Source organism: Piliocolobus tephrosceles, chromosome 1 (assembly GCF_002776525.5).
Source record: "Piliocolobus tephrosceles isolate RC106 chromosome 1, ASM277652v3, whole genome shotgun sequence".
In the NCBI taxonomy this organism is placed as follows: domain Eukaryota; kingdom Metazoa; phylum Chordata; class Mammalia; order Primates; family Cercopithecidae; genus Piliocolobus; species Piliocolobus tephrosceles.
The window spans coordinates 62,342,659-62,396,410 of NC_045434.1; the positions used below are offsets into that span (position 1 = coordinate 62,342,659).

General features: G+C 52.2%; 1 protein-coding gene across 1 annotated transcript; it reads left to right on the forward strand.

Annotated features, from left to right (window-relative positions):
- Window positions 1–437: 437 nt before the first annotated feature.
- On the forward strand, window positions 438–28,687 carry CDK18 (cyclin dependent kinase 18). The gene is made up of 16 exons (XM_023186994.1): window positions 438–741; window positions 19,139–19,289; window positions 19,480–19,622; window positions 20,210–20,335; window positions 21,116–21,172; window positions 22,013–22,127; window positions 22,315–22,409; window positions 22,713–22,775; window positions 23,734–23,857; window positions 23,988–24,108; window positions 24,925–25,022; window positions 25,251–25,356; window positions 25,450–25,492; window positions 26,195–26,285; window positions 26,562–26,639; window positions 27,274–28,687. The coding sequence occupies exons 2-16, from the start codon at window positions 19,160–19,162 to the stop codon at window positions 27,306–27,308; spliced, it is 1,425 nt and encodes a 474-aa protein (XP_023042762.1). The 5' UTR covers window positions 438–741; window positions 19,139–19,159; the 3' UTR covers window positions 27,309–28,687.
- The last annotated feature ends 25,065 nt before the right edge of the window (window positions 28,688–53,752 follow it).

The window sequence follows — 53,752 nt, forward strand, 5'->3', positions numbered from 1 at the left end:
GGATAGAGTAGAAGGGGAGCCCGAGGGCTACTATTGTCAAGAAAATGACCACCAAAATTTGTCCATGCACATTCGTTCCTAGGGCGCTAGGTACTGGGAGGTACCTAGAAGAGGTAGGAACACTGCTTTAGAGATAGGCAGGCACTCTCAGTGTACCCCTGGCGCCTTGGTGTCCTGGGGTGATCCACTCCAGAAAGCCTCATCCCCTAGCCAAGGCTCTCAGGGCCGGCTTTAGAAACGAAACAGGAAGAGGCACTTGGACCCTGGTTCCCAGAGTGGGAGAAAGGGGTGGGCACCCGGGCAGAGGGAGCCCTGGGGATTGGTAGCGGCTGTGGGCAGGGCGGGAGGGCCGGGGGCGGAGTCAACTTGTACATGTGAAAAACTCTGGCGGGGGCCGGGCATTTTCCTTCCTCCTCCTCCTCCTCCTCCCTCCTCTTCCCCACCTTCCTCCACTCCCTCCCTTCCCCTCCCCTTCTACCTCCTCCTCCGCCAGCTCAGGTTGCAGCTTCTCTGGGGAACTGCTCACCTTTCCGGAGCAGGGGAAGCTGCCCCGTGCCCGGGCGGGGACCCCAGCAGGGCGCAGGGCACGGCACCCAACCCGGCGGCACCCCTGCCGTCGCGGGAGGGAGCGGGCGCACCGCGGCCCCCAGGACACGCGCGGTGAGTCCCGCGGGCGGTGCGCCGGCGAGGAAGGGGAGGTCGGAGGAGGGGGCACCGCGGCGCCGGGTGTACGGAGCAAAGGTAAGCGGAACGGCTCTTAAAGGCGCAGTTTTGCTTTTGCCCTGGGGCGAGAGGTTGGAGGGAAATACTGGAGCGGGAGAGGAGAGCAGAGATCACGAGGTGTGATCTGTGTGATATTGTGTTGTGTGTTGAGGGGTGGGGGGCACCCTGGAAAGACCACTCCTAAGTTCCAGGTGCTGGAGAGGGAGGGCTATTTTGCAATCTAAGACCCTGCGCCCCCTCAGGGAGTCTCCATCTGGGATCACTTTGGCCCCTGGGCTCCCGTCAGAACCCTACAAAGCAAAGTTTTCCACCCAGTCCCGAACCAGGCGCTTTCTAAGCTCCCTTCATTCTGGGAAGGGCAAGGGTCAGGAGTCTCCAGAGACCAGAGGACCCGAGAGTGTGGGGCCACATCGCCGCCTGGAAGGGCTTCCTGGGCTCTGGTGAACTTTCCAGAGCGGCAGGCAGGGAGTGGGAGGCCGGAGCCCTGGGAAGAACGTGGAGGGACATGTGAAGCCCTGCAGGTCCCAGTTCTGGGGGAGGCAGGGGTCTGGGGAATGCTGCCTCTTCTCTCATTCCACCCCGGAAGACCAAAGGGGCAGTGCCCCCCTCCACCCCTCATCGGCAGGCGCCAGAGGGTTAATGCAGCAGTGGGAAAAGAGGCGGGGGCGGGGGGAGGGGGGACTAGTGGGCGGTGACCTGTTGGGCTAAGGAGATGTGCCTTGAGGATTCTGCTGTAGTTGGGGGAGACCATCAGGAATCTGAAATCCAAAATCAGGTCCGGACTGGAGGCCTCCGTTTTCGCCCTGTTGGGGGCGGGGATTCCCTGAAGGTGTCTGCAGACCTTGTGCTGGGTGGGAGTTGGGCTACGGAGACACTGAGGGGTTTTCTGTGCTGCAGGGTCAGCGCCCTCTTAGGCACCAGCGCCGCCTCTCTTCCTTCTCTCTGGGCACCTCCTGGCAGTCGGGGTGGGAGGATTGACACTGTGGGAGTGGGAGGCCCTGGAACCTCTTCTGCACTGTTTGCTACTGTCTCCCCTTCCTCCCCACCCCAGCCCAGCCCTCAGCAGTTACCCAACTGTGGCCTGGGCCCTGTGACTCACTAACACCACCGGCTTGCCCCTCCTGTGTCAGCACCCAGTGAGCTTTGGCATGTTCGCATGGCATTCCCCACCCGGGCATGGGCACGCGGCACATTCCTGGACACTGTCCTGAGAGGATGCCTGGAGCGCCTGGTAGACTGGCACGTCCTCAGAGATCCCCTGCCTTTAGCCTGGCCTTGGGAGGGGCCTGAGAAAATGGTGCTGAGGGTGCTGAGGGTCGGTGGAGTACAGGGCGACACTGGCTCCAGGTCTGAGTTTGCATCTTGAAGGTGTTCCAGAGAGAGGGTCACCTTGCCACAGCAAAGCTACTATCTCGGGTTACCCTGTCCCAGCCACCTCCTGTGCAGCTGAGGAGCCTGTGGGGCTGACCTGCCCCATCCTTAATCTGGGGTATACCTGACCATTCGGTTCCCGGGACTCTCCCCACTGGGTCTCCGGGACTCTCCCCATACCCTGCCAGGAGAATGGAAGAAGCTCTCCACGCGTGCCAGAAGAAGTTCTTCCCAAACTTATCGGGTGTGCCAGAGGCAGAGTAGACAAGCCTTAGTGGCCACCATTTGTTGAATATCTACTGTGTGCCAAGCAGTGTGTCACAACTTAATGAATTAGGTATTGTCATCATCCCCATTTTACAGGTGAAGAAACTGAGTCTCTGAGACCAGCTTTTCCAAGGTCACACAGAGGTGGGATCCAGCCCACTTCCTTCTGACCCCAAACCTCTGCTGTCAACCCCTGCCCCATTATGGGGAGGTTGCGGCCCACTCTGGAGTTCTCTGATCTGCATCAGTCCTCAGGAGAAGGAAGAATGGGGGTGGTGCTCCAAGTATTGAGGCTCCCATCTGTCTGTCCTGCACTAGGCAGAGCCAGCCTTCTTCATGGGGCACAGGAGAGAAGGCACTAGATCTGAGGAGCAAGTAGGTTCTTGTTCTGAGATCTCGTGGGATCAGGCTGCCAGCCCTGCAAACCCCCACTCGGGTCTAGAGGACATGGAGCTGCCTTTCAGGGTGCATTTGCTTCCTCTACAGACCCGCACTCTGTCCTCTGCCTACTTGGGCTGTCCTGCACTCAGGGGAATGCGTCCCACACTGTAGGGCAGAGCCCAGCTTGACTCTTCCCAGTTCCTACCCTAACCAAGCCTCTACTTTTTGGGATCACCCTATTGGGACTTTTGTCCAGCATCTCCATCTACTTGTCCTCTGATTCCTTCTGTGCTTCTCTAACTGAGCTGGAGACCTAAAGGGGAGGGCAAACCTCTGGCCTTGGTGGAATCCAGCTCCAGCATATAGTAGCTATGTGACCTTCCCTTCACTAGCACACTCATGAACTTCTCCCAGCATCTGTTCCCTCATCTGTAAAATGAGGATCATAACAGAGAGGGCTGTTATAAGATTTAAATGAAATAATGCACAGTGCCTGGTATGTAGCAGAGACTAAATAACCGGTAGCTATAGTGGTTGGTGGTGCTTGTTTGGAAAGGGAATTTCCTAGTGATTGTACCAGGGCTAGTCTAAAGACCAAGGTAGATTTTCCCAGCCCCATCAGGCCAAGCCCTTAGTTAGACAGAATCTTTACTGCTCTTCTAGGTTAGGGAGGAGGGCTCTGTGTAAGAATGGTGGTGGTGGTAGGGCGATGGGTTGGATGGAAATCTTCCAGGAGCGGCCAGGAATCTGTGCCGTGGGGGCCCTACCTTCTAGCAGGTATGAATGAGACAGGCACTGGGAGCTGGAGAGGCAGCAGCCTCCTGCTCTGAGGGGCCTCTGGCAGCGCCTTCTTCCCCTGAGGTAGGAGGACCCTCCTCTGGTACTTAATTAATTGCAGTCCCTGTTCTGCTCTGTTGTTCAAAGTGAGTGGCTAGCCTGGTTCCAGGCCCACCTGATTAGGCCACCTTTGGGAATAAGGCACATTTCTCTTCCTCAGCCCTGTGTCCCACCATAACCCCTTCCGTCCCCTTCCCTGGACTTTTCACCTTTGCCCTCCAGGCATTCCCTGCTGAGTGGGCACTTTCCCACATTCAAGGGGTGGGAGCAGACCAAGGTTAATCTTGTCCTGGCTCCCACAGCTGCTTATACACACACACGTGCATGCACATGCACACACAGGCTGGGCTCACAATAGCTCAGGCCGACGGTCTGGGACCCAGGAACACTACAGAGCTGGTAGCTGGGCCTGGCTGGAGCTGGCCAGAGGATCGGCAGCAAGTCCGGAAGAGGAAAAGCCGTGGGCGCATCTCCGCCAGACCTCCTGTCTGAAAGAGAGCCCATCTGCTCCTAGAATCTCCACAGCTACATCTGCAGAGGAGGAGGGGTAGTGAGGCAAGTGTGAGGTTTGGTTTTAAACTGAAAAGGGAGGTGGGTGGATTGCTCCAGCCCAAGAGTTCGAAACCAGACTGGGCAACATGGCAAAACCCCATCCCTACAGAAAAATACAAAAATTAGCCAGGTGTGGTGGCACATGCCTGTAGTCCCAGCTACTCGGGAGGCTGAGAGGAGAGAATCGCTTGAGCCTAGGAGATTGAGGCTGCAGTGATCCATGACTGCATCACTGCATTCCAGCCTGGGCAACAGAATGAGAACTTGTCACAAAAAAAAAATTTGAAAAGCGTCTTAGGCTGGGTGTGGTGGTTCACGCCTGTAATCCCAGGACTTTGGGAGGTCAAGGCAGGCAGATCACTTGAGGCCAGGAGTTCGAGACCAGCCTGGCCAACATGGTGAAACCCTGTTTCTCCTAAAAATACAACAATTAACTGGGCATGGTGACATGTGCCTGTAATCCCAGCTACTCGGGAGACTGAGGTAGGAGGATTGCTTGAACCCAGGAGGCGGAGGTTGCAGTGAGCCAAGATCGCACCACTGCACTCCAGCCTGGGCGAAAAAAAACAGAAAAAAAAAAACAAAAAAAAACAAAAAAACGGGTCTTGAAGCAAAGCTCCCTGACAGCATGAGTAACCCTGGAGAGACTGGACACCTTGCTCTGGGAGACATGGGCCAGAACTTTTGAAAGGACTATGATGAGATCCTCTTTCCTGAAACTCTTGATAATGATCCCAGCCTCTGAGCCTCCCTACCCCACCATTAAATAAAAGTCTTCCCTAGAAATGGTGGGGTCGGGGTAGACAAGATGACCCAATAATGGCTGGCCGATGCACTCATGATTATTTACATGTTGAGTGTATGTCTCCTGTCCACCATGGGTGGAGGCAGTTATGGACTTTGGGGTCAGTTCAAATTCTACCTCCTCCACTCAGTAACTGGTTGCCTTAGGTTAAGTAATTTGCTCATCCAGGGTTCAGTTTCCTCTTTTATAAAATGGGAGGATAATACTGTTATCTCATGTGCTTACGAGGACTCCAGTGAGATAATGTCCACCCAGTAGCTCTTTGCTTTACCTGATGTCATTATCGAGGGGTGGTGGCAGAGTTAGTGGGCTACATTTGGTAGTTCTCAGTGCCTTTGGCCCCACTTGATATTTTTTCTGAAGTCAGGGTCCCTGCAAACATCAGGACTCGGCCCCCAAAATGGGAAGAGAACTCTATTCTTAAAATGTTTCTGGCCAGGTATGGAGGCTCACACCTGTAATCCCAGAAATTTGGGAGGCTGAGGTGGGTGGATTATCTGAGGTCAGGAGTTCAAGACCAACCTGGCCCACATGGTGAAACCCCATCTCTACTAAAAATACAAAAATTAGCCAGGCGTGGTGGCAGGCGCCTGTAATCCCAGCTACTCCAGAGGCTGAGGCACGAGAATCGCTTGAACCAGGGGAGGCAGAGGTTGCAGTCAGCCAAGATGGCACCACTGCACTCCAGTCTGGGTGACAGAGTGAGACTGTCTCAAAAAAAAAAAAAAAAAGTCTACCCTCCCTCACTCTGAACACTGTTCCCCATCTTATCATTATTGAGGGAAATTCAGACAGAGCTCCGGAATGATCACTGCCCTCACAACTTGCTTCCTAAAGAAGCCTGCCCTTTTCTGCCTGGGGAGTCTTCTCAGGAACCAGACCTTCTTCTCTTCTCTGGCCCCAGCCATCCAGCACCCCAGGATGTGGGGTGACCAGCCCAGGAGGGGACAGGGCTGTCCATCCCACATCCTGGCAGGACCCCCTGCCTAGAAGCAGGTGGGCGGTAGGTGTTATGCTAGAGGGCATCACTCTTGACAGAAGCAGTGCTGGCTCCCAACTCTGCCCGCAGCATGGGATGAGCCCAGGAAAGGGGTCACAGAGCCCCTCCCTGATCTTGCCATGGAGCCCAGCTGGCAGCATCCCCTGCTGTGGCTGGCCTGGGCGCCGTGTTCTGTGTGGATGCCAAACCTGGCATGGCTCCTTCCCCAAGGAAGGTGGCCCTTGGGGAGGCTGTGACTTTCTTGACTGTGGTACCCAGTAAAGAGAGTGCCATCTCTACGCAGACCCATGCAGTCCCTTCCAACCCTGTACAAAGTCAGAAGCCCACAGTGTGGTCCCAGCTCTGCCCCATCACCCTCAGTGGCCTCCGGCAGATTGCTCACCTTTCTGAGTCTTGTCTTCTTTGCCTGAAGCAGGGCGCAGACCAGGGGATTTCCAAAGCCCCTTCCCAGGCTGCTGGTCTGAGTCTCCGACTTTTGCCAGTGCTGCTAACGAGGCGAGCTGTGTGCTGGGGCCCCAAGAGGGGCTCAGCCTCCTGTTCCTCCAAACTGTAGAGCCAGGGGCTTCCCCCAGCTGACATCTGGGTACCTGGTCCCTGCCGTGCTCAGATGGGCAAGGAAATCCTGGAATGCCTCAGCCCTGTCAACTAGGAGGAGAAGAAGTACCTTGCAAAGAAATGGATGCTGGATTCAAACACTACATAGGCACGGGATGCTCAAGGCCAGGGGTTGGCAAACCATAGCTCTTGGCCGAGTCCTGCCTGTTTTTGTATGGCCCATGAGCTAAGAATGATTTTTACATTTTTAAGTGGTCGACAAAAAGTCAAAAGAAGAAAATAAAGTTTTGTGACCCTTAAAAATTTTGTAAAATTCAAATGTTAGTGTTCATAGTAAAGTTTTACTGGTGCGAGGCCAAATTCATTCATTTACATCTTGCCCGTGGGTGCTTTTGTGCTACAAAGGCAGAGTTGCAGAGTTGCAACAGAGATGATGGCCCACAAAGCCTAAAATAGTGGCTGTCTGGCCTCTTCCAGAAACGGTTTGCTGACCCCTGCTCAAGATAATCATAGCTCTCTCCAGACTTTGCACTAAACTGCTCCAGGATCTCAATCTAAAAGTACTTCCTTTTCATTTAAAAATAAGTGTTGCTCTTTTCTTCCTGTGTAAGCAATAAATGTTCATTATGGAAATATTAGAAGATGCAGATAAGCAAAAAGAAGACATTAAAATCACCCATAATTCTACCACCCAGGAATAACTACTGCTGGTGTTTTGACTTACCGCCTTCTGGGTTATCAGTGTGCTGTGTTTATATGTGCATGCCTGTGACACATGTGTATATCCTGCATACGTACAGCTTTTACAAACTGTACACATCTGTCCTCTTCACTTTAAAAAACATCTCGGCCAGGTGTGGTGGCTCACATCTATAGTCCTAGCACTTTGGGATGCCAAGACGGGCAGATTACCTGAGCTTAGGAGTTCGAGACCAGCCTGGGTAATATGGTGAAACCCCGTCTCTACTGAAATACAAAAAATTAGCTGGGTGTGGTGTCATCCGCCTGTAGTCCCAGCTATTCGGGAAGCTGAGGCAGGAGAATTGCTTGAACCCAGAAGGCAGAAGTTGCAGTGAGCCAAGATCGCGCCACTGCACTCCAGCCTGGGTGATTCCGTCTCCAAAAGAAAACACATACACATACACACACACACACATACACATCTCAAACTGAACTCTTGGGGGACACCCAGGCAGGGTGCCCAGCAGGCAGCTGGACCCAAGCATCTGGAGCTGAGGGGCTTGGTGGGGCCACGGCTACAGATCTGGAGTCATCAGCACGCGGGTGGTGGTTTCCACTTCGGGAGGGGATGAGGTCACCCAGGAAGCATGCCCAGAGGGGAAGAGCAGAGGGCCAAAGAGGGAATTGTGGGAGTGTTGACATTCAACAGACAGGTAGAGGAAGTGAGTCCACCAGACCCAGGAGGAAGGAAGAAGCAGGAGGAGACCCAGGCTGCCAAGGGAGTGGAATCCGCGACCCAGGGCCCAGGACAGTGCCTGGTGCTGAGCAGGTGCTTGTGAAATGAGTGAGTGACTTTGAGGGGGCTGAACCCTGGTGAGTGAGTGACACTGATAAAGGACATTTAGAGAACAATTGAACAACTATGAGATGTTCAGAGGCCTGGGGGAGGCCATGCAGGCCAAGGAGGCCTCCTGGGCCCAGCCTGGTGGGAGGGAGACGCGGGGCAATCCAAGTGACCAGAAACTGGGAGCTGGTCAGAGGAGCCCAGTGGAGTTCTTGGCGGTGACATGAAGCTGTTTTTTAAAGCCAGTCTCTCAGATTGGAATGAGGAAGGTTGGAGATGACCAGCCAGGGGTTCCTGTCAGAATGTGGGCACTGGGTGGCGTGGGCCAGCCTGGTGGGGGTGGAGTATAAATAGGAATACGGTTTAGAGATGCTGGGAAATCCTCCCCATTCCCTCCCTCCTCATGAGACTGAGAGGTCCCCAGGGATGCCAGGCTCAAAGGCCCCTGCAGCTCTGTTGCCAAAGTTGGGCATGGAGAGAAACCCAGAGACAGGACTGAAGGTCCCAGGACAGGCCAGCAGGAGAGCTGGACACGGGATGTCTGGCTGAGAGAGGGCTATTGGGTGGGTGGATTTGACACTCTTCATTTCTTCTCCAGTTTATTGTATAAAAGATGGTAGGCGTCAGTTTCTGTGCCAGAGCAAGTGGAGAGGAAACAGAAGCTGTTTCCTCTGGGTTTTAAGGAAGACCTAAGGAAAGGTTCCAGACTTTGGGATCTCAGAAACACAAGACAGTGGGGGAAGGACCTTCCTCAAGGGTCTTTAAAGAGGGCTGCTAAAAGGAGCAGAGAGGGCTCCTCTGGCTGGGAGAGTAAGGCGGGCTTTCTCTGGAGGCAGGAGGATGTGGGAGATGGAGGCCAGGCCTATCCTGGCCCCTTGCCCCTTGCTCTAGTCTCTGATCTGGGATGTTCTGTACGCCCAGGACCAGAACTGACGGAAGGGCTCCTTGTCCCATCTTATCACTTGGACATCCTGAGCCTCCTCAGAGAGTGCAGACCAGCTTTAGCTGGGCCCCCAAAAAGGGTCAAAAGGAAAATACCAGAAGATGCAATATACCTCTATTCCTTGAGCCTCAGGAAGCCAGAGAGCAGCAGTGGAGCCACACAGAGGGGCTAGACGCGAGGTCGTGTGGGGTCAGGAAGGGTCATCTGTAGGAGTCAAGGCCAACATCTGAGCCTGAGTAGTGCACCTGCCCTGCAAGGCTCTGAGAATCTTCCCTGAGTGACAGAGCCAGGAAGAGGGCCACAGGCCCCTCCAAACCCCATCCCCACAGCTCTGGAGGCCCTAGCTCAATGCATGTTGCAGGAGGAACTTCTCATTCGGGTTTTTCTCATTCCAGTCCACTCCTCAATGTAGGATGGCGCCTCCAACCCCAAAACCTCCACAGACCTCACGGGGGGGAGTAATTGCTGGGCAGGACACTGCCCCCACTGCCCCAGCCCATCTCCCACTGCTGTCCGGCCACATGCTGGCTAGAGGAGGAGGGTCAGGTTTCAGCTGAGGCCTAGAGTCCAGCTTTCACATATCATTTGCTAGTCATTTGAGGGCTCACTCTGTCTTAGGCCTTGGGTCAGGCTCTGGGGGTGCAGTGACAAGTCACGCCATAGTGCTTGCCCTTAAAAAGCTCACAGGCAAACTAGGAAAATGACAAGTAAACAGTTACAGGACAGGGAGCCAAGTGCCCTGCCTTGGGACGTCAGAAAGCCGTGGGAGCACAGAATAAGGACCATCACCTGGCTGGGGACGGTGGAGTTTCAGGCTAGAGGAGATGCAGAGGTCCCCATGGCAGGATGAGTAGCACGTTGTTGGTCTCTCCCTAGTCCCCCCTCCATCTGCTTGGGTACCAATCCCTGTATTCCTGTTCCCTCTGAGACCCAAGAGAACTGAGGAGGAAGCATGTCCTGGGGAGTCTGGGGCTGGGTGATTAGACAGTCCAGGCTTGCTCTAGTGTGCCCAGAAAGAGGACAGGGCCAGGCCCTCCCCGTTCATGCTCAAGTCTCAACTAGGACAGGAGCTGGCCTGATGAGAAGATACATCTAGAAACAGGTCCCTGGCCTGCCTGAAAGGGGAAGGAAAGGCACCAACATTTATTGCACATGGCAGTGTGTCCTGGATCTTAAAGGTGGCTAAGATACGGTGTTTGTCCTTGAGGGATCTCATGTGTCTATATCTGTAGAGGAAAGAGACTTCAGCAAGTCGTCATGAAACAGTGGCTCGATGGCCTCATTCAGTCACTTGTTCATGCGTTCCACAAATGCTGAGTACCTGGTGGACTCCTTACTCTGTGTAAGGCACCAGGGAAGCAAAAATGTTAAGGCCCTGTTCTTGTCCTGAAGGATCTCACAGTGCAGTTATGAGTGTGTGCTGGCTGCTCTGGAAGGGACAAGGAGGAAGGATCTCACTCTACCTAGAGGAAGAAGGTGTGGTCATGCACAGCCTCCCAGGGGAAGTGACCCGTGAGTTGAGTTTGGGAGTGGTTTTACCAAGGGGAAAATTGAGGAAGGGCATCCCAGGCCAAATGATTGCAAAGCCGTGGGGTGTGAGTGGAGTTTGCTCTGGGAATGCCAGGTATATCTGATAAAACCAGACCCTTTGGGGAGGGGTGACAGCTGAGACTCAAGAAGACAGGGATCCAAATACAAAGGCCTGGTCTGCCAGCCTCTGGAGTTTGGGCTTTTTCCTGAAGGCAGTGTTAGCTTTGAAGGATTTTTTTTTTTTTTTTTTTGAGATGGAGTCTCGCTGCAACACCCAGGCTGGAGTGCAGTAGTGCCATCTCAGCTCACTGCAAACTCCGCCTCCTGGGTTCCAGCGATACTCCTGCTTCAGCCTCCCAAGTAGCTGGGATTACAGGCATGCAACTCCATGCCCAGCTGATTTTTGTATTTTTAGTAGAGACAGGGTTTCACCATATTGGCCAGGTTGGTCTTGAACTCCCTACCTCAGGTGATCTGCCCGCCTCGACCTCCCAAAGTGCTGGGGTTACAGGCGTGAGCCACCGCCCCAGCCACTTTGAAGGATTTTTTTTTCCTTTTTTTTTTGAGACGGAGTCTCACTCTGTCGCCCAGGCTGGAGTGCAGCGGTGCCATCTCAGCTCACTGCAAGCTCCGCCTCCCAGGTTCAAACAATTCTCCTGCCTCGGCCTCCCGAGTAGCTGGGACTACAGGTGCCCGCCACCTCACCCGGCTAGTTTTTTGTATTTTTTAGTAGAGACGAGGTTTCACCGTGTTAGCCAGGATGGTCTCGATCTCCTGACCTCGTGATCCGCCCGTCTCGGCCTCCCAAAGTGCTGGGATTACAGGCTTGAGCCACCGCGCCCGGCGAAGGATTTTAAATGGGCAAGCGACACCATCAGAAAGCAGTTGAAAAAGTTAAGTCTAGGACGCTTATGGTGGTTGGATTGGAGGCCAAGTATTATTCTCAGTTAGCAGCAAGGAAACTGAGGCATAGGGTGTCTTCTCAGGTCACAGCTACTAAGTGGTGTTTCTTCCATGACCCCAAACTGCAGAGAATTTTGGAGAGCAGGGCTAGACACCGTGTGTTCCTCACTGCAGGGCATTTCTGGTTGGAGTGAGACTCTAGGAGACAACAGTGCATTTGTCTGGAGCAGAGGTGACCCTGATCCCGACTTTGCCTCCTGAGCAGACATCCAACAGGTTTGCCCAAATTGCTCCCGGAAGGCCTTCCCTGCCTACTTCCTGCATTCCAAACAGACTGTGGGAATCCTCCTGGAGCTCCGGGACTGTCCAGAGCATCTGTTCATTGGCAGGGTGACTGCAGGCCTGGCTATGCTCATTTCTGACCACCCTGAAGATTTCAGGCCTGCAACCTCTCTTATCCAGGCTGGGGCAGGGCAAGGTTGTGAGGAGGCCCCAAGGCTTCTGCTGCTGATGCCGCCACAGCTCCAGGCGGTCACCTAAGCGGTGACTGGCTTCCCCTGAGGTTTGTCCCAGGCTCTTGGAAACTAAGGCCTCCAGCTGTGCAGAACAGGGTCAGCTGGAGGATGAAGGAAGAGATGGTATCTGCAGGCTCCCAGCAGGCACAGTTCTCCCTGGGAGGAGGCCTCCCTATGAGGTCTCTGAGGTCCTAGCTCATGACGACTGCAAACTTGGTCAGCCATGGCCTCTAGTTCTTTGAAATTCATCCAAGGCCCAAAGTGGCTGAGTGACCGAAGCAGGGGCAGGGACTGGGACACAGGGTGTCATAGGGATCCTGGCTGGTGGTCAGCCTTCGTGACTGAGGGGCAGACCCTCTGGGCTTCAGATAGTGGGCAGCCGCAAGTTACATCCCCCAACCCCTTCCCCTGGGCCCACAGAGACCAAGATTGAAAAGAAAAGCAAACAAAACAAAAAGAGGGACTTGGGGATGCATCTAACATGTGCCTGGAACACAGCAGATGCTCTATATGTGCCGGTAAAGCAGACACGTGCCTGCTGTATGCCAGCAGCACCAGGCATAGAGACCAATGTGCTCCAGGTGAGGGAGACAGGTAAAAAGTCATGCCCCACTGAAGGAGGGGCACCTGGTGGTCCTGGGGGTGTGGGGTGAGTTCCGGGAAGCTCCTGAAGGCCCCAGGGACTTGTACAGCATGCAGGGGGCAATGAGGAGGGGCAAAGCCAGAGAGGAAGGGGCCCCAGATCTCGAAGAGCCTTTAGGTGCAGGCTGGGGAATTGGGGCTTTGTTCAAGAGGAGGGCAAAGAGGCATCTTGAAGAGGTTTGCTGAGAGGAGACTCCAGTCCTGGCCCCAGGAGCTTAAGAAGTGAAGCTGGCTTTCCCACTCTCCAGTCTACAGCATCCCAGATTCCCAGGATGCTCCACCAACCTCCTTCTCCACCTCCATGGTCTCTGGGTCAAGGTCTCTCAGGGGTCCAGCCCCAGGGCAGGTGTTAGGTCTGGGGCCTGGGACAGGTTGTCCCAGCAGTCAGTGGGCTGGGAATCTGCCCTGTCTGGACACTGGGGCCCTGGAGCTGGCCGGGCCTGCTCTGTGGAGCTTTCTTTCCTCCTAAGATAGAAGATGGAGATTGTCTGCCAGGAGCCGGGGTTCCCTGCCTTGCACGGGCCCCACCCTGAGTGGCCCTGCAGTTGTCTAAGGAGGGGGGACCCTGCCTCCCTGGCCCTTCTCCCCCTCACATCTACCAAGAGATGATCCTGCTCCCTGTCTCCTGGCCCTCTTCTATCCTGGAATCCGAAAGCACTTTTCAGTAAGGAAGTCTGCATGGATGTTTGATGAAGTTTATATGAGGACTCTTTTTGTCTGGGCAGGAACTTGAGAGATGAGAGCCAAGCTTTGCTGGACATCTTCCCTGTGCCAGCGGTGTGTTGTGTTGGCTCACCCAGCATGTCCACCAAGATACCACTGGACATTGAAAATGTCACCTGCTCAACATCCAACTCCTGGTCTTCCCACTGAAACCACTACTCCCAGAATGCCTTGTCTCCTCCAGTGACTGTTCCATCCCTCCACTCCAGCTGCTTGGCCAAAACCCTGCAGAGTCATGCTTGACTCTTTTCTCACCCACAACATGCAATCCATCTGCAAAGCTCTTTGGCTCCACCTTCAAAATATAGCCTGAATCCAGCCACTTCTCACCACCTCCACTGCTCCACACTGGTCCCAGCCACTACCAAGCTCTCTCCCCTGGGCCTCAGCAGCAGCCTCCTGCCCAGGCTCCCTGCTCTCCCATTGCTCCCCTTGTCTGTTCTCAACACAGCAGCGTGTTAAAGCCTCAGTGAGATCATGTCAGTCATCTGATCAAACCCTCCTTACCCCTCAAGGCCCAATACAGCTGCTCCGCGCTCCCATCCAGCATCCTCTCCAGCTACATCATCATCCTGCAGTGAACCAGACTCACTTCTGCCTCAGGACCTTTGCCCCTGCTGTTCCCTTGCTGACCTGCTTCTCCCAGACCCTGCATGACTGACCCCCTCACCTTACACCTACTCTGGATTTCTCCTGAGATGTCACCTGCTTCTCGGAGAGGCCTTCCTGACCACCCTGCTTAAACTTGCAACTGCACTTCCCACACCTTCCCTCTTTCCTGCATGAACTCCCATCATTTCACTTGTCACCATCCATCATACTGTGTATTCGTTCTGTGTATTGTCTGCACCTCCCTGCCCCTGATGGAAGGTATTAGGAAAGGAATTAATATCTGTTTCATTCATCTGTGGATTCTCAGGGTCTGCAACAGTGCCTGGCATGCAGCAGGTGTTCAGTAATTGTTGAATGAATGATTGGAGCCAGGAGTGAGAGGGGTTTTATAATGTTACTGCGATTCCACAGCCTGCTAGTGGTAGCACCAGAGTTTAGGTTTGTTTGGCATGCAATTCAGAGTGGGAGAAAACAGTCAAGCCTAGGCCACAGGGAAGGGGCAAGGGCGGGGAGGGCTCCAGGCAGGAGAAGAAAGGAGCAATATGGTCACGTTTGTGCACTTCGCAACAACCAGGAAACTGCTGTGTGATCTCGAGCAAGTCATTTCCCCTCTTGGAGCCTCAGCATCTTCACTGGGCAAGGGATGGGGATGGAGGGTGTGTGAGCATCTTCCCCTGCTAACATTCTGGGAGGCCAGCCCTGCTCACTGGGTGCACAGTGGCCTCTGGCAAGTGCTGGCTTTCCTCCCAGCCTGGCTCCTCCTTCCTCCTTCTGTGCCACTCATGGCTCTGGCACCAGCAGGAAGTTCTGGGCCGGCTGCTGTGTCCCTGGAAGGAAGCAACTGGAGCGGGCTGAGAGCTTTATGACTTACCTGGGCAGGGAAGTGGGAGGGGAGGCTGGCTGGGGTCTGCCTGCGCACCCTGCAGCTCCTCAGTGGGACTCTGCTCCTTCTACTTCCCCCACCCCCACTGCCAGGCCAGCATCCCTGGATGCCCATTGCCCTCTTCCCCTGGCACCAGTTGCACGGGGACAGCCCCAGATGGCTCCTTGGCCTGGGGACAAAGGCTGTGCTGTGCCTGGCCCTGGGCTGGCCTCAGGCTGGTCATACTGAGTCCTTCTGTCCCCACTTGGGGGTGAGGGGCAGACAGCACTAAGGTGACAGGCCTTTTTCCTGTCTCCCTTCCCCCTCAACCCCCAAATCTGAGGAGCTGACTCTCCCTAGGGAAAAATGACAGAGGCATCTTGTGTCTTGACCTAGGGAACAACAGACTATTCACTGCCCAGTCTGCCCTGTCACACCCAAGACCCTGCTGGGTTCAATGCCCCGATTGTCCCCAGCAGAGAGAGACATCCACTCTGCTGTGGTCACCACCCCCACCGCCTGCTCCCCTGTCACCATCAGGGAGTCCATCCTTCATCTGACCTCCATCCCTCCATCAGGAGGTCCATCCTACATCTGACCTTCATCCCTCCATCAGGAAGTCCATCCTACATCTGACCTCCATCCCTCCTTCTACTGACAGGCACTTCCTCTCGGGCTCCTCTCCTGCGGGCGGAGAACAGCTGGTCTCCATCGCCTGCACTGCGTGGCCCCACATTCTTGCTCCAGTCAGCTGCCTCTGGCCTCACCCTCCCTCCGTCTCCCTGCCGTTCACCCCACCCCAGGCACAGGCTGGTGGCTCCCTGCTCCTCACTGAACCTTGGGGAGAGCAGGTGTGACTCAGGGCTGAATCTCCTTTGTCTTGCAGAAATGGGGGGCCTCCTTCCCGGAGGCTTTTAATGAGCTCCCTTCTCCTCAGCCTACAATCAAGAGCAAGGGTGTGAGATTTATGGCTGCTACTTGTAGATTCCTGAGCCGCAAATCCAACAGGCCATCCCATAAATCCCGGACTGCAGGACGGTTTTATGGGGAAGCCCTGTTTTTAGAAGGGGGTGTGGCTGGTCTCCCTCCTGGCAGAGCTCAGACCTCAGGGAGCCAAGTGGCCGCCTCTCCCCACCCCCAGAGAACAACCATGACAAAGCACGGGGACATCGGTTGGTGCCGTGCAGATGCGCCAGCTTCCAGGACAGAGAGACTTCCTCTCCTGTGGGGGGCCTCCTGCTTCCCTCCCCTGCTCTGAGGATCCCCTGCCTCAGCACAGGAGGGTAGTCTAGAAGCCTGGGCAGATAACTGTCTCTGACCTGGACCTTAGATGTTTCCTGGTCACAGCTCCAGGCGTACATCATTGGAGATGTCTTTTCAAATGCATTTTCCCAGACACCATTCTCAGAACCTCAGTTCCAGAATCTCAGGGTAAGACCTAGGAATCTGAATTTTTTTACAATGCTCCCTGGTGATTCTAATGCTCAGCTATCTTTGAAAATAGTTGGCTGAGTGCAGTGGCTCATGCCTGTAATCCTAGCACTTTGGGAGGCCGAGGCAGGCAGATCACTTGAGGTCAGGAGTTCAAGACCAGCCTGGCCAACATGGCGAAACCCTGTCTCTACTGAAAACACAAAAATTAGCTGGGCGTGGTGGTGCAGGCCTGTAATCCCAGCTACTTGGGAGGCTGAGGCACGAGAATTGCTTGAGCCTGGAAGGTTGCAGTGAGCCAAGATCATGCCACTGCACTCCAGCTTGGGTGACAGAGTGATACTCTGTCTCAAAAAAAAAAAGAAAAAGAAAATAATTGATCTGTACAGGGGGCCATCTCCACTCTCCTATCTTACTTGGAAATGGCAGTCACCAGGTAGGAGTGTCTGGGTCCCTCTTTTCACTAGGACCCATACCTCCTCCCACCATCACGAAGCCTCCAGTGGCCTGGATGCTATACACAAGTGTGAGGCTTGGTAGCTGCCCTCTGGAAGCTTCCTGTCTGCAAGAGTCCTGCAGACAGCAGACCTGAGACATTGCACAGAGCCATGGAGGAGCAGCTGAAGATGACTGACAGGAAGGAGTTTAGGGATGGGGAGACAGAAAAGTCCAAGGCTGGTGGGCTTTGCCAAGGAAGCCAAAGAGGAAGCGCTTTCAGCTACCTTCTCATCAAAGGAGGCATCACCAGCCCCTGAGTTCCTTGAGAATAGGGACCACCCTTTACTTGCCTCTGAAACCCTCATGCCTGGCACAATGCCGGTGCATATTAGGTGTTCAGTTTTTTTTTGTTTGTTTGTTTATTTTTTGAGACAGAGTCTTGCTCTGTCGTCCAGGCTGGAGTGCAATGGCGCAATCTCCACTCACTGCAACCTCCACCTCCAGAGTTTAAGCGATTCTCCTACCTCAGCCTCTCAAGTAACTGGGATCACAGGCACATGCCACCACGCCCCACTAATTTTTTTGGGTTTTTTTTTTTTGTATTTTTTTTTTGTAATTTTTTTTGTATTTTTAGTAGAGACAGAGTTTCGCCATGTTGGCCAGGCTGGTCTCAAACTCCTGACCTCAAGTGGTCCACCTGCCTCAGCCTCCCAAAGTGCTGGGATTATAGGCATGAGCCACCATGCCTGGCCAGTTCGTTTGTTGAGTGGAACTGAGTGAGACTTCAGGGCCCACTGACAGAGATGGACCTTCCTAGCACTGCAGACCCAAAGCCTCCACTCTGAGAGATGCCAGCCCGCTGAAGAAATGGAGAGCCTGTTCATACCCAGCCGTGAATCTCGGCTGGGATCAGGGCGACTGGAGGGCCACCACTGAGCTGTGTTTAGGGGCAGCCAGGAGCATGCGCTGCCAGACAGAGGACCCTTTCCAGGCTGGCTGAGGACAGAAGGATGTGATCATTAAGCAAAGCCAACATGTTACTGACCCATAATCCCTTAAACCAGGAGGATTCGGGAAAGGCCTGGTTGCCTTGGCAACCAGGTGCTGGCCAGTGGCAGGGCTGAGCATCCTCCAGGAGTGGGCTGTGCCTGGTGCATGGGTAACAGCTGGGAGCAGGTGCAGTGCGGCCCATCACAGGGCTCACCCCGTGGTGCCTTCTTGCTGGCATGGGCAGAAGCCCTTGTGAGGCCTCAAGGGCAGTGTGTGCAGAGCAGGATGACGGGGGGCTGCACTGAGCGTGTAGGAAACCATGAAGGGAAGTGGAGGGGAGGTGGGACAGTGCTGCTCTGGGTTTTCAGGGCAGGAGGGAGAAAGGAGGGTCTGCAGGAAGAAGCAGTTGCATAGGTCTCATTGGGTAGCCAGCAGGGCGTCCTCTATGGGGGTGTCTCTGCCAAGAGGACCGAGCTGCAAGTCTAAGAAGGACAGACATCAGCTCCCCTCCCTGCCTCTCTGCCCTGAGGGAAAGGAGGGTAGCCCCCTCCCCCAGCCCTGTGCTCCTCCCCTAAGGCCAGAGGGCACGAGGAGCTGGAGAGCCTGAAGAAGAAAGCTTTCATGGTTGGGGACAGGGCCGTAGGGGTGGGCAGAAAGCTCACACTGCTCGTCCGTGGCGTTCTCGGTAGGGGATACCCTGCCTGCTTGGAGGGCTCTGGCATGGGAAGAGGCCAGCAGAGATCAGGCCTCATCTTCCCTAGGGCTCGACTTGTATTTCTGGCAAGCTTCTGTGTTTGCCCTGAGACCTTCCACTGCTCTTGACCTCCCATATTTCAGCTGGAGAGGAGATGCAGCTGGCCAGCTCTGATGCACTCTTCCGTTCCCTCCTCCTTTTCCCCTCTTGCCTCCTGGGGTGTGCCAGAGCAGGGACCTTCATGTGTCAGTATCAGAGGTGAAATGAGGTTTGAACCTAATCATGTCCCAAGGGTGTTGGCCAAGCTGACATTCAGTTTATGGGCCTTGGTCAGTAAGATTTACTGGCTGTTGACACATTCAAGCCCTTGGACACAAGTTGGTAAAGTTCTCCTGGCCCAACGACTGCCCGGTTCTGGCACCCTGCCTGCCACCCCAACCCTTCCCCCAGAACTCTCTAGACCTCTAGCAGCTAAAAGGCTCAGGTCTGGGGGACCTTCAGGATCCTCTTTGCATATCATGCCTGCTATTATGACCAGTACTTTGCTGGACTAAGTGGTCCATAGAGAACTGCACGGGGTGTGGCCGGGTGGGTTGTTGGTGGGAGATGGGGGCAGTGCTGAGAGTTGCTGGGAGGAAGAGGGTAACTGGGAAGAAGAGGGTGAACACCCACCCTCAGGGGGGTCAAACTTTGGAGAAGACACAACCCTGGCTCCCAGTGATGGCGGCATACAGGTCGACAGAACTTGATGGAAAGAGAGAGCTGAATTCCCAGTGGGTGGAGACCCAGACTGGTTGCCTTGTTCATTTCACCTGCTCTTCTCACACCTCCCATCTCAGGACCTGGCTGCCCGGTCCCTCATGATCATGAACAAGATGAAGAACTTTAAGCGCCGTTTCTCCCTGTCAGTGCCCCGCACTGAGACCATCGAAGAGTCCTTGGCTGAATTCACAGAGCAATTCAACCAGCTCCACAACCGGCGGAACGAGGGTGAGAGGTCTGGGTCCACCCAGCACCTCTCCCACCTACCAGACACTCCCCAGGCACCTCCTTTCCCTCCCTGCCCACCCCTTCCCCACTGGCCTTAGGAGAGGAGCACAGGGCTGGGGGAGGGGGGAGCTACCCTCCTCTCCCTCAGGGCAGAGAGGCAGGGAGGGGAGCTGATGCCTGTCCCTCTTAGACTTGCAGCTCGGTCCTCTTGGCAGAGACCCCCCGCAGGAGTGCAGTACCTTCTCCCCAACGGACAGCGGGGAGGAGCCGGGGCAGTTGTCCCCTGGCATGCAGTTCCAGCGGCGGCGGAACCAACGCCGCTTCTCCATGGAGGTGAGGGCCTCTGGAGCTCTGCCCCGGAAGGTGGCAGGATGCATGCACAGGGGTGTGCACAGGAGGGCAGCTGCCTTACAGCCAGACTTTGTGAGTTCAAATTCCAGCTCTGCCATTCATTAGCTCTGTGACTTTGAGCAAGTTACTCAACCTCTGTGCACCATGGTCTCTTTGTCTTTAAAATGGTCATCATGGATTAAATGGGTTAATCTATGCCAAGTACTTAGAACATTCCTGAATTTGACTATTTGATCCACACACATAGGCCCAAATATACGAAAAAATATACTTACAGAATCGGTGCCTGTAAGGGCATGAGATTCATGTTGCACAGATGGTGATACTGTGGCCCAGAGAGGCCGAGAGTGACCTGGTTGTGCTAAGGTCACACAGCAGCCCCGGGTGTTCATGTGTATGCCTTGAGCACACACTGGGAGCAGCTGTGAGCTTGGGGTCACAGCCTGTGATTGGGCTCTGAATGGTTGTTCTGCAGGGAACGCTAGGTCCAGAGTGAGAGTCTGGGGCCCCACAGCCCTAGCTACCCTGAAGCCAACAGTGGTGTCCCCATCTCATCCCTGTCACCACAGGACGTCAGCAAGAGGCTCTCTCTGCCCATGGATATCCGCCTGCCCCAGGAATTCCTACAGAAGCTACAGATGGAGAGCCCAGATCTGCCCAAGCCGCCCAGCCGCATGTCCCGCCGGGCCTCCCTGGTGAGTCCCAAGAGGGTCAGAGGACACCAGGCAGGGTAATATGCCCTCCCCAGCACAGGCGTATCAGTCTCAGCTGAGGCCTATATGGTGTTTCCAGGAAGATTCCTGGGCCTCTGGCGCCACCTGCTGGCTTGAGTGCATTCAACTAGATCGTCCTACATCATCCATTTCCTAGATGAGTCCCACTTGGGCTAGAATGGGACTCTAAGCCTACACCAGGTCCCACGATCTCCACATGGTTAAGATCAATAGGCCAGTTGGCATGTGCCTTCCAGTCCTAGCTGCCTATCAGAGCTGTTTGGGACATCTTACAAAACACAGACTCTAGGACCCCTCCAGACACCTATAGAATCAGCCTCTCCGGCTAGGGGGTCCGGGAATCCGTCTTGTTAAGGGTTGGATACACCTGAGCTAGAAGTGTGCTGATGAGACACACCATCAGGTAGGTGGGTTCTGAACTGGACACTCAAGGTAAAATGGGGGAAAAGGCAGCATTCGCTCTGGAGGAGCTTGTGGTCTCAGTCGGAGACACAGGTAGCCAAGATGTGCAACAATCCCAGGTGCCACAGCCCTGGGCTCCACACTCTTGGCGGTCCTGGGAGGAAGAAACTCACACTTCCATGAGCTCTGTCCTTTATCACAGGGATAAAGGGAAAATGAGCCCCTTCCACCATGGGGTCTCATCCCTTCCCTCCCAGAGGCTGGATTTGGGGGAGGTGTCATGTCTCTGGAGCTGCTAAGGGCTTCAAGCTCATGGCATTCTGTGTCTCTCCCTCTCAGTCAGACATTGGCTTTGGGAAACTGGAAACATACGTGAAACTGGACAAACTGGGAGAGGTAAGTCGCTGGCTTTGGTCTTCTCCAAATAGCCAGGCAGGGTGGCTTGGAGGAGGGGCAGACCTCCCTGGTCGGCCCTCTCTGGTTGGCCCTCTCATGGACCCTGCCCCATAGACGTGCACAGTCTTGGCTGTGCACTCTGGCCTAGCCTTTGGCAGGGGTTGAAGTGGGCTCAGATCCTGAAGGAGGGCGTGAGGATAGAGTAGCCATGGCCCTGGGCAGAATCCAGTCTTTTTTTTTTTTCTTCAAGTCCTTCTTGCCTGGGTTCAAAACCTACCTCCACCATTTACTAGCTCTGTGACCTTTGGTGAGTTACATGACCTCTCTGTGTGCCTCAGTTTCTTCCTCTGTCCAATGAGATAGTAACTGTCCTATCACATAGGGTTATTGCGAGGATTGGACAGGTTATGTACAGCACGCGGACGATGCCTGGCACACAGGAAGTGCTATATCACTTAAGTATTTCTGTCGTCACTGTGCAGAGGCCTGGGGTGGGTGAAGGTTTATAGAGAGGGGAACACACAGCCCTTTCCCTCCAGGAGCCCAAGAGGTGACCTCTGTGTAAACATCAGCATCATATAAGGAAGAAAAAACCTGGTGTTATCATAGAGGGGCACACGGCGTGCTGGGGCTTAGAGGAAGGACAGATTCACTCCAGCTGGGGGTCATTAGGGATGCTTCCTGGAGGAAGTAGGCTTTGGAGGAAACAGCATGTCAGTGAAGGGAGGAAGGGCACTCAGGCCCCAGTCATAGCCCAGGCAGAGGCACAAATGGGGAGACACTGGACAGAGGCCAGCAGCACCTGAATGTGCCTGGGGCCACTGCGGCCCTCCATCCCAGGGCACCTATGCCACAGTCTTCAAAGGGCGCAGCAAACTGACGGAGAACCTCGTGGCCCTGAAAGAGATCCGGCTGGAGCATGAGGAGGGAGCGCCCTGCACTGCCATCCGAGAGGGTACAGCATCCTAGGCTCCCACACTCCCCCTGGGGCTTCAGGAGGAGGGGTTCACCAGCCTGAGCCCTGGTAGGAGCTGGGGGTGGAGGGTCATTGCTGGAGTGGGACTCCTGGAGCTGACCCCAAGAAAAGAGGGTATGGGGACACATGGGGTCCTAGGGACCCAGACAGGCTTGTCTCCCCACAGTGTCTCTGCTGAAGAACCTGAAGCACGCCAATATTGTGACCCTGCATGACCTCATCCACACAGATCGGTCCCTCACTTTGGTGTTTGAGTACCTGGTGAGAGTCGGGCTGGGGCTGGCAGCCTCTGCCTCTTGTGGTAGAAACAGGGTGTGGGTAGGGGAGTGGGAAGCTGAGGAAGTGGGAGAGGTGGGATGAGGACGAACCAGGCCTTGTTCTGGAATCAGGTTCTCAGATGCTCCCTTGCAGGAGTGGGCCAAGAGCTCAGGCTTAGGGGTGGCTCAAGCCAGGGACCTGTCCCACTAGTGGACGTGGGCCCTTCCCAGGGAGGGGCTTCCTCTTCTCAGCCTGTGTCTGGGCTTCTGGCCATGGGGCAGGACTGAGCCACGCTCTGTGTTCCAGGACAGTGACCTGAAGCAGTATCTGGATCACTGTGGGAACCTCATGAGTATGCACAACGTCAAGGTGAGGCCTCGGGGGCAGGGTCCCCCCATCTTGGCAGCCACCTGTTCAGAAGCCCAGTGCGGGGACCCACTCTCACCGCCAGGGATCTGGCTGCTGGGGTGGCTCAGACCTTCCCACCTGGGAAAGAGGGAGAGGGCAGTGCCATCAACGAGTCTAGGAACTGGGTTGAGCACTTTACCCCAGGAACAGACACACACTCTCTGCCACTGTCCAGCTGTTGGTATAAAATCCACTCCCAACTCTGAACATCAGTTTCCCCGTCTGTCAAATGGGAGTGTGAGCTACCTACCAGAATGCAGGGAGGCTTCTGGAGAAACTGGGGGTTATGAATGACCTCTCCTGGTGTTTGTTAAAGAATCAAGGCTGGGTGTGTTGGCCCATGCCTATAATCCCAGCACTGGGAGGCCAGGGCAGGAAGATGGCTTGAACCCAGGAGTTTGAGACCAGCCTGGGCAACATGGCAAGACCTCATTTCTACTAAAAATTGGAAAATTAGCCTGGCACAGTAGCGTGCACCCATAGTCCCAGCTGCTTGAGAGGCTGAGGCAGGAGGACCACTTGAACCCGGGAGGTTGAGGCCGCAGTGAGCCATGATCATGCCACTGCATTCCAGCCTGGGTGACAGAGTAAAACGCTGTCTCTAAAAAAAAAAAAAAAAAAAAAAAAAGGATCAAGCACATATGTCTCCACATAGGCAGGCATCCTGACCCCCGTTCCCCTGACTGAGACTTCTCTGGTCTCCCCTACACTCACTGTCTCCTCTGCATCCCTGGTGTCCTCCCCTCTGGATGGGACTCCCTGGTGTGGGTGGGCCCAGGATGGGGGCTGCAGGGTAGGCAGGAGAATGAGGGGCTTGTGCTGACCTCACTGCCAAACCCCTGCCCCCATCCCGGTCCCAGCCTTGCAGCAGAGGCTCAGGGCCACCTTCCACCTCACATTTCTCTTCCCCCTCTCCCAGATTTTCATGTTCCAGCTGCTCCGGGGCCTCGCCTACTGTCACCACCGCAAGATCCTGCACCGGGACCTGAAGCCCCAGAACCTGCTCATCAACGAGAAGGGGGAGCTGAAGCTGGCCGACTTCGGTGAGGCTGGGGCTAGGGTGGGGGTCTGATGCCACTGGGGTGCCTCAAGGTGTGGGTGCAGTGGGGGAGGGCATAGCAGTCAACCCCACAGCACCTGTGGACAGAGGTCCAGTGACATGTCTGCCCCCAGGACTGGCCAGGGCCAAGTCAGTGCCCACAAAGACCTACTCCAATGAGGTGGTGACCCTGTGGTACAGGCCCCCCGATGTGCTGCTGGGATCCACAGAGTACTCCACCCCCATTGATATGTGGTGAGTGAGTACTTTGCGGACGGAGGAGGGGAGGACAGGCCTGGCCACACCTCCAGACTCTCTTTTGCTGCCCCAAGGGCCTCGCGAAAGAACTTCCTAACTTGCTTTGCCTAAAAGCCATGTGACGTCCTGCTGAACTGGATGTTAAAAAATGAAGTCTGAAATAGAATCGGTTAGGGCTTCCCTGGCTTAAATAGACCCTCCAAGGCTGTGCATTTGAAATCCTCCCCCAGGGGCCTGTGGGAGGTTACCAGAGACCCAGAGGGTCCAGGAGGGCCCCTATAGTAAATACGATGAATCTTCCCCAAGCATCAGTCCCAGTGAAAATTTTGAAAGAGAAGTACTATTTTTATGTTAAAATGAACAAGCGTATGATTTGGTGTAAAATGAAAAATCAGCCCAAATTGCAAGCCAAGCCGCCAGTGGTGATGAATGGCTGCTGTGACTCCGCCCTGAGGTTCCCCAGGAGAATGGATTTATGTACTTCTCTCTTCCAGTGGGGCACACAGTGGAGAGAGTTTGAGACAACACTGCTGAGAGAATTGCCACATGGGCGCTGGCTGCACAGACCCAAACCTCACAGAGCGAAAGGGGAGAGGTCGCAGCTTTCCCGAGCCCAGGGAAGCCCCCAGAGAGGGGCTGTAGTGGGGGCTGGGCAGTTCTAGGAGCCTCCACTGCCCTGGGCCACCCCTCCGCCGCCAGAGCCACGACCCCTGCAGCCACCTGTGGCAGGTCGTCGTTGGTGCCCTGGTGGAGCAGCCCTAGGAAGGGCGGCCGCCCCTGCCTGATGCCGCCCCTGCCCCTTGCTCCCCGCAGGGGCGTGGGCTGCATCCACTACGAGATGGCCACAGGGAGGCCCCTCTTCCCGGGCTCCACAGTCAAAGAGGAGCTGCACCTCATCTTCCGCCTCCTCGGTCAGTCTCCCGCTGCTCCGTCCCTCTCACCACCAGGGGGCGCCGGAACTCCGTCCAGCCCAGGCGCCGAGTGGGACTGGGAGGAGCGGCTCGCCTAGTTCTCTCCGGGGCGGGGACCCCCTGTGGCCTCGGCCATCTTTGCTCCCATCTCCTACGTTGCATCCCTTTCAAGTCGGCCTTGGCCCTGGGCCTCACTCACGCCCTCCCCACCCTCTCTCGTCTCCCCAGGGACCCCCACAGAAGAGACGTGGCCCGGCGTGACCGCCTTCTCCGAGTTCCGCACCTACAGCTTCCCCCGCTACCTCCCGCAGCCGCTCATCAACCACGCGCCCAGGTAGCCCCGGCGCCCGCACCGCCCCTCCTGCTGTGGCCCTGGCTCTCCCACCCCCGCTCAGGCACAGCCTGTGTCCGCGCCTTCTCCTTGCAGGTTGGATACGGATGGCATCCACCTCCTAAGCAGCCTGCTCCCGGTGAGTGACCTCCCGGCGGGGCCCAGGGAGAGGCAGCCAAAGAGCCGAAGTCCCCGTGCCCCATGCTAGGCCTACGCCCCAACTTCTGTGGCTCGTGTGCTCACACGTCTTTGAAACGTCTTCCCTGTACTCTCCACCCCAAGGCCCAGGGGAGCGCTGGCCTCCATACACGTCCTCTGGAGTCTCTGCACTGCGAGCCCAAACCGTTACTAGCTGTGTAGCTCTGGGCAAGTTACAGAGCTCCTCCATGTCTCAGTTTCCTCCGCTGCAAAGTGGGATTAATTCCTATTTTATAAGCTGGCAGTGAGGATACATTGAGCTGACGGGACACACTTAGTGTGGTGCCTGTCTTCTAAGGCAGACGATGAAGGGTCGTTATCGGCACAACGCTTCCTATTACGGATGTTCTCCTTCTAATCATAGCTGGTTTGCATCTGTATTTCTATCCCAAGAGAAGGTCACTGCCCTCAAGTTTCATTTCTGGTTTTTCCAGGTGGCTGGAGACCAGGGAGCCTTCCCTTGAGTCTTGAGATGGCTTGAGGTTGGATTTGTGGTAGGGGCTGGAGGCTGACCTAGGGCTTCTCCTGTTAGTCTCAAGCCCCACCCACCTTGGTGCTCTAACCAGCACAGGAGTCCTGCTGCCCAGAGGGTTCCCTGCAGCCCCCCAGCCAGGGCCCAATAGCCCCACCTTGTGCCTTTCAGTATGAATCCAAGAGTCGCATGTCAGCAGAGGCTGCCCTGAGTCACCCCTACTTCCGGTCTTTGGGAGAGCGTGTGCACCAGCTTGAAGACAGTGAGTGTTGTTGGGGCAGGGAGCAGGGTCACCCAGAACCAAGGAAAGGGGGCGGTGAGTGTGGGTAGAAGAACCAGAACAAAGAGGCCAGAGGCCCCAGGCCCAGCTGAGCAGCGCTGGGCACCTGGCCTCCCCTGCTGGGGCTCTCACCTGGCCTCCCCTGCTGGGGCTCTCACAAACTGAGGGGGCAAACAGTGGAAATGAGATGCTGCCTCCAGGGCTCAGTTGGTCCGGCTCCACCCAGCTCTCTCCCCATCATGTCCTTCTCTCCCCCAGCTGCCTCCATCTTCTCCCTGAAAGAGATCCAGCTCCAGAAGGACCCAGGCTACCGAGGCTTGGCCTTCCAGCAGCCAGGTAGGGGCTTGTGTTCTCCTGGAGCCCTTCCCTTGTTAGTGGAAGCCAGGACAGGCTACCCCTCCCCAGTGGGGACTCCCGTGGTCCCCCCGCCACTTTCTTCCCTTTGGAGTCTTTAGGGAGCAGAGAAAGGGTTGGTTTCTCCTGCCTAGGCTTCCTCGTCCAGCTCTTCCCTCTTCAACCCTCACCCCAGACAGGACATTGTGTTTGGCAGTAGCCCTGGCAGAGAGGCATGCTGTCTCTGGTGCATTCGCTCTGCAAACTCTGAGCTCTCTAGTCAGATTCCATCCTGGGAGAACGGTACTTTGTTCCTAGAACAGTCAATGGCCTTGGACATTGACAAATGCTTCCCATGCGTCCTCTCCTTTAATCCTTAAAACACCCCTTGAAGTTGGTACTACTACTGTTCCCCATTTCATAGTCAATGAAACTGAGGCTCTGGGAGGTTAAATCACAAGACATGCAGCTAGTAAGTAGCAGAGATGGGATTTGACACCAGTTCAGACCCGCTCCTGCGTGCATGCCCTTGCTTGCTGTGTCAGACCAGCTCTGGGGGACAGCGACTGTCCCTGCTGGTCTGGGGTACGCCTTGTCCCAGCCTCCTCCCTGCAGCCCCACCTCCTCCATTCTCCAGGACGAGGGAAGAACAGGCGGCAGAGCATCTTCTGAGCCGCGCCCACCCTGCCGTGGCCCAAGGGACAAGAGATCACATGGACCACAAATTCGGGTAGGATGGAACCTGTGTGGCCCTCGGAGGACTGAAGAATGAGGGCTGACAGCCAGCCCAGAAGACCGTTTGGCAGCCCTGCTGGCCACGGCTGTTTCTTCTCTGTGCTTCCCACGTGCCTCCCCAGTAGTCCTCACCTGCATACCAACCCCTCCATTACCCACGTCGGGGCTGGCATGAGCTGCTTCCCTGAGAGGACATGAGAGGGAGGGGGGACCTTGTACCCTCTCCCGCCCTGAAGTGTTTGGGCACCTGCGTGGGATGCACATGGGCGAGAGAATTAAGGCGCCAGGATGGGCACTGTGCCCTGGATACAGGCTTTACCCTCCTCCCCCGGGGGCCTGCCTACTTTTCTGGCCCCTTGGAGCCCACAGGTGTTTCATCTTTTTTCCCTTCTGAGAGCAAGAAGAGACATGGCATGCTGTCTGGGACCCTGGAATCCTAGGTACCCACATGTGTGCCAAAGCCTGCCCTACCTGGCAGGTGTCCCATAGCAACAGAAGGAGTAGTAGTCCCCTTTCTTTCCATCAGCCCTACCCCACCCTCATTCCCCCGACTCCCTCTGGCTTGAACCGTGGCTGAGCAGCACCAGCATGCTTGGATGCCCGGCTATGTCCAGAGGTGGCCTGGGTCTGCCGGTTGCACGCCTGCCACCTCAGCCAGCCCCCACCCAGCTCACCAGTCTGAATGGAGTTGCCTTAAATTGGCAGGTGGTAGCGTGCTCACTGCCCTTGGAGCTGTGATCGGCTCCTGCCTGTCCACCCCTTCCCTAGGTGGCTCCTGCTTATCTTATCATCCTGGGGCTCTGATTAGCCAGGCCTGGTCAGGGTCCTGGGGACAGCACCCAGATATGCAGAGTCACCCTGACGCTGGTACCGGGCTGACCTCAGCTCCCGGAGGGTCGCACAGCCTCTCCATCCCTCCTTCCCGGCCCTTGTGGCTCATGTCCACCTGATCCCAATACCAGCTTTCCCGAGACCCTGCCACCCCAGAGGGCAGCCACGACAGGGAGAGGTGTAGATGCCACCGTCTGAGGTAGAGGAATGTGAACCAGGAGCAGGCTGTGATGCTGAGACACTTGCCTCCGGGGGCCTGGAGCCTGGGGGGCCAGGGCCCCTGAAGAAGGTTCCCCTCTGTATCCCCCAGGTCTCCTCAACACTGGACTGATCCTGAATGGCACAGGCCAAGGGGAGGCTAGCCTCACCTTTCTACCCAGGCCCCCTGCCCTGCCCACCTCAGGCCCCCACCCTCCACTCCTCCCCACGGTACTGTGAACATCCTGTGACTCAGCGCAGAGACAGATAATATATTTAATTCATGTTGTACAGAAAGGAGCGAGCGGTCTCATACAGAAAAGCTGATTTTGACAGATTGATGCCAAAGATGGAGAACCGAAGGCCCCTCTCCAGGCCTAATGAGTGTGGGTGGGGCGTGCTTGTGTGCATGTGTGTGTGTGTGTGTGTGTGCTGTGTGTGTATATATGTATAAAATGAGGAGAGAGTTTGATTTGTGTGTATCTGTGACCTCCACCTCACCCCAGGCTGTGGGACAGGTGCCTAGCATTCACCCTGCTGTATCCTGGGTGCTGCTGCATTCGGAGCAAGAAGTTGGCTTTTGCTGAGGAGCATCAGTGGTGGTTGTGGGTAGGCAGAAGAGCCCCAGGCCTGGGAGTCTGACCTGTGGCCTGGCATTGGCCCAAGTTGGTGCCTGTGGGGTGGGGCTGGCCAGGAGAGCAAAGAGGGACTCCTGGACAGGGGTCTGGGGTCTGGCCGTGCAGCTGATGCCTGTGTTCCCAGCACAAAATGGCCCCCTGGCTTCTGGGGAGGGAGGGAGGCAGGATCAAGATGGGGTTGACATGGGAGATGGCCAAGACCAGGGCAGCAGGATGAGGGTGTGAGCCTTGCTGTAATTCAGGCCCTGCAAGCATTACTGCAGACCTCGAATACACCTCCTGCTGTTGCCTAGACCACCTCCCCATCTTTGATCTGGACGCCACCCCCGCCCACATCACACAAAGCTCCCAAAGTGCTCAGAATCCTGCTGTTGTCCAATTCGTATCCAGGTTTGTTCTTTCCGAGACCACTCTGAGAATGCCAGGCCCCAAGCCCTGCCTCGTGACCTGTCCTCATGCCTGGCCTTAAGCACTTTGCAGTTTGCCGGCATGGTTTGCAGTTACTGGAGTGGGTGGCTGCTTTCCAGAGGAGGAAGCTCATGCTGAGGCTGATGATGTCTCCCAAGGCTCTGGAAATAAGGGGCGGGCCAGGGCTCCATTCTCAGCCCAGCGCCAGTTCTACCCAACGAGACCTCCTCACTTTGCTTGTAGGCAGCCAGACACCAAAGTAGGATTTAACTCAGACAATTAGTGCTTGAGGGGAGGAGAAGGGCTGGGAAATGCATTGGTGGGAATTGGAAACCAGACATTTATTAAGCTCCCTGCTGGGTGCCAGGCAGCCCTGTGCCCAGGCATTGTCTCACTGAATCCTCATGGAAACCCCCCTTTCTCCCCACTTTGCAGATGAGGACATGAGCCTCCCAGGGGTAGCCTGGGGTCACATACCAAATTAGAATCCCAGATGTCTGCCCCCAGCCCTGTGGTCTTCAAGGAGTGGGAGGCGTGAGGAGGGTTAGGTGGAGACAGTGCAGAGGCCCTGGAGGGAGGAAAACACACAAGGAAGGACATGGGCAGATGCTGCCTTGAGGAGCACTTTGCAAGGCCACCCTTGTGGCAGGCAGAGGTGGCCCGGTGAGGCTCTGCATCTTTAGCAGTCGCTGGGGGGCAGCCATTCTTGTTGCTGCAGCTGTGGCCCTGCGGTGGAGGCACACACCTAGGGGCTTCTGACATCAGGCACTCTGAGCTTCTGCCCTAGAAGGCTGCCAGGGCTGGGGGTGCGGGCCAGCCTGGGGTTGTGGAACTCAGCTGGACAAGCCCACACCACGCCTTGGATAGGGTTGGTGCTCAAAAAGTGATGGCTCCAGAGAAGGAAGCTGGGTTCGGGCGTGAAGAGGGGCCGACTGATTTTGGCCATGAGCTGCCACTGGGCTCCCAGGGACCAGGCTGAGCTACAACACAACCCAGTGTCCTGGAGTGTCGGTTTCCTGGGCACCCCTGCAATCATTTCCTTATGCTGGTGACTCTCAAAAACAGGAGGCTGCCCCATTCTGCAGGAATTCCCGGCCCAAAGCAGCCTTTTGCAAGTCATTTCCCTGTGTGGCCTCACTTTTGCCATCTGCCTGCTTCTGAGACAGGTCAGGAATATCCAGGGTGCAGATGCCTTCCCCTCCACCATGGCAACTTGGCAGGGGCATTTGAGGCATGCAGCAGCCCTGCAGCTTCAGACACAATGTCCTATTTGCTGAACTCTACAGGGTGGGGGTGATACCAGCTCCCGTGCTTGGCACTGCCCACATCATCCTATACCCCGGTGGGATCTGGAGCTGGCTCTCCCCTGCCTCACCCTCCTGTGGACTCCCACTCACCCCCTACTGTCTGCGTCCAGTGGTCAGGGCTGATGTCTAATAGGCTACCACTCCTCTACCCTGCTAGGCCCCCTGGGCCAGCCAAGTGTCAGGCACTGTTGCAGGCCTGCTCCTTTCCTCCCTCCTTGAAGCATCCCAGCCTCCTTTGGGCCATCTCCCCGCCTCTATCTCTGCTCAGACCCTTGCTTTTGGCCGTGACACTCTACAGCACCCCCATTGAGCCCCTTTATCTCCAGAGCAAACTGTCAGCACCATGAATTGGCCACAGCCGCCTCCATGCCTGGCCCTGTGCTAGATGCCAGGACACCAAGATACATGACATTCCACCCGCACCTTCCAGAAGCTCAGACCTGCCGGCAGAGATGGCCTTGATTACAACAGGTTTTATCAAGAGCCCGCTGTGCGCCCAGTGCTGTGCTAGGCACTGACATACAGCTGTGAACAAGGTGGACAACCCCTATTCTCATAGAGCTTATGTTCCAGTGGCGGGTGTAAGACGTTATCCAAATGAACAGGCATATCAAGGGGTCATAAGTGTGATGAGACAAAATAAAGCAGGGGCAGGGTTGAGGGGGAAGAATGTGATGGCATAGGGTGGGGAACTGCCTGGTCAGGGAGGGACCTCTCCATCAGAAGTGAGCTATGGGCTGGGCGTGGTGGCTCAAACCTGTAATTCTGGCACTTTGGGAAGTCAAGGCAGGCAGATCGCTTGAGCCCAAGAGTTTGAGATCAGCCTGGGCAACATAGCGAGACCCTATCTCTATTAAAAAAAAAATTAGCTGGGCATGATGGCTCATGCCTGTAGTCTCAGCTACTCAGGAGGCTGAGGTAGGAGGATCACCTGAACCCAGGTCAAGCTGCAATGAGCAGTGATCATGCCACTACCGTCCAGCCTGGGCAATAGAGTAAGACCCTGTACCAAAAAAAAAAAAAAAAAAAAAAAAAGTGAGCTAAGTTGTGTAAGGGGGCCAGGTGGACTGTCAGGGACAGAGTATTCCAACAAAGGCCCTGAGGTGAACATGCTTGAGAATGAGTGAGAGGCAGTGAGGCCAGGGCAGGATGAGCTAGGCAGCATGGCAGGAGGGCTGGATCATGTGGAGCAGTGGCTCTGCCCATTAGATCCACCTGGGAAGTGTTTAAGATGCGCTGCCATCCGGCCCCAGCTCAGATTGATTCAGATTACCCTAACGTGTAGCCAGGGTTGAGAACCACTCACTCATACGGGTGCTTGTGGGCTGTGGTGGGGGTTCTGGATTTTATTCTGAGATGGGAAGCCACTGGCCTGTGTTTTTAAAGGCTCAGAGGGTCAAATAGGAGATGTCAGTCCCTACGAGGACGATGCTGGGGCAGGGAGAGGAAGGATCTCCCATGTGGTAGTAGAGCAGCAGCAAGTGTGGTGGGAAGGGAGAAGGGAAGCACCTGCTCTCCTGTGTTGCTGTGAGAGGGACTGTCATCCTAATCCCAGGGAGGGCCACAGAGGCTCTACGGTTAGGTAACCTGCGTGGCCACACAGGGAGTAAGGTGGACTGTCAGTTCCAACCCAGGTCAGCCTACCTGAACAGCTGCCTCCAGGCAGGTGTCAGCGCTGGCACGGACATCCCACCTCAGTTGTTTGCATGGAGGATGGGCATCTGGTTTCCAGGGACTGGGAAATCCTTGCCTTCTGGTCACCTAAAAGCATTGTCTGACAGGCAGCCAGTAGGCACCTGGGGGTTGGGCAAAAGTCACTATCCCCCACCCCACCAAGTGCCCCCTGCCATCACCCAGCCCCTCTTCTGGACCCTCAGAACCTCCCGCCATCTGCCAACTAAAGGCATCATTGGGCACTGGGGCCCTGCTCCCACCCTAGCTGTGGAGGCCCGGTGGCTGGCATCATTGCTGATGGTCAGTGCCCAGACTCCAGGCGAGTGTGTGCCAGTTCTCCCAGACAGGACAGGTGGGGCCAAGGGTAGCTCTGATGAGATTGCAGGTGCCACATGGCCACTTCCACTTCCTCCCTTGTTTTCTCCTCTCCCTTCCTCCTGCTTCTTTTTCCTTCTCTCAGTGCCCCTTGGGGGCACTAGGTATTACTCAGTGGGCGGCCCTGAGTAACAGTGAAATCCAGAGATCAATAATCTGACCCAGCCTCTTCTCTAAGGAAGGAGATTTTGCAGCCTCTCCCTTGAATCACCCAAGCCTCCAGATCCTGAGGTGTGTTCTCAGTGCCAAGCATCAACCCTTGCTCCTGCACCCATGGGCCTTCCTGGTGATGTGACGCAAACATGGAGAGCTGAAGCATGGACAGGCGTGGCAGGGAGGATCCCCGCTGCCCTCCTGCGTGTGGTCAGCACTCCTGCTTGCCCCTTTCTGGGCTAGAAACTTCTAGCCCAGTTCCTCATCTTCCTGTCTCCTCCAGAGCTCCTCCCTCCCTAATTTACTCATTATCCACCAGATGGTTCCAGACTCTGTGCCGGGCTCTGTTTTCAGTCAAGTACCCGGGATACAAACTTGACTCTGACTTAGACCCCACTCCCAGGAACTCAGCCTCTCAGAGGCAGCTAGGATGTAATCTTTTATTCCTCTCAGCTTCTTAAGGTCTCAGCTACTTGGGGGAAAGACAGTTGTCCATTAGTCATTCTATTAAAATTTGCCAAGTTTTTTTTTTTTTTTTCTTCGAGAACAATAAAATGTTTTAATGTCCTCATGTTTTCCCTGGAGGAGGGATTGGCTGAGTCCTAGGTTCCTGGGGAGAAGGAATCTTCCACAACCAGGGAAATATCACACAGGCTCCAAAATCACACAGACTTGGATTCAAATCCCAGCTCTACGGCTTGCAAGCTGTGTCACGTTGGGAATGTTCCTTAACTGCTTTGTGCCTCAGTTTCCCTTTCTGTAAAATGGAGATAGTGATAACACCTGTTTCACAAGGTTGTGAGGATTTAAGAATGAATATTCAGGCCCAGCACGGTGGCTCATACCTGTAATCCCAGCCCTTTTGGAGGCCGAGGTGGGTGAATCACTTGAGGCCAGGAGTTCGAGACCAGCCTGGCCAACATGGTGAAGCCCCGTCTCTACTAAAAATACAAAAATTAGCCGAGTGTGGTGGTGGACACTTGTAATCCCAGCTACTTGGGAGGCTGAGACAGGAGAATTGTTTGAACCCAGGAGGCAGAGGCTGCAGTGAGCCGAGATCGCACCACTGCACTCCAGCCTGGGCGACAGAGTGAGACCCTGTCTCAAAAAAAAAAAGAAAGAATATTCAGGAGGGGCCTGACCCAGAGTGCTAGGTAAGTAAGTTTCACATCCTCACTCTGCACACTCCCACCCACTTCTCCACAAGCAGGAATTCCAGCTGTCTCCCTCCTGGAAGTAAAGTGGAAGATCATATGCTTTTATTTCTTGCATTCTTCACTCTTGATAAGATCTCAATCAGCAAGAATGTATTAAGAACATCCTACTTAAAATATTTTGCAAGACTTTTAAAATGACCTCAGCCCAGAGTTTTTCTCCATGGGAGCTTTAAACGTAGCTGGGGAAGTAAACATGGAAAGAGAATTTATGATAAAAGGCACTGGGTCAGGTGTCACTCAAAGTGAAATCTGCTGCCTCTTGAGGTAGTAAGCGCTTTGTTCCCCAGACTGGGAAACCACTTGGGAATTCCAGGGGCACCACTGCCTCTGGTACGTCTTGCCAGGTTCCTGAGGAGGCAGCGGCCAGATCCGCACCAGGCCTGACCCTGTTCCTTGGATCTTTCTTTTTTGCTGTGTGGAGTAGCAAAGTGTAACTGGCAGATGAGACATTCCTCAGAGAAGCCAGATGAATGTGGCAAAGCATGATTCTGGGCTTGCAAACACCCTTCTCCTTGGATTCCAGGATGCCAGGGGTATCTCAGTCCTGTCACTGGCTTTGAGGCCAGACTTGGCTTTTCAGGACCTGGGACTGATTCTGGGGTGTGGGAATGAACTAATCTGGATTTTTTTTTTTTTTTTTTTTTTTTTTTTTTTGAGACACAGTCTTACTCTGTTGCCTAGGCTGGAGTGCAGTGGTATGATCTTGGCTCACTACAACCTCTGCCTTCAAGCGATTCTCATGCCTCAGCCTCCCAAGTAGCTGAGATTATAGGCATGTGCCACCACATCCAGTTAATTTTTGTATTTTTAGTGGAGATGGGGTTTTGCCATGTTGACCAGGTTGGCCTTGAACTCCTGGCCTCAAGTGATCCACCTGCCTTGGCCTCCCAAAGTGCTGGGATCACAGTCATGAACCACCATGCCCAGCCCTCAATCTGGGATTCTTAACGTTGGAGTTGATGAGAGTAGGAGGGCCAAGTTGGGGAACAGGGGATGGGGCCAGAGGTTAGGGCTCAGTACTGTTTCCTGCCTTGGGCAGATGGCTTGAGTGGGTGCCTTCAGCCACCTGTGATTCCACACCTCCGGCCAGTGTTCCACTTAGTAATGGAATTTACTGCCTGGCTTCTCTGTAGAAGAAGAAGAGTGGGGGTGGGACAAGGTTGAGATTTACAAGCAATAGAGGCAGTGCTGTGTCAGGCTGCCTCAGCCTGAATCCTGGTACCACCACATCTTAGTTGTATGACCTTAGCCACATAGCATGGCTTCTCTCTGCCTGTTTCCCCACCTGCAAAATGGGGTGATCATAGGATGAGTGTGGATTAAATGAATTAGTACATGAAAAGCACACAGAGCCCAGGCACGGTGGCTCACGCCTGTAATCCTAGCACTTTGGGAGGTCAAGGTGAGCAGCTCGTGAGGTCAGGAATTCGAGACCAGCCTGGCCAGCATAGTGAAATGCTGTCTCTACTAAAAATACAAGAATTAGCCAGGCATGGTGGTGCGTGCCTGTAATCCCAGCTACCCAGGAGGCTGAGGCAGGAGAATCACTTGAACCTGGGAGGCAGAGGTGAGCCAAGATTGTGCCACTGCACTCCAGCTTAGGCAACAGAGCAAGATTCTGTCTCAAACAAAAAAAAAAAAAAAAAAGGAGGAAGGAGAAGAAGAGGAAGAAAAGGAAGAGGAAGAGAAAGAGGAGGAAGAAGAGGAAGAAGAATAATTTACTGGTCATGTAGAAAGCACTACACAGGTTGGGCGCAGTGGATCAAGCCTGTAATCCCAGCACTTTGGGAGGCCGAGACGGGCGGATCACGAGGTCAGGAGATCGAGACCATCCTGGCTAACATGGTGAAACCCCGTCTCTACTAAGAAATACAAAAAACTAGCCGGGCGAGGTGGCGGGCGCCTGTAGTCCCAGCTGCTCGGGAGGCTGAGGCAGGAGAATGGCGTAAACCCAGGAGGCGGAGCTTGCAGTGAGCTGAGATCCGGCCACTGCACTCCAGCCTGGGCGACAGAGTGAGACTCCGTCTCAAAAAAAAAAAGCACTACACAGTGTAAGCTGTTGTTATGTCATCTTTCCCTGAGGGTAGAAGCAGGCATCACCTGCCTTCTCTGTTTCACTGTGAGGGCTGTGACCAGGAGCCAAAGGTTTCTTACTAAAAGGAGGAATGGTTCCGTGGGGCACACAAGTGAATAAAACCCTTTCTGTGTATGGATAACTACCTGTCTTCCCAAAATGCCATTAGAGTTTGGGAATTCTGGTGTCACTTACTCTAACAGATACAGATGTTAGGCAAAAGGCAATGAACTTAACAAACATTACCTAAATTTTAAAACTTTTTAAAAGTTAAGAGACATTTATTAAAACTTTTGGAAGCCAGGCACGGTGGCTCACACCTGTAATCCCAGCACTTTGAGAGGCCGAGGCAGGTGGATCACCTGAGGTCAGGAGTTCAAGACCAGTCTGGCCAACATGGTAAAACCCCGTTTCTATTAAAAATACAAAAATTAGTCGGGCGTGGTGGCATGCACCTGTAATCCCAGCTACTCAGGAGGCTGAGGCATGAGAATCGCTTGAACCGGGAGACAGGTTGCAGTGAGCTGAGATGGTGCCACTGCCCTCTAGCCCGGGCAACAGAGCGAGACTGTCTGAAAAAAACAAAGAAAAGAAAACTCCTTGGGTCCAGGTCCAGTGACTCACACCTGTAATCCCAGTGCTTTGGGAGGCTAAAGCGGGAGGATTACTTGAGGCAAGGAGTTCGAAACCAGGCTGGGCAATATAGCAAGACCTTGTTTCTACAAAATACTTAAAAAGTAGCCAGGCATGGTGGTGCATGCCTGTAGTCCCAGCTACTCTGGAAGCTGAGGCAGGAAGAGCGCTTGAGCCCACGAGTTTGGGCTGCAGTTAGCTCTAATTGCACCGCTGCACTCGGGCCTGGGCGACAGAGCAAACCTTGTTCAAAAAAAAAAAAAAAAAAAAAAAAAATCTCCTTGGCTTAGACCACTCTGTGAAATACTAGAGATTCAGAAATAAATAAAGAGTGTTCTATCCTCAAGGAATTCACAGCCTGGTAAAGGAGAGAGACATCGGTTGCAGAAATAACAATGGCTTTGAAGTGGGCTTTGGTATCTGCATTTCACAGATGTGGTAGAGATTATCCCAGAGATTGTAAACAGCTGCCCAGATGACTTGCTCCTTCCACCTCCCTCCACTGCCCTTCCTCAGCCCCTGCACTACCTGGTTTTCAAGCCTCATAAACTGAGTTGGGCCTCACTGCTAGGCTTATAGCTGTGAATGAAAATATGAACATGAAAATATGAACATGAACTCTTGCCTGGTCAGCTCTCCCCCTTCCCTTCTATGCAGCAGCAGGCACCTCGGGGCCACCCCTGCTGCCTTGAGCTTAGACTTCAGACTCAAGTGCTCATTTACACTTGAGTGTAATGAGCTACTCACGGGGTACTCACGTGAGTAATGAGTACTCACGGGGTACAGCCAATCTTGTTTCTAAGGTGATTCCAAACTCTACTCCCCAACCTCCACCCCTAGGTGTTCCTGGGCTGCAGAGGGCTTCCAGAGAGGCTTCAGGACATCCCGCTGACTGTCCCACTGTAACCACTAAGGGTTGAGCCTCCTCGCCAGCAAGGTGCCTAAGCCCCTTGTACCCTGGCTCTGACGTCTCTGCATACTCTGCAATCTTGCTACTAGACCAAGGACCCATTTTCCCTGAGGGCACCTCCTCCCTCAAGCCCCTGTGCCTGAGTCTGTCCACGTTCCCTCTGTTTGGACTTCCTTCCTTCCTTCCAGCTCCCTGCAGCACCAGTTCCAGTTTCAGTCACTGCGCCTTGGGCAAACTCCCTCACCTGGCTGAGACCTTAATGCTTCTGTCCCTACAATGAAGGTGGGCCCTGGATGCCCTCAGTGTCTCATTCTTGCTCCTGGATTTTACATAAATGTGTCTGCTGTCACTTTCTTGTTTTATAATTCCCCCCTCTTCTTCTTTCAAACATGCCTCAAACTCCCTTCCTCCAGGAAGCCTTCCTTGATCAGCCCTGTGAATACTCCCATATGTGCTCAGTTCTGTGGTAGCAGGTGGGCCTATGCCAATGCTGGTGCCAAGGGGTCCACAGGGGCCTTAGTGCCCTCATAACCTCCATTGCCTGAAAGGCCACCCAAATACCTACAACCTAAAAAAACAGAGCTTAGCATAGAAACAGTGACCACTTCTCAGTAAATTTCCCAAGCATTCTCCCAACCCCCAACCAGACTTACCCCAAGCCAGACAGTCTAGAAATTCTAGCTGTCTATAGTCTACACTCTTTTTTTTTGGAGACAGAGTCTCGCTCTGTCACCCAGGCTGGAGTGTGGTGGTGTTATCTTGGCTCACTGCCACCTCCATCTCCTGGATTGAAGCAATTCTTCTGCCTCAGCCTCTCAAGTAGGTGGGACTTACAGGCACCCGCCACCACACCCGGCTAATTTTTTGTATTTTAGTAGAGATGGGGTTTCACTATGTTGCCTAGGCTAGTCTTGAACACCTTAGCTCAGGCAGTTCACCCGCCTTGGCCTCCCAAAGTGAAAGGATTACAGGTGTGAGCCACCACACCCAGCCTAGTCTACACTCTTGTAGCTAGGTTTACAGTGTCTTAAGTCTTTCTGAGGTTTAAGTTGTAAGCTGCCTGGGTTGAAAAGGGCCATGCTTTCTAATTCCTGACTGTGACCTCCCCCAGTGGCTTTGTCAGGGTAATGACACCACTTGGTGACCAAGTAATTTTTAAAATAATTATTTGGGTTTTTGTTTGTTTGTTTTCATTTTTTGAGATGGAGTTTCACTCTTGTTGCCTAGGCTGGAATGCAATGGTACGATCTCAGCTCACTGTAACCTCCGCCTCCCAGGTTCAAGCAATTCTCCTGCCTCAGCCTCCCAAGTAGCTGGGATTACAGGTGCGTGTCACCACGCCTGGCTAATTTTGCATTTTTAGTAGAAACAGGGTTTCACCATGTTGGTCAGCCTGGTCTCGAACTCCTGACCTCAAGTGATCCACCTGCCTCAGCCTCCCAAAGTGCTGCAATTATAGGCATGAGCCACTGCACCTGGCTAATGTTTTTAGTAATTATGAAAATGCTTTCATGCCCAGTAGCCCTTGTTGCCTCACCTTCTGTGAGGGAGACAGAGCACGCACAATTTCCCCAATTCAGTGGATGGGGAAACTGAGGCTTTGGGATTTTGAACTCCTTGCACATGGTTGGTTAAGTGGCAACACTTGGCCTCCTATCAGGCACACCCCTGCCCCAACGCTGTGCACCACAGGTCAGTGACTCTGAACTGCTTTATTTGCCAGCTCAGGTTTTAATCCGTTTCAGCATTGGGGCAGTGAGCAGTGGCCCCAGGGCTGGCAGGAGAGCCAGAATAAGCAGAGTTGACTTCTAATCTGACTCACCCAACTGGTTCAGAATGCAGCCAAGCGGGGAAATTTGGGTGAGCTCCTCCTCTTCCCCTCCCTTGCTTGCTCTCACAGTTGTCCTCTAGCCCCTCTCTCTACCCTCCCCTGCCCCCCCATGTTGGGGCGGAGTCCTAGGAGGATGTGAGCCCAGGGACACGCGGATGTTTTTCTCCTCGGCATTGTTCTCCCATGCCCATTGTATGGGCTGAGAGCAGCACGTCACCAAGTCGCCTGGCAAGCTCTCAGCAGAGCTGGGGAATGTTTCCGGAGTGGACTAACCCATTACCAATGGCCGAAACTTTTTAAAAGCTCTGGCATTTCTTTGGATGGCCAGACTGGGAGAGCCAAAGAGAAGGAAGGACTTGGAAACTCCTGACTTTGAGGCTAAAGGTCCCAGGGACCTTGGCAGAACCGTAGTTTGCCAAGAGGCCGTTCAGACTGGGCCTGCCACCCAGTGAGGGATCTGGGAATGTCACGTGGAGGGGAAATGGCAGGTGGGGCAGTGGATGGAGGGCTCAGCTGGAGGTGTGGAGGGAGTCAAAATTGTATTGTATTTTGTTTACAACACCTGACCCCAACTTGGAACTTGGGATGGCTCACACCTGAGTATGGGAAAGGACCTAGTCACCTTTGAAAGCTTCACTGAGCTCCCCCCAGAGGAAGTGGAAAGTCAGAATTGTTTTGGAGCAGGTCAGTGTTGGCCAGTGGGTGAGCAATGTTCAGCGCTCCCAGCAATTTCCTCCCAGAGAAAGTATTCCTCTATGCGTCCCTCTCTTTACCACTAGACTAGGGGTGCCATCTCTCTGAGGTGCTTTGCGTACATTTCCTCATAGTTTGATTGGTCTTGTGAGGATCAACTCACAGCAAGACCAATAAGCTTGGGTAGTAACCCATTTCTTATAGATGAGGAAACTGAGTTTCACAGAGGCTGAGACTGCTCCAGACCATACAACTACTTTGTGGCAGAGCTGGGACTGGAACCCAGGTCTATGACACTCCAAAGTCCATGTTCTACAACAGAATTTCTCAAGCATTCATGTGCATAAGTGATGACTGGGGTGCCAGCTGAGAGTGCAGATTTCTGAGCCCTGTCCCCTCTTCCTCATCCTAATTCAACAAATCAGAGTTGGGGGCAGGGATCTGTATCTGACAAATAACAGGTGACTCGGAAGCTGTTGGGGCACAGGTTGAGAAACACTGCCTTGGGGCTCTGTTGTTTTTTGAGACAGAGTCTTGCTCTTGTCACCCAGGCTGGAGTGCAGTGGCATGATCTTGGCTCACTGCAACCTCCATCTCCCAGGTTCAAGCAATTCTCCTGCCTCAGCCTCCCAATTAGCTGGGATTACAGGCATGTGCTACCACGCCTGGCTAATTTTTTGTCTTTATTCTCCAATTTAAAACTTTTAATTAAAAAGTAAACTTTAATGTCAAAAATTCAAATTTGGGGAGGGCAGAAGTATCACACACAAGGCTGTCACGTCACACTTGGAAGGTTGCACAGCAGGCTGGGCAGAGGTGCTCCTCACATCCCAGACGATGCGGGGGCCGGGCAGAGGCGCTCCTCACTTCCCAGATGGTGGGCAGCCGGGCAGAGGCTCTCCTTACTTCCCAGACGGTGGGCAGCGGGGCAGAGGCGCTCCTCACTTCCCAGACAGGGTGGCGACCAGAGAGAGGCACTCCTCATTTGATGCCTGGCCAATTTTTGTATTTTTAGTAGAGACGGGGTTGCACCATGTTGACCAGGCTGGTCTTGAACTCCTGACCTCAGGTGATCTGGCTGCCTCAGCTTCCAAAGTGATAAGATTACAGGCGTGAGCCACTGCACCCACCTGGGACTCTGTTTTATGACTTCAGCCAAAAGAGCAACAACCTGGTCTGAAAACAGGCGCAGCCCAGGGCCCTGCTGAGCCCTCAAGGGGTGGCCCTCACCCCTCACTCCACCTTCACCTATGGAGTGAAACCCAGAAGTAGCCCAGTCTCTCAGAAGGCAAAGGGCCCATCTTCTGCCTAGAAAATCTCCCATTGCACTTTATAACATTTTCAGCCCCCAAAAGAGAAACCTGAAACACACCGGAACATTTATTCATCCCTCAGAGGTTTATGGGCCCCTTGCCATGAGTAAGGGGTTGGGACAGATACCACTCAGGTGGGTAAAGCAAGTTTCTCAGAGATGGGTGCATCAGAACCCTCCTGCTTCAGAATTATCTGAGGGTTTGCTAAGAATGCAGAGTCCTGGACCCTACCCAGACCTCCAAAGTCAGAATCCCTGGGGGATGAACTCTGGGAATCTGCATTTTAAATACTCTCCTCAAGCAATTTTGTAGCAAGTAGAAGTTTGAGAAGTGGTTTCCTGAGAGTCTGGGAAGAAAAGGAACTGGGAACGCTGTAGCTTTGGGTCCTGCGGGTTAAAGACCCTGGTAAGACACCCAAACTACATTTGTCAGCCAGGAATCCCTGGGGTGCAGCTGTGGATTTGTGAAAGGAGAGCTGTACGTGGCATGTGGAGGTATGGGTTTGAATCCTGGCTTGGCTACTCTGTGATTCTGGGCCAGTGACTTAACCTCACGGAGCTCAATTCCTCACATGCCAAATGGGATACTCTAGTCCACCTCCCAGCATCACCACGAGGACCTAGTGACATGCCGCAGCTCCAAATGAACAGCGTCGGCTTGTGCTGGAAAGAGCTCATTCTGCATGATGTGGCTCTAGGCAATGCCACCAATGGGCTCCTAGTAGCCTGGAGCTGGAGCAGACCCACTTCACTCTGCTGGGGAGCCAAGGGCTGGGGTGGGGTGGCTGGTTAGAGTTCAAAATCAGACTCTCGACTCATGGGGTGGCCCAGGGTACCCAAAGAGGGTCAGAGCTCAAGTTGTACCTCACAAGACTCTGAAGAGGACAGTATAGCCCTGGCAGGATAGCCTTGTGGTTAAGGGCATAGGCTCTAGAGCCAGAGGGCTCAAATCCTGGCTAGAGTACTTGCTAGCTGAGCGACCTTGGGCCACTTACTTCACCTCTCTGTGCCTCAGTTTTCTTATGTGTAATATGGAGATATAAAAAACATACTCACTTCCCTGACACAGGGGAAAAGCCCTCAAAATATGTCACACATATTAAGTACTAGGTAAATATTAGCCATTATTGACTATTAATGGAAGGATTTTATGCATGGGGAGTCTTTTAATAGTTGACTTCATAGTTGTCTGTGTCTGTGCAGGGCTGTGTGCCCTCCATGTCCAAGTTTCTCCCTGGCTGTCCTAATCTGGAGATGATGCCGAAAATGGAGCCAGATGTCCACGTCTTCCAGCTGGGATTTATCCTCTTGGTAAATCTGCTAGGATATAAGGATGAGGATGAAAGCAACGGCAGCCAGATTAGGAAGCATCTTTATTAGTATCTCTTAAACCAAGGCTTAAGAGAAAGCACAGATGGATATAAAAGGAATTCAACACCTGCTCTTCTCTTTTTTTTTGAGGCAGAGCCTCACTCTTTTGCCCAGGCTGGAGTGCAGTAGCAAAATCCCGTCTCACTGCAGCTTTGACATCCCGGGCTCAAGCCATCCTCCCACCTCAGCCTCTTGAGTAGTTACAACTACAGGTGTGCCCCAGCATGCCTGGCTAATTATTTTACTACTTGTAGAGATGGGATCTCAATATATTGCTCAGGTTACTCCCCAACTCCTGGGCTCAAGGAATCCTTCTGCCTTGGCCTCCCACAGTGCTGGGATTACAGGTATGAGCCACTGCACATGGCTTGCTCTTCTCTTCCATTTCCTTTAGGTTCAGCCAGGCATTGTGGCTCACACCTGTAATCCCAGCACTTTGGGAGGCCAAGGCGGGTAGAGCACTTGAGGTCGGTTCAAGGCCAGCCTGGCCAACATGGTGAAACCCCACCTCTACTAAAAATACAAAAATTAGCCAAGTGTGGTGGTGCACACCTGTAATCCCAGCTACGCGGGAGGCTGAGGCATGAGAATTACTTGAACCCAGGAGATGGAGGTTGCAGTGAGCCAAGATCATGCCACTGCACTTCAGCCTGGGTGACAGAGCAAGACTCCATCTCAAAAAAAAAAAAAAAGAAAAAGAAACTGGCCAGGCGCGGTGGCTCACACCTATAATCCCAGCACTTCGGGAGGCCAAGGTGGGCAGATCACCTGAGGTCAGAAGTTCAAGACCATCCTGGCCAACATGGTGAAACCCCATCTCTACTAAAAATACAAAAATTAGCTGGGCGTGGTGGCACGTGCCTGTAATCCCAACTATTTGGGAGGCTGCGGCAGGAGAATCCCTTGAACCAGGGAGTCAGAAGTTGCAGTGAGCCGAGATGATGCCACTGCACTGCAGCCTGGCAACAGAGCGAGACTCCATCTCAAAAACAAACACAAAACAAAACAAAACAAAAAACCCCAATATTTCCTTTAGGTTCAACTTCCATGTGGACTGGGGGCAGGGCTTGGGTAAGACATGGGTGCAGGCAGTCTGTGAATTACGGGATCTTTGCATGCTGAGGAACTGGGAAGGAATGGGATTCTTTGCCAGCTATGCTCTTCTCCATGAATCTGCTAAAAGGCAAGGAACCATCTCAAATCCTCTGAGAGGAAAGGAGACAGACTGGGGTTGGGCCCTGCTTCAGTCACTCCCCTGCTCCTGTCTTCTCCCCTCCTGCCCAATTTTCTTCTGGACAGGTGCAGGCAAGAAGACTTGGAAGGTTCCCAGGAGGGAGTGGAAGTGTCAGGACAAACGTGTTACCTGGGCTCCCAGCCCCACTTTCTCCAAGATTACTGATGGGATGTGAGAAAAAGCCCTCTCCTGCTCCTCTCCTGAGGCCAACCAGCCGTCCTGAGAGCCCCTTCTCCTCCAGCTAGACCTCTGGGGGTTGGTCGGTACCCATCCTTGGTTTGGAAGATGCAGCTCTGTCTGAAGGATGCTGCTGAGTCGAGGGCCCCCTGAGTGGAGAACAAGCACTGCAGCACGTCTGGCAGAACACCCTGAAAACAGTGATGCACAGAAAGGAGACACCGTGGTGAAGAGAGGCCTGTGGCCAACTCGGACTCTCGTAACCCAGCCATCTCACAGAAGGTGGAGGAAGCAACGAGGGCTTGTGGTCATTCAGCCTGCATTTGCCAGCACGCAGCACACCCCATGAGTCAAGGCAGGGGCCATCCCAGGTGGCAAAGGGACAAGAAGACAAGGTCCACACCCACCGGGAATCCAGGTCATTGGGAAACAGTTGGCTACATGGGCACAAAGGAAGGAGCCGCTGATTCTATCTGGAAGGGGGTGACACAGGAGCTGCACAGTGGAGGCTAGTTCACATTTCTGCAGGACAGAGGAGAATAACCAAGGGGCCATGTTCAGAAACCACCGATCCTGCTGTGCTGGGGGAGGTTGGGAAATGATAGGGGAGGAGGATGGAAATGCATTGAAGACACTGAGCTTGGTCTTGTGCACCATGTGGAGAAGGGCAGCATCCATTATTTTTTTGCTGATTATTAGAATTGATATGTTTATCATACAAAAATTGAGGGAGAAACAGAAATAGGATAAAGAAAATTAAAATCACTCATATGCCAACTACCTATAAATAACCACTGCTAGTTAATATTTTAATGCTTTTGTAAACCAAGAATTTTCTAGGGCAGGTGTCAATTAATTTAGAGGTTTATTTTCGCCAGGTTAAGGATGCATGCCCAGAAGACAGGTCTGTGCCTGTCTCCAAAGATGATTTTGAGGGCTTCAATATTTAAAGAAGAAAGGGTGGATGTTGGCAAAAGAGGAAGAAATTTTTAAAAGGCATGGGGAGATAAGAGGCAAATGGTTGCATTCTTTTGAGTCTTTGATCAGCGCTTCACGTGTGAGAGGTGGGTAGAGGACTAGTCACCTATGCACTCATCTAGCTCAGTGAATCTGCGTTTTTACATAAGATAAAATAAACATAGGGGCCAGTATGGTGGCTCAAGCCTGTAATCCTAGCACTTTGGGAGGCCAAGGCAGGTAGATCATTTGAGCTCAGGAGTTCGAGACCAGCCTGAGCAACCTGGCAAAACCTAATTTCTACAAAATATGCAAAAATTATCTGGGCATAATGACACATGCCTGTGGTCCCAGCTACTTGGGAGGCTGAGGTAGGAGGATCACCTGAGCCCAGCAAGATGGAAGCTGCAGTGAGCTGTGATCACACCACCACGCCCACTCTATAATCTCTTGCTTTTTAAACAGTGCTGCAATAAATAACTTGGTACATATGTCATGTTTTACATGTACAACTCTGTATGCAGGATAACTTCCTGGAAGTGAAATTGCAGGTCAAAGGGCAGGGACAGTTATAATTTTGGTGGATATTGTCAAATAGCTCTCCATAGAAGTGATGTTAATTGCTTTAAAATGTCCTTCTTTTGCTGTAAATGAAGGACATAATCAAGTCTGAATTTAGAGCCAGTAAGGCTGGATTAGGGGAGGGTCGGCAGGGACCAGCTAGGAAGCTGCTACAGTCGTACAGGATAAACCGCCTGGAACTGAACTGTGGGCCAGAACCACTGGACTAAGGCAGTAGAAGAAGCTGGAGCCCTGAATCCAAGGAACATGCCAGACTTAGAACTGACAGGACACAGACATAATTGGCATTTGCAGGTGAGAAAGCAAAGGTCTCTGACACAGACGAGTGGGAAGCTGCATCTGAAGTCAGAAACAAAAGTAGCCCAACAAGCTGGGCGTGGTGGCTCACATCTGTAATCCCAGCACTTTGGGTGGCCAAGACAGGAGGATTGCTTGGGCCCGGGAGTTCAAGACCAGCCTGGGCAAAAAAGGCGATCCCTGTCTCTATAAAAAATACAAAATTTAGCCAGGTGTGGTGGTGCGGTACCTGTGGTCCCAGCCACACAGGAGACTGAGGCTGGAGGATCACCTGAGCCAGGGAGGTCGAGGGTGTAGTAAGCAGTGGTCACGCCACTGCACCCCAGTCCAGGCAACAAAGCAAACCACTTTCTCAAACAAAACAAACAAAAAAAGAGCCCAACAGAGAAGGAAGGAGGCTCTTAGATTTCAGGAACCTCTGTTCCACACAGGGAGAGATACTCATTACGATGATGAAACTCTCAATTTGTTTCATTCTCTTATGTTAGGAGAATGACCATTCTGAAAAAGATAAAACACATACATTAAAAGGGAATTGAAATTTTCCATTCATGGGCTGGGCACAGTAGCTCACGCCTGCAATCCCAGCACTTTGGGAGGCCAAGGCAGGTGGATCACCTGAGGTCAGGGGTTCGAGAGCAGCCTGGCCAACATGGTGAAACACTGTCTCTACAAAAAAAATACAAAAAATTAGCCAGGTGTGGTGGTGCACGCCTGTAATCCCAGCTACTCGAGAGGCTGAGGCAGGAGAATCGCTTGAACCCAGGAGGCAGAGTTTGCAATGAGCCAATATCGCACCACTGCACTCCAGCCTGGGCAACAGAATGAGATGCTCCAAAAAAAAAAAGAAAGAAAGAAAGAAATGAAATGAAATGAAATCTGCCAGCTGACCAGGCTGGCTCACTCTTAAATATGAAAAGACAAAGATCGTCAGACATTGAAAAATGACCTTAGCATGAAAAAGAGACAAGGATAAATGGTGGTGGTGGTCAGGGCAGTGCTCCATAAGAAAGAGAAATAATTTAGGAAACGGAAGACAAAAGAACATTTTAAATATTTCAGGCATTTTCAGATAGACTGGAGAGGTGTTACATCCCTAAACAAGGACAGGATGCTATGAAAAGCAGTAATCAGAGAATAAGTGTGAACTACTGGAAATTAAAGATAGGATCACAGAAATAAAAAAGTCATTGGAAGGTGTTGGAAGGTAAGATAATTAGTTTTATATCTAAATGATAGTATATCTAGATCCTAAAAATTTCCTTAGAGGTAAAAAAAGAAAGAAAGAAAGGTTACCTAAAAATTTCCTTAGAAGTAACAAAAGAAAGAAAAAAGAAAGGGTACCTCTAAAAATATAGGCATCAGAGGCTGGGCATGGTGGCTCATGCCTTTAATCCCAGCACTTTGGGAGGCCAAGGAGGGTGTATCACCTGAGATCAGGAGTTCGAGACCAGCCTGACCAACATGGAGAAACCCCATCTCTACTAAAAATACAAAATTAGCCGAGCATGGTGGCACGTGCCTGTAGTCCCAGATACTCAGGAGGCTGAGGCAGGAGAATCGCTTGAACCCGGGAGGTGGACGTTGCGGTGAATTGAGATCTCACCATTACACTCCAGCCTAGGCAACAAAAGCAAACTCCATCTCAATATATATATATATATATATATATTTGCCTCTCTCTCTCTGTGTATGTATGTATGTATGTATGTATGTATGTATGTATGTATCTATCTATCTATCTATCTATCTATCTATCTATGCATCAGACTGGCCTCAAAATTCTCACCAGCAAAGGCTAGAACTATGCCTTCAATATTCGATGACCAAAGCAATTTTCAACCAAGAATTCTATATCTGTCCAAATTACCATTCAAGTGTGAGGGTGGAGCAATGATACTTTCAGACACGAGGGACTCAGTAAACCTACATACCACACACTCCTTGAGAAATTAAAGATGTGGTGCAGCAAAATGAGAGCATAAACAAAGAAGAAACAAGTAGAAGAAAGGAAGAGAAGGAGGGAAGGAGGGAGGGCTGCCCCAGGCCAACACCTACACCTATGTGGCGGAAGGACAGAGGGCTCTGTGTAACCAGTCCTGAGAAATAAGGCACCTCTACTCATTAGATGGAAAGGCGGGAGCAGACTTGAATAAATAACAAGGGCATTATTAAAGAATAAGCCTGGTATGGTGGCACATGTCTGTAATCCCAGCTACTTAGAAAGATGGCTTGAGTCCAGCCTGGGTGACATGGTGAGACTCTAAGAAAGAGAGAGAAACAGAGAGGGAGAAAAAAGAGAAAGGAAAGAAGAAGAAAGAAAAAAGGCAATTCAAAACTCTTATGAAAAACTAGAAGAAATGAAAGAAAATTCATCACAGGACATTTTGTGGCTCTGTAATAAACAATATTTACATTGTCACAAAATGTAAACACTATTTATTGGATTTAAGCATTGCAAACAACCGATAAGCAAAGCACAGAAGACCTAATTATGGTGAGAAAATTAGAACATAAATGTTGTCAACATTGAACATTTAAAGTAAATGTGCCAGGCGCAATGGCTCATTCCTGTAATCCCAACACTTTGGGAGGCCTAGGTGGGTGGATCACTTGAGGTTAGGAGTTCAAGACCAGCCTGGCCAACATGGCCAAACCCTCTCTCTACTAAAAATACAAAAACTACCGGGGTGTGTTTGTGCACACTTGTAATCCCAGCTATTTGGGAGACTAAGGCAGAAGGATCACTTGAACCCAGGAGGCGGAGGTTGCAGTGAGCCAAGACCATGCCACAGCACTCCAGCCTGGGTGACAGAGCAAGACTCTGTCTCAAAAAAAAAAAAAAAAAAAGTAAATGTTCAGGAGATAGAAGTTGGGAAGGGCAGCCTAAAGGGAAAGGTAGGAGTGATGATATCTTTATCCTATAAACAGTGAGTAAAAACTACTATCAACAGCTAGTGGGATGAAAAATAAAGATGTAGTCACAGTCACTTAAAGCAACAGAGGTAATTGACAGATTTATTTTTATTTTATTTAGAGGAATTAAATAAGAACAGTTATATAACTATACTGACAGTAGGGTGGGGGGAGGGTTGTTTGGATTAGATATGTGAACTAAATCCTCATTTTTGATAAATTATTATTATTATTATCATTGTTTTGTGTATATGAGACAGGGTCTGGCTTTGTCACCTAGGCTGCAACCTCCGCCTCCGGGGTCCAAGCGAGTCTCCTGTCTCAGCCTCCCAAGTAGCTGGGATTACAGGCACGTGCCATCACACCCAGCTAATTTTTTGTATTTTAGTAGAGACAGGGTTTCACCACGTTGCTCTGGCTAGTCTTGAACACCTGAGCTCATGCAATCCGCCTGCCTCACCCTCCCAAAGTGCTAGGATTACAGGCGTGAGCCACCATGCCCCGCCTCATTTGTGATAGTTATAAATTAATAGAGGATGTTTAAACTTGAAAAACCAAGAAACAGTGGCATTAGCATATTATTTAGAGATATGGAAGTTACTCCCAGAATAAAGAGCTAAATGAGTTAGAAGCAGTTGCCTCTGGGGAGCAAGACTAGAGGTGGGAGGGATGAGGTAGGGGACTGTAAGCTCTTCTGTTCTAGTTTATTTTTAACCATGTGCATGAATTACTTTGATATAAAAAATTTTAAGTGTGTCACAAGACAGATACAAAGGTGGAGGGTGAGAGCTTTTGTGGCCGTAGATGAGTTCTGGGGGCCCGATTCAGGTGAGACACTGGAGTCATGAAATCCTTTGCAGGTAGGACTGAAAAACAACCTAGATACATGAGGACACTGGAGATGGGAAAACATTCCGATTTTTACCAGGAGACAGAAGGTATTTCTGGAAACTATAGACCAAACGGCTCAATATAGAATCCTGGCAACATTCTAGCACAGATTATTAAACAGATGGCTTGGGAGTGCTTTGTGACTTTTTATTTATTTATTTATATGCCACCTCATTCCAAAAAGAGGAACCTGTAGTGGCTTACAGAAATACATACTATACTACAATATAAAAACATTTCTTTAAACGAGGAAAGGGTCTCAAAAAGTTAAACACGGAGTTACTATCTGACACAGCAAACCACCCCACTAGTATGTACCCAAGAGAACTAAAGCATATTCACATAAAAACTTGTGCATGAATATTCTCAGCAGCATAATTCATAACAGCCAAAAAGTAGAAACCCAAATGTCCAACAGCTGATGAATGTATAAACAAAATGTGGTATGTCCATACAATAGAATACTATTCAGTCATAAAAAAGGAATAAAGTACCGATACATGCTACACCATGCATGAACCTTGAAAACATTATACTAAGTACAGGAAACCGACACAGAAAGCCACACGTTGTATGATTCCATTGATATGAAATATCTAGAACAGGCAAATCCACAAAGACAGAAAGTAAGTCGAGGGGAAGAGAGAATGAGAAGTAGGCCAGGCGCGGTGGCTCAAGCCTGTAATCCCAGCACTTTGGGAGGCCGAGACGGGCGGATCACGAGGTCAGGAGATCGAGACTATCCTGGCTAACACGGTGAAACCCCGTCTCTACTAAAAAATACAAAAAAAACTAGCTGGGCGAGGTGGCGGGCGCCTGTAGTCCCAGCTACTCGGGAGGCTGAGGCAGGAGAATGGCGTAAACCCGTGAGGCGGAGCTTGCAGTGAGCTGAGATCCGGCCACTGCACTCCAGCCTGGGCAACAGAGCGAGACTCCGTCTCAAAAAAAAAAAAAAAAAAAAAAAGAGAAGTGACTGCTAATGGGTATGGAGTTTCTTTTTAGGGTGATGGAAATGTTCTGGAATTAGTAATGATGGTTATATAATCCTGTAAATACACTAAAAACCACTGTACACTGTACACTTTAAAAGGGTGAATATTATGATATGTGAACTATCTCAATTAAAAAGCTTTATTGTAGTAAAAGTTCAGGAAAGGAGGGTGTATTCATCCATTCTCACACTGATATAAAGACATACCTGAGACTGGGTAATTTATAAAGAAAAGAGATTTAATTGACTCAGTTCTGTGGGCTATACAGGTTTTTGCTTTGGGGGAGGCCTCAGAAAACAATCATGGTGGAAGGCAAAGGGGAAGCAGGCACATATTCATATGGCCAGCAGGAAAAAGAGAGCAAAGGAGGAGGTGCTACACACTTTCAAACAACCAGAGCTCATAAAAACTCACTCTTGAGAGAACAGCAAGGGGGATGTCTGCCCCCATGATCCAGTCACCTCCCATCAGGCCCCTCCTCCAACATTGAGAATTATAATATGACATGAGATTTGGGTAGGGACACAGACCCAACCATATCAGAGGGTGAAGAGAAAAAGACAAAAAATAAAGTGGAACTAAGTCAATATGTAACACAAAAACCCTAAATTCTTTAAAGGTGATAAAGATGGACCATGGCTTTGATCTTGAGATTTGCAGCAGCTACCACAAACCTGGAAAATAGTGTTAATTAAATGATTCCTGGAATACATAAGATAAACATGAACTGGTTGTTCAGGAGGATCATGGCCTTTTTTTGGTGCTGATGCCCAATAGGTATCTCTTCATTGTGTCTTCATAAAGAGGACCCACTGACAACAACATCTCTCCATACCTCCAGTGACGAGAGTCACACAGTTATATCCTAGGGTCACTCAAATTGGACACAAAGCCCAAGTATAATTCAATGAATGCACTTTAGTGCAGGGCCTAAATGGTACAGGATATGCAGGCAGTTCTTCAGTGGTAAAATGTGGATTTTCTGGAGCAGTGGTTTCCAACCCTAGCTGCACATTAGGAAGCCCTGGAAACTTTTGCAAAATACCAACACAGGACTCCACCAACCAGAGATTCTGACTTTTTCTGTTTCCAGGGCATTTTAATATATAGCCAAATCTGAGAACTGGAGATCGATAAATTGTACATTTTTCATGAAATCCTCTATAATAAATACTATTTCTTGCCTCAGAGTTTCATCAACTCAAGGTTATAATACTTAAACACATTTTTATGTAGCTAATATTTTCTGAATGCCAGCTATGTACCAGGCAGGTGCTGTGCTCTAAGATGTAAGGATAATTGTGTGACCCAATCTCTATCCTCAAGGAGCTGATCCAGTATTGATTCGGGTTGTAGACACCTCAGCTGCTCTTCACAAGGGAAGGTAGTGAGGAGATGCAGAGAACAAAAGGCAGGCACCCGGTGCAGCTCTGGGTGAGCGGAGCACTCCCAGAAGAATGAACAACTTAGTTGAGTCCCAAAGGAAAGATTAATTACGAAAAAGGGGGGTGGGAGAGTGGTACATTGTGGTCAATATTTTTCTAAATAATTTGGATGACTATTAGTAACCATTCTATATGAATGTGAGGTGCCATGATTACTCAAGAACAGCTGGAGGAATAGCCCCTTGCTACGTGACTGAATGGGAGACAAAAGTGCACCCGTGGGTGAGAGAAACTCAAACCAAAATTGACACTCCGGATCAGGGGAAGGTAATTAAGAAGTGTGAGCAGTGCCACCCTGAGTGTTTTAACAGAGGCTTCACGTGTTATCGTGTAATCCTACATCGACATTTTATAGTTGAAGAAAATCAGCCTTATAATGTCAAGGTAGCTGCCTTGAGTTGGCACAGCCAAGTGTGTAGCCAGAACTCAAGTCTAAGCCTGTCTCACTCCAAGGTCCAGGTTCTTTCTGTTATTCCACATGTATCAAGTCCTGTACCTAGATTCAAAGAATCAACTGCTCATAGACAAGTTAGGAAGTCTTGGTTCAACTGCATTTTCTGTGGGGGAAAATGTTAACAGCCATCAGCTTATGCAATAGTCTTAGATGTGTATATTGGAGTTGAATGTGAGAGGTAGACATTTTCATGGGAAGGATCCAGACTTTGGAGTCAGGCAACGCAGGCTCAAAACTCAGCTTTGCTACTTATGCTGTGTGACTTTAGGGAAGTTACTCTGCCTTCCTGAGCCTCACAGTCTTCTTATCCATAAAATAGGGATAATAATGCCTACCTCACAGGACCATTGTGAAGATTAAAGTTAATTTATATGCATGGGAACGTTTTGCAAGATAGACCATATGTGAGGCCACAAAATAAATTCCAATAAATATTAAACAATCAGGCTGACTAGGCTGGGCATGATGGTTCACGCCTGTAATTCCAGCACTTTGGGAGGCCAAGGCAGGCAGATCACTTGAGGTCTAGAGTTCAAGACCAGCCTGGCAAACATGGTGAAACTCCATCTGTACTAAAAATACAAAAATTAGCGGGCGTGGTGGTGCACGTATGTAATCCCAGCTACTCAGGAGGCTGAGGCAGGAGAATCACTTGAACCCAGGAGGCAGAGGTTGCAGTGAGCCAAGATCGTGCCACTGCACTCTAGCTTGGGCAACAGAGAAAGACTCCATCTAAAATATGTGTGTATATATATATATATATATATATATATATATATATATATATATATATATATATATATATATATAT

Coding starts and splice junctions, on each gene's coding strand:
- CDK18 (XM_023186994.1), top strand. CDS start 19,160: ATGATCATGAACAAGATGAAGAACTTTAAGCGCCGTTTCTCCCTGTCA. Junction 22,410..22,712: donor CTTTGGTGTTTGAGTACCTG/GTGAGAGTCGGG, acceptor TCTGTGTTCCAG/GACAGTGACCTGAAGCAGTA. Junction 22,776..23,733: donor TGAGTATGCACAACGTCAAG/GTGAGGCCTCGG, acceptor CCCCTCTCCCAG/ATTTTCATGTTCCAGCTGCT.